Source organism: Tachypleus tridentatus, chromosome 11 (assembly GCF_004210375.1).
Source record: "Tachypleus tridentatus isolate NWPU-2018 chromosome 11, ASM421037v1, whole genome shotgun sequence".
Lineage (NCBI taxonomy): Eukaryota > Metazoa > Arthropoda > Merostomata > Xiphosura > Limulidae > Tachypleus > Tachypleus tridentatus.
The window spans coordinates 94,876,161-94,948,249 of NC_134835.1; the positions used below are offsets into that span (position 1 = coordinate 94,876,161).

General features: G+C 32.1%; 1 protein-coding gene across 5 annotated transcripts; it reads right to left on the reverse strand.

Moving 5' to 3' along the window:
* Nucleotides 1-1,250: 1,250 nt before the first annotated feature.
* P58IPK (dnaJ homolog subfamily C member P58IPK) lies at nucleotides 1,251-51,141 on the reverse strand. Of its 5 annotated transcripts, none has more exons than XM_076468728.1 (12): nucleotides 50,685-51,114; nucleotides 50,313-50,420; nucleotides 47,799-47,927; nucleotides 42,094-42,218; nucleotides 20,304-20,378; nucleotides 19,335-19,478; nucleotides 17,486-17,667; nucleotides 15,796-16,021; nucleotides 9,826-9,946; nucleotides 7,132-7,264; nucleotides 4,177-4,322; nucleotides 1,251-2,199 (listed from the first exon to the last, which is right to left on the reverse strand). In XM_076468728.1, exons 2-12 carry the CDS (start codon nucleotides 50,401-50,403, stop codon nucleotides 2,045-2,047), a joined length of 1,527 nt encoding a protein of 508 aa, XP_076324843.1. In that variant the 5' UTR covers nucleotides 50,404-50,420; nucleotides 50,685-51,114; the 3' UTR covers nucleotides 1,251-2,044. The 5 variants fall into 5 exon arrangements, with proteins under 5 accessions (XP_076324843.1, XP_076324845.1, XP_076324842.1 ...); XM_076468730.1 differs by having other exon boundaries at nucleotides 47,799-47,906; nucleotides 50,685-51,111; XM_076468727.1 differs by having other exon boundaries at nucleotides 50,313-51,141.
* Nucleotides 51,142-72,089: the final 20,948 nt, after the last annotated feature.

The window sequence follows — 72,089 nt, forward strand, 5'->3', positions numbered from 1 at the left end:
ATAATGCTTTATTGATCTTCTGTATGTATTTTATAATGTAGTAATATTTTATCCTAAACCAATTACTGGGTAAAGTAGGATCAGAACACTGTGTAAAACCATTAGAGCCTATTCTTTTATTACTTCTTACAAAGAATATAGTCTCTCCAATAAAACCTCCACATTTCCCATCCTTGCATAATGTCCAAGAGTTGTGTAATGTTTCAGTACTGTGGTTGTATAATTCACAAAAATAAATACATTAATAAAATACTATAATTATCAAACACAAAATTTAATTTGATGCAATTCTGTGTTATGTAAGTCACCATTTTACATTCTTCAATGCAACAAATGGAGTGAAACAAATAAATATCTATAAATTCAGTGGAGTTCAGTAAGCATGAGGTAATAGGAAGATGTAAAAAAGTAAAACAAAATATATAACAAAAGGTAAATTTTCATGAGGTAAGCTCCAGAGATACAGAAATAAATTGTTTTCCCAGCTAATGAAAAATGAAACAAATTATTTTTGTAAGAGCTTTAGCTACTCTTACTTTATTTTAGAATGAACAGTTTGGAAAGTAGTGAAAATAACAGCCTAGAAAGATAAATATTGTACAATTAAAGAACGCTGAGCAAAAACAACCCATTTGTTAAACAAACAATAAGATGGCAGCTATTTACAGCGAGTAATTTTTTAGTTTAGCATATAACGTTTTATGCATTTAATAAATTCAAGTTTATATAAATTCTGCAGCCAAAAAGCCTACTACAAAAGTAAGTGTGTAACAATTTTCCTGAGCTTTCAGAACTTATTTCTACCTTGTATTTTTCTACATGTTTTGCCAAGTGTATTCTTTACACCTGGAGAATACAGAATCAAAATGTTGCAGTAAATCACAACAAATGTTATTAGAAGTGTTTTATAAACTGTGAATTTAAAGTATTTTTATGGATTCAGTTATCAGGCTTAGAACATTGTGCAGTAAAAACATTTAATCTGATATTAGTATGGGGTTGGTAAAAAAACAACAACATCTATCTGCACCATACTGAATTTGTAAAAATACAAACAAGAACATTTGTATAATAAATAAAGAGATTACAGTCAACTGTGGGTTTTAAAATGTGTTGAAACTGCTGACATGTCTGAATCTGTTTAAATGAAAAATGAAGTATAGTTTTCAATGTCCTTTCGAGTTATATAAATTAAAACTGGCTGTGAACATGCTGAAGGATTCTTTATTTACATCACTTTTGATTGATAATTTTTCGTTTTCTTTATTTTCAAAGCAGTGTTCTTTATTGTTTGAACTTTCATGTAATACAGATAGATTTGGGAAATGATGATTTCCTGAAAAATCACATACAGACTTTCAATAAGGAGCTTTAGTTTTAAACAAAATTCTAATTTACAGTACTTGTAAAATACTGAAAAAGAACGTTATAATAAAAAAAACAAAACAAAATAAGATTCATGTTAGGTAGTAACCAAAGAATAATAAAGCAGGTGACTGTTAACTAAACTGTACTGAACAAAGATAAAAAAAACTTCTGTTTAAAAAAAAGTACTTTACTTGTATTAAAGCAGTTGTCTAAAATTTCAGGGGAAAAAACAGATTTAATGAGCTCCCACCAACTTTCTGTAGATGCAAAACCTTATGTAAGCAATTACACCAAATCCCACTCATGGTATGAACCAAAATGGCTTTGATATTTAAGATTAATTTTTCCTGTACAAAATTTACAATAAGGTGTCATTCTACAAATGTTCCAAGTTACAATGTTGTTTCAAAAATTACCATAGATTTACTTTTAAACCCACATACATACCAATAATGTTCATTTTAATCCATGATGACGAGAAAACCCACTTGTAGAGAAAAATATATGTAAAAACGGCTGGTATGGGTTTTCTCAACCCATACCAGCCGTTTTTACATGTATAATGTTCACTTTAAAATCTACAAATGATTTTAAGGGCTTGAGTCTGAATGCTCCACAGAACTTAAAATAATCAGACCAGAGAACTGAGGAAACTGAACTGTACATCAATAAGTCTTTAGTTGAAATGAAATTTGAAGGTAAATGGTCCACCTCCTTGATGAAATCCTCCTTGAAATGGATTGAAACCATGAGCAAATGGATTGAAACCTTGTCCTTGTTGAGAATCAGGGTCAAGAGGATCTTCTCCATTGTCAAACTTCTGTCTTTTTTCTGTATGTTATACAAAATAATTTACTTACGATGTACAACAACATTTTCATTAACAAACATTTACAAATTACATTAAACTTGCAAACAAGATCTTAGGGCAATTCCACATTGCTGGACATAAGGATAAAAATTCCAACTGTTTTCAGGAGTTATCTGAAAGTTAAATGAATATCAACATTTGAATACTAAATAGATGAAGAATGTTATGAAAAGGATAATTTTACTAGACTGAGCTATAAGTTATTTATTTCATTGGGAAAACAATATTAAAATAAGCCTCATCAACCCCATTACAGTTTGAAGGCTCAGAGTTAAAGGTAATTTACGTGTAATGTTATTATAAAATATTTTTAGAAACATCCCACATTATTTAATGAAATCTATTATATGAATCTTATGGTAAGAAGAATTTGCTTTTACAAATAAGTTAACACTTATGAAGAAATTACCTCAAAATCATATATAACCTTTTAATAAATTATATTTAACAGTATATAATAAAAAGGCAAGAAAAAACAAAATAAACAATTAAAAATATATATTAAACCTTTGCTTAATCATACTCTTAACTTTAAAAAAAAGAAAGACATTCAATTTTAGTGCAAAACTTCCACTATTCTGCAAATGAAAATAATATTACAATAGTTGTATGAAATATTCTTTTTAAGGAATATTTGACTGTTTATTGTGAATTTCATGCAAAGCCACATGAGAGCTATTTGTGCTAGTCGTTCCTAATTTAGTAGTGTAAGACTAGAGGGAAGGCAGTAAGTCATCATCACCCACTGCCAACTCTTGAGCTACTCTTACCAATGAATAGGAGGAATAACCTTCACATTATAATGCCCCCACAGCCGAAAGAGAGAGCATATTTGGGGTGATGGGGAATCAAATCCACAACCCTCAGATCACAAGTCAAGCACCCAAATAACCTAGCTATGACTGACCCTCTTGTGCTGAAATCATTCCTTTAACCAGCACTTTGATCTTTGATCTCAAGTTTCCTGAATTGTAGCTATATTATGTAACCACTTGTAAATTTTTACAACACAAAGAGTTATCTAAATATACCACAGTCGTTTTAACAATAAAGTATGAAAATTGTCAACCATCTTACAATACCATTGGAAAAATCATATTATAAAGAAATATGAAAACACTATATCAAACATACACCAAATAAGTGAGTATGGATGAAGTAAATGAAATGAAACAACAAAAGGAAAGTTCCCTAGATTTTGTGACTACAGAACAAATTTTTATAAACTGTGAACATAAAACTACAACTATGTTCACAGCAAGTACTCTGAGATAATGCTTAATGCAAACAGATTTAATTACAATTAATGAAAATCACCCTAAACATTACCATACCACTTCTATCAACTACAAACAGACTTAATAACAAGTAATGAAAGTCACCTTAAATGTTGTGTCATACTGCCTCTATCAACTACAAACAGACCTTATAACAAGTAATGAAAAAAGTCACCCTAAATGTTACCATACCACTTCTATCAGCTACAAGCAGACCTAATAACAAGTAATGAAAGTCACCCTAAATGTTGTCATACTACTATCAACTACAAACGGCTGATGACAAGCAATGAGTCACTCCAAATGTTGTCATACTCAACTACAAACAGACTTAATAACAAGTAATGAAAGTTGTCCTAAATGTTGTCACACTGCTACTACAAACATTTTTCTCTGAAATCTATTAAACAGTTTCTACAAAACTGCACATTCTGTGAAAATGATCCATGTTCAAAAGGTTAATGTTAATGCAGTACATATAAAATGTGTATTATTTTATTACAAAACCAGTTTTTACACTCATATTTTGTTACACTTAAAACTTTATTATTATTGTATACTCAAACCACAACCAAGTTTTGTAAATCCTGTTACTTCATAATTTCTTTATTTTTCAAATGTTATTTTTTTTGACAAACAATCTAAACATTTGGACTGTACCTGGGTCTGTTAAAACTTCTTTGGCTGCAGCAATATCAATGAATTTTTTCTCTGCAGTCTTTTTTTCATCTCCCTGAAAATTATCTGGATGCCATTTCATAGCTAGTTTCCTGTAAGCTTTCATAATTTCTCTCTTACCTGCTGTTCTGTATATTAGAAACAAAGATAAAGGAAACTTGAATACTGAAATAAGCTTGCAAATAAGTTAATCAAAATCCACAGACATGGATATTTTTGAGGAAAATTGTTTGTTGGTCACATGACAATACATATGAAGTTCTGTGGTATTGGTATAGCTATTCATAATTGTTGGTGTTCAAAACTGCATATATAAAATCTACAACTTTTTCTTCCTAAATCAATATACCAAATTTGACAAGGTTTGTGATGATGGTTAAAAGTTACAACTCACGTGTAAGAAAGGACTTCAATACATTGCCAGTAGTGGAGATCAATTTTTTCTGAATATTTGCATTTTACTCTTCTGAGTTTTGAGAAAAATAACTGAAATTTAAATATTTATTTGTAAATACCAATAATGTGTATGTGTGTACACGTCATGGTTGCATTTACTTCAATGTTATCCATTTGTATATCTATTAAAATAGCTATATGAAGTTGATTTGCTTTTACTATATTTTATGATAATATTAGAACAACTTAAACTTACTGTTTAGAAAAAAAAGTTATAGTAATTAAAACCTCTGAGAAACTACAGATGAGTAGAAGCTAGAAGTACAATTAAAAACAACATTATTATTTATATGTGCCAAATTTCACCTTCATAGGGGAATGGGGAAACCCAGTCTGGAATTTTATTCCCCAACAGATTACAACTGTTTTTGTTTTGTTTTTTAACAGGTAAAGCACTTTTAGTTTGATTAAAGTTGACATTAGTGTCTATGAATGTTTTAGACATAAGAAACAATCTAACCTATATTATAGCAATTGTGCATCAAGTCATACTTAATTTCTTGAAAAAAGTTAAAACAACCTCTTTAATCAACAGTGACTTTAAATTAAGTTTCAACAAATATTTTTCCAGTTTTGGTGTCTCTACATTTAATTTAATACTTTCAGTATATACAGTAACAAAATTATTAGGTTGTATTTCTCTTCCTAAACATGACAAAAAAGCCATTGTTGGGGTATAGTGCTACTAAAACATACTGGCTTTTTTTTTTAATTAAAAGTTATTACTCTGATTTTTCTAATAATTATTCTGTGAATACACAACCAATTCATTCCATGAATTATTTTTATTCTGGTTGGCTTAAAGAAATTTACCAACATTTGGCTGCATCGACTGTACTTTTCTGCCTCTTTGTTGGTCAAGTTTGATTTTGCAAAATATATTTATTTCAGTTAGCTGTAAAAGTTGAGGTTAGAGCATACTATGGGATCCTGGAGGAGGGAGGGCTTATCCCATCATTTCACATACTATGGGATCCTGGAGGAGGCAGTGCTTATCCCATCATTTCAAGTGATACACGAGTTAAATAAATCTCAGTAAAAATTATTTTGCACGTACTTAGTATATGACAAAAGAAGTAAATAAATAAAATAAAAATATATTTAGTCATTTTACTATGATTATTAAGTTTAATATTTACAACATTTTTTAAAATCAAAAATACTTTTAGACAGCTTACGACTACTGTAAAACCAAGTTTTATTTATATTCTAATTCATTTCAAAACAAAACTTTTACTTTATACAAATTAAGAAATGATCTATGAAAATCTACCTTGAAAATTCAAATTTGAAATTGTGGAATTATTAGGTTTTATGCTTTGTCTATAAATATCTAAATGGTTTCAAAACTCACCATCCTTTTTATAACTTTTTGTAACTGGACAGATTTTTGAAAAATCATCTTATTATCTTACATTTTATTTTCTCAAAACTAAATACAATCTCTAATGCTTCATTTGAAACACATTTACACCAATTTAATTGAACATTTTAAAGACAATGATAACCTAAAAACTGTTTGGAAAGTTGGTCTATTCTAGACGTATCATAAGACAGTTAACTTGTTTTTAATCTATTTTTTGTCATATCTGCCAACATAATAATGTCCATACGACACATTTTTATAAAATTGTGTGTTTATAGGAAGGTTTACAATAGGTATGCATTTTGAAATGAACATGGCTTTGTGAAATATTTGCATGAGTATTGCTTGGATCTTGCAATTTTATAAATAGTATTAGATAAGTATTACTTTATTACTTCCTACATGAAGATGAAATACTTTAGTAAATTATATCATTCACTGAAAGATCCAAATGCAATTTTGGAAACATAAGCCACTTTACTACTGAATTCCAAACTAAAGTACATAAGTAATCAGACCTGTCATTCTGAAGGGCATGAATCATTATTTTGAGTTTGAGTATGTGATTAATAAATAGTGCTCCTGAAAAAAAATGGATATACTAGTTGAAATTTATAAGATAACGGTGATTTTACATGTTCAAGTCATGATTATATCCCAATGTGACTAGTATATAAAGTGCCTGTATACCATTGCCAAATGAATATTTCAGCACCACTTCTTGAAGTCACATGCCACTTTGTATTAAAGCATTTCTTCAGGTGAGTTTGAAACAAGGTAGCAGCCATGAGCTTCTTGCTTCTTACACTGATCACACTATAATACAACTGTTCAGTTACCCAGATTCCTTGTCTGGCATCAAACTGATAGCCTGAATACCAATGAATGTAAATATTTTTTATATTTATACAACATACATAAAAGTATTATGTATCTTCTAGTGAGATAGTGAACATACAGACAAATTAACTGTCAAGAGATTCATTGTTCTCCTGTAATTTTCAAATCCAAAGCACTGAAGAAATGTCACACTAAGTTTTAATAAAAAATGTTCAACAGAATAGCATATATTGTAATATATGCATTTTTAATTAAAGTCCAATTAGAAAACCTACCTTCTGACTCCAAGTATTTTGTAATAATCTCTTTTCTTGGCTTGTTTGACTAGCTTCTGGGTTTTTTCTAAACCTTCTTTGGCTCTCTGTAAATGCTCATCAATATTTACTGCATGCTGAAAATCCTCCTTTGCTGTAAATAACAATCAGAAATAATAAGCATGAGCAATAAACTTCATGTTATGGAAATATGGCCAATGATTTGTTTCAACTTCAATACAATAACCAGAAACTTACACGAAATGTACATAAAATGATAATTCTTAAAAAACAAATAACAAATGATGAATAACTGCATATTTTATTAATATAAAAGATCATATTAATAACTAGTAATAGCAGTATGTAAGTTATAGCATTAAGTGGTCCATAGTTTATTTGAAACATTAGTGTTATACCTTATTTTCTCAAAATTAAATATTTTCCTTAATGCTTAATTTGAAACAGTTACACCTATTTTACTAAACACTCTTAAATAAATGTTCATGATCATTTTATTGATTGGCATGTTTTTCAGCACAAAGCAACTAGGATATCTCTCAAAAGGAGAACAGTAAAAATACCAGAAGTACAAGCATTTATGAAAACACTGTATAAGTAAATATGTTTGTGATTGTACTTTCCATGGTTTTAAAATTTTATTGGCAAATGTAGCAAAAATGTTACAGAAAAGCTACAGTTGTTTATAGCAACATAATGAAAACTTAAAAGCTGTTTCATTTTCTGTATTTCTGTGTATCTATTTAAGTAAACAAATATTTCATTGAACTGCTTTTCACCAAACAGTACAAAACAACACAAAGGAATAAAAAACTGCTCTTCTGCACAGATGTAAATATACAAGAAGATGAATGAATAAAAACTGTAGTTCATGAAGTAGGAATTATGTTAAGTGGGAGTACTATACATTAATTCAGGTTACTGATAACAATATACACCAAGATATGTTCATAATTTGTTTTAAAAAACAAAGTTGAAATGATTAATCTAAAATCTCTAGTAGACAAATATATCATTCACATAAAGTGTTATAAATATGAATTGGTATATACACACATGCAAACTGAAATAGCTCTGAGCTTTAAAGTGTAATTTGTATACTTATTATAGTCTTGATGTTTTAGGCAGCACTTTAGAAAACCCAATCCAGCAAAATAATGAAAACTGATGGAAGATTAGGTTCAAATCTAAGTTAGCTACAAAAAGCCAATTTCATGACTACAGAACTGATACATAAAAATACATGCTTTCTCACAGAATGAAATATCTTACTTATACAAAAACCAAATTTTCCTTATTTTAACCACCAACTGATATGATGGCCCAACAAATAAAGTTCTTACAGCTGAGAAACAACTTACATTATTAAGAATAAAAAAAATGCATTTACTTTTTAGTTATGAGCTTTTTTTTTTTTTTTTAATAAAGAGGTGTACACAAAGGTTAAGTAAATTGAAATAGTTGTGAACATCTCACTTGAACCCAGTATATTGTAATTTGCTTAACTTACGTTTCTACAGGTAGTAACTAATACATCAACAGTAAATGAATTTCCTATATAAATGTTCTAATGATCATTTAACACGACAAAAAATTAATATATTTGCAGAATGTTTTTAGTAACAACCAAGCTATGAGTTAAAGAAGTTTTACTAAATCAGTAATATAAGGCAGAACACCAGCTCAACTAACTGTCATTATTTTTTCAAAGACAGAAGATACTAATAAAAATAAGAGCATTTCAGAACTTGAACATATGTAAGAAGATTAAATTTCAGGTACAACAGGTGAAGGCTTTTTTCTGCTTTCTTATCTAACTTACAAGAGTTAAAATTATAATATATTAAACTGTAATAAAAAATGCATTATTAAGATACTCTCTAATGAAGTTTTTATATTTACTAGGTTCTCATCAATACACAGCTAACTTGAGTTATAACAGGCAACTGTGAAATAGTTTATGAAAGCAAAACGTGAAAGCATAGAAATTTTTCAAAATAATTTTGTTTCAGAAGTTCTACAAAAACTACTAAAAGGGTCATTTGAACACAGCCATTCATGATTTGAACTGATAAACTAAAGGGAAAACAACCATTACTAACCCTTATACAGCCAAATAGTAAGATCTGAACATCACTTTTATTGCATGCACAACTCTAAAGTACAGATTTCATTTTTGGACTACTTAAAAGATTCAAACTAACAGACCAAACCATTCTAACAACCAAGCTTTTAAAAGATAAAAATAAATAAACTGAAAGCACAGACAATACATGATTTTTGTTTCTAACAAAGTTATCAATCAAATTACTGTTGATTGTGTACTCTATCAATTTATTTTGCAATTTGTCTTCTTTTTAAGATTTTCTCAACTACATAAGAGCTTTGGTAATAAAACAAGGAAAAAAGGAACTGCGCTGTAAGTGAGAAATAATATAAATAGTATCATAGAAGGTTTATGTTCCTATACACTTTATTGTTTTAGTCTTTAAAGAATTGAAATTTGAAGGCACTTTCTCATGCTTTCATACTCACTTAACTCGCAAGTGGAAATATATCTTTAAAATATTTAATTATCTTATATTTAACCTACTTGCAAGTTAAAGATGTACTATCTAAACATCCAAACAATTTGAATCAAAGCATATATTCTTATAAGCTACATGCATTGCTGTGTGAAAAATAAACACCCACCTTTATCATAATCTTCATTTAATATGTAAGCATCTGCTCTATCACAAAGAGCATTTACATCTTCTGCATTTAGTTTTACAGCTTCTGAACAAACACTGATTGCCTCAGAAGGCTGTCCACCCTAAATGTTAAAATACATAATTTAGATTTGATTAAAACACTCTTCATACACAGCAAAACACACAAAAAGTTAGAGGTTTACAACTTCATTATCAACTGAAAATCCACTTTATCACAATTTATCTAAACATTTAACTTCCCTTAAGCTAATATAAGAGATGTAAAGTCTCGTTTTTATTCCGTTTTCATTAAATGAAAATGCCTAACAACAAGCTTAATTTATACATTAATCAGAGCAAAGGTGTATTTACACATGAATGCTGCAGTCTGGCAACATGAAATAGTAAATAAAATTAGGATACAATTTAATCTTTTTTATGAAAATTTTTACAAAATGAACAACACCTGACAAAATATAAAACATATTCATTTTAGGCCTATTAGTTTATTCTACAATATGTTAAAAATATTATATTAAAGAGAATTGAATACTCAAATTAACAAGTTATGTAACTACTATACATGATGTAAAGTTGTGTGCTATGAACTAGATCTGTATTTTAATATTGTGTGATGCAAAAACAAAACAAAAAAAGTGAAAAGCTTTGAATTAGTTGGTTGGTTGATATAGTGTTTTATGGCACAAAGCAGCTAGACTATCTGCAGCAAACATCTGGTAAAAAGTTAAAAGTAAATTTAGTAAAATTTATAAAAGGAAATTAAGGTAAAACAAAAGAAAGTTTAAAAACAAACACAAAAATAAATAGCATAAAACCTGTTTACATCTAGTCTACAACATTAAGAGAAAAACTACAGTAATTCAAGGTGTAAAGGACTTTCTGTAGCATAACTGTAATCATAACTCACCAGGAAGACTAAGAGGTAAGTATAAAAACCACCGTTAGTCACCTGAAGTTGGCTTTCCAGTCCTGGTTCCGAGTTACTTGACATTATGGCCATTTTCAAAAAGGAAAGTAATAAAAAGGTTTTAAAAGATGTGGAGAAAAATTATAATAACTCACCAGGATGACTAATGGATAGTTCAAACAGCAGCATTAGTCATCTGAAGTTGGCCTTTCAAGTCCTGGTTTCAAGTTATTTAATGTTATGGCCAGTTTCTAATTTCAAATTGAACTAGATGAACTGTGATTTTTAAAAGGGAGCAACATTAAAAAGGTGTAAAGTATAAATTAAAAAACGTAAATGGCATTAAAAAGATCAATGGCCTTAAAAAACTAAAACCATTACCTAGGTGGACAGTCTCACCATCACCAATAACACTGTCTAATGTTATGGACAAACCTTGGGACAGAACATGTTCAAAATGGTGTTGTCATAATGACGACAAGAAAGTAAAATGTGGCTTATTGCGATCTCAGCAAGACGGCTAAAGTCCAATACAGGGTTTTATTTGGAAAAGCACTTTTTTTGAACAAATAATTGTTTCGCATCTTGGTGTGGGAGAAGAAGATGTATCTGAGGAAATGCCTGTACCTGAAACCAAAGGATGTGGATCTTGAGGTTTGTTGGAATGTATGTAAGGGACAGAGATAGGTGTTGAAGTTGATTCATCAACTTTTTTAACCATGGAGAACAAAAGACTTTTCATTTCTTTGGAGAACAATTCTTTTGGAGGCACAGAGAGATCTGTCTGCATTCCCACTGTAGTTGTGGAAGGAAGTGCAGCAGCATACGTCCGAGATGAGGTGGTGGACAACAATTTTCGAGCCTCAGGATAAGTAATATTATGAAGCATTTTCAAATGCTGCACCTCTTTTTCTTCCAACCATTCAGGGAAAGAATGAAAGTAGGATGAGTGAGAGCCATTGCAATTGATGTAATGAGGGTCCATTTCACACTCATAGGAATTGTGGTCCTTGCTACCACAACAAGAACATGCTAAGGAACCACGACATGACGTCTTCTAGTGACCGAACCGCTGACACTGAAAACATCTGAGAGGGTTTGGAATGTATGGCCATACTCTGCAATTATGATAACCTGCTTTGATGGTAGCAGGCGGACGTGGTGACGTAAATGTAAGAATGAGGACATTGCTCAGCACCATAATTCCATCTTTGCGAGTGGATATACACCTCACTGCAGAAACTCCTTGGGTGGAGAAACCGCCGAGAATCTCTAACTCTGGGATGTTCTTCAAATCCCTCTCAACAAAAGCTCCTTGTGATGAATTCAAAATAGCATGAGGTGTAACCTCAATAGGTATCTCTCCAATTGCCTTTGAATGCAAGGGGAGTTCACTGTGTTGAGATGTGGATGTTTCCACCAATATGTATGTGGATGTTTCCACCAATATGTCACCAGATCGAAGTTTCTTTACTGACTTTGGAGAGCCAGCAAGTCCCTCTATTCCATTCTGAATGAAAAAGGGAAACATCTGCCCTAAAAATTTGCTGAAAGTGAATACAGTATAAGAAAATGAGGTACAACAGGTGTTACAGATGTTGAAGATTGCTGCTCAGAATCTTCAAGACATGGTCGTTTACCTATAGACTGTTCTTTCACTATTTTATTGAGATCTGTAATTGGAGTATCCATAATAAAGAAAGGGAAAATTCAATGCCCATTGACCCCACCCACCATGGAACCCTACGAGAGGATGCACTACAATGTCAAACAAGAACATTGCAGCAATGCCAGGGTTTTGTGAGCACTATACCCAAACTCCAGTATCAGATACAATGTCCATAACACTTGTTGAGAACATCCAACACTGGTACTTGGTTGACCCTAGCCTGAGTGGACCAGCCGACTGACCCAAAGGGGACCACTCCAAGGCTGCCTGTCTAAAGAAATTCAAGGCCAAAGTGGTGTGTTAGGGTTGGACTCCTCAACCATCAGGATCCTCTCCTTCCCTTCACGAGTTGCCACGCACGGCAAACATGTGGGTGGATGTTTAGATCCCAGAGGAGGTAAACTGAAAGAACAGAACCTTCTCCTTGTACCCATTCCTACAGTCATTTATTTTTACTACTACAAATATGAAATACATTCAACAGAATTGTTAATTAATCTTATCTATACAAATTTAACTTCTGCCACATTAGCCAGTCTGGCATTTTGGTGTGGACAGAAAAAAAACAAGTCTTTCCATAAAGGTTGCAATATTTTGACTAGACAAAAAGAAGATGTCTAGCATTACTTTAAGAGGTTTAGGTGGTTGAACTAGACATATGACCTGACCATAGGCCATGAGAGCTAACATGGAGATGTTAACTTGTAAATTTAGAGCAAAATAATGTAACATTGAAACATGCCAGAAATGTTGTAGATGTTGGGAAGGTGATGGTTTAAGTGTAGACATTAAGCTAAATCAAGGATCCAGGCCAGATGAGGGAAGAACTTGTTTAAAAATATCCCAATCAATTTTATATACCAACTGATTTGGACATTTCTCAATTGCTTAATGCATTGACAGTGAAACAAAAAAACAAAACAAAAAAAAAAACAGGTACAAGAGTATAGCTTTCTCCAAATGGGAATTAAAATCGTATATACAAAATCATTTATTTCAATATTTTATTAAACTACTGACACAGAAAAGCCCAAAGATCCAGAACTGAAGTTGAAGGAGATGCACAATGAAATTACAAGGTTCACAAATTAAAAATACTATTTCTGCAATGTAGAGTAAATATAATAAGGATGATATAGTGCCAAGTATAGTACCATCATAGTACAATGTATATTGATTTAATCATGTTACATTTTCATTAATATTTACTAGTTTATTATTTATTTTAGAGATTGTGCCAAACTATATCAAAATAACCATAAACTGTCTGTTTCTAGAATGATTATCTTGGGCTAAGTGCTAAAAGATGCTGGGTTGGCTTGTGTGGCAGGTGTTAAATAACAATAAATTTTAATTTTTAGATGATATGAGCATGTATGAAAGAAAAATTAGTTTATGCATTTCCTAATTTTTTTCTTCTTAGCATAAAATGGTACTAGTAGCTTCCTGGGAAAAAAATTCAAAATAGTTTGTAAACACCACCAGGTTGAGCCATACAACTTCAACAGAAGTGTAGTTTTTAAATGTTATCAAATCTTTGTTGTCATGTAAGGAAGTAACTACCTACCTACCTATTTCTCAGCTTTGAGAATCCATAAGCTACTGATCTAAACATGTTTAGAAAGGTTTTCTGTTCTTTTGAACTAGTAGTGGATTTACTAATATATATTTATTTTAATATCAATGTTTATTTTCATTAAATATAATTAGAAATACATATAACTTAGTGTTAAATAAGTGTCTTGTAATTACCACCTATTCTCTAAATTTGTAGAAGATTTTCAAGTGTAAAATCAACAATATATGTCTTATGTTATTGCCTACTAAACTTTAGAGAACTTTGCTTAAAGTTTATACATCAACATACCAAAAGACAGTTTTCAGAATATTACTGGTTTGCTACAGTTAGTGTACTATATATCTTGGAAGCTATAATTGCAATAAATGCTTATTAATCATAAAACTACAAATATCTGACCACGAATGTTTATAGATTTTGAATATTACAAATAGTTCAACTTAGAAAATTAACTCAAATGTTAGTATTTCTACAAGGAGATAAGATGTCTCTCAATGGAAAGCTAATTGCAAATTTATGAGGTCAGCCAAATATAGAGCTAGCTAGCTTCCCATCAAGTAAACTGTACCTATATATTGACACAGAATTAATTCTCTTACCATGAACCATCAATGAAATATTCAGTTCCAAACCAGATAGAAGAATCGATATAGTTTGTAAGTTTGTAAACCTTTTGTATATAAATTATTATTTGTAATAACTTATTATAAACTGCATTGTTGTTTGTATATTAAAATACAGTTGTGTTAAGAAAAAAAATTGTGTGTATCAAATTTGACAAGTATCAACATTCAGTTAACTTCTAAATTAAAATTTCAGGCTATCTGAAATTATATGTAACATAATAAATTGGACAAGTGTCAAGGACAAGTTATAATACATAACAAACTGTACAGGTCATTATAACTTACAGGTTAGTAAAAATCAGAAGCAAATGATAAAAGCTAAGCCTGGTGATATGATGCTACAAAAAATATGTTTGTGAACAATTGCTACAACTACAGTCCTGATTCTTAAAGCTTGAAAAAAAATGCATATTTTATCATTTTATACTTTATTGGAAACATGAACTTGTGGTACGATAAATAATGAAATGATTTTCATGGAAGATAATGATGCACACTTAAATCATCTCAAGTTTCATTTTGTCAATAAGGAAGCTGTTTGTTTGTTAGGTTGTGTTTAAATAAGGTCTTTTCAGCTTAAGGTACTGCTTAAATGAATGAAAAAAAGAGCAAAAAACACCACCACCAGAAACAAATGTAAAAAAAAAAAATTCTAAATGAATGCAAAATGTGTTTGGAAAATATTATATATATTAATTGAAATTATCTTATTAACAAAAAAAAAATTAGCAAGCAGGTATTTTGGCATAATAAAAAAAAAAACTTTTATTGTACTCCAGTGATCATAAACACAAATTATTTAGAGTATTCTTCTGAATCAAACTCAATATAATTTAATGGAAAGCTTTACAAAAATTTGGAAAGATAAAATCAGTAAGTAAAATTTACAAAAAATTACACATTTTTAATTGTTTTTTTTTTAAATATCACAATGGAAAATTTATTTTACAAACTGCTAATTCATTCAAGTGTGATATATGAAAAAATAGCTTAATTTTCACAAGCTACATGATCTCTAAAAAGTTCATCTCATATTTCATCCAATAGTTATCTTTAAACACAAGTCGCACAACTTGTGGCAGTTTGATGCATCCTAGGTTTTGAGAATAAGAGAGCAAATCCTTTACAATTTAGCATCTGTATTGTTTTTAAAAGAATACAAAACTCACCTTATTTAGGCAATGACACATTCGACCTTTAATATGTTGCACTATATGCAGCATTTCTGGCTCTGTTTTAAGAGCTGCATTAGCTTTTTCTACACAGCTTGTATAATCATTTTGGCTAATTGAGTCTTGCATGGTTCTTAACTGTGCTGCTAATTTTTTAACTTTTTTATAATGTATAAAGCACTGTTTATGGTCTGGATCTAATTTGAGGCACTCTCGTATCACCCTAAAAACAAAAACATGCACATAAATTTATCACAATCATAAGCTTTAAAAAAGCAGTTATCTAATTTTGTTTGAAACTACAGAAATAATAAATCTTAACATTATGAGTAATAGCATAACGAAAGTACCAAGTAGTGAATACAATATATATCTCAAATATGGAGTCATGATTATGTATATTTATTCATGGATCCAACCATGAATAAATATACATAATACTCAGATCAAATAATTCTTTCTTCAAAAACTTTACAACAAAGTTATCAACTTCTCTGAATTTTGAAAATTATACTTCCAAAAAATGTTTTAAACTTTACCAGAGACATGATGCCTACAAAATATATAAATGTTAAGGAATTATATCATGATTGATAAATGTCTTGTACATAGATACAATGAAATTGGTAGCTTGAATTTATATAGTACTAATTTAACGAGCATTGGTTAATATTAATTACTGTTACAATTCCTGCCACTGTGTTGGATGGCATTATTGCAAACCAGCATAACCATACAGACATGACATGTTAGACTTCTGGTTCAAAATACCAAAGCCATTTGGCAGTTTTTATATTGTCTCAGTATGTATATTGAAAGAAAAGTGTTCACCTTTCTGTGAAAAAAATCTTAAAAAACTAAACATTTGGTTCATACAATTGTGAATAACAAATTCTATTTGATCTGATGCCATTTTTCATTCTCCAAATACTTAAGTGATTATTACACATCTAATTACTAAACAAGCATGTTTATCACAGCTGGTCAGCAAAGTCAACTCATACATAAACGAGAATTATTTCTGAAGTGAAAACTGAAATTGGCTGGGCAATGTAAACAAGTGTCATCCTCATCTCAGTTTTCACTTCAATGGTTATTAGTGTTAAAACTCAGAAAACTCTTGAGCTAAGTCAGTCAGCTTAAAAAGTTTAAAATGTGTTTAGCAACATTTTATCTAAAAGTAAAATGCATATACTTAGTTATATTTTGCATTTTTCTACACTCTCATGATTTTTACTTCTAATAATTTAATGACCAAAAATGAAAGAAATGTGCTATAGTTCATGAACTATATTTAAATTATAGTAACAAGGTACCTGCTCGTCTTTCACTCATCAAGTAGATTTCAAAGTTTCAAGAAAAACATGCACTGTATTACTATAGTGTATTTTAAACCATTTTTTGCTTTCATTATCAGATGTAACAGATAGAAACTGCTTCACTAAACATTAACCTTCCTTGTACAAAATATTAATTGCATAAATAATAAAAAATCAGATAAATTTTCCTAGATTATATTCAAAATATATTTTAATTTTTGCAGAACTGTTATAAAATAATCAAAAACCACAATGAAAAATAACTATAGGATATTACTTCTACCAGGAAAATCTGGTAGTAATTTGAGGAGAGGTAGAGAAATAATATACATTATAATTATTTTGTACTTTTAAAAACAATTACTCACATTAATGATTCATCAACCTCGCCTAGTTTGTAATGAAGCTGACTAAGTTTCAAGTATCCCTCAGTGTTGTCAGAACGCATCTTAGTCGCTGACCTTAAATCTCCAATTGCATTCACAAGATCATTTAATGCTTCATAACACCCAGCTCTCATTTCCCTCAGCTTTCCATCCCAGGGGCATACCTGCATAATGTTTAACCACAAAATAATTCAAGCTCAAAAACAGAATCAAGTAAATGTGTGTTCCCTTGTGTGTGTGTGTGTGTGTAATTTTATGTGTAAATGTATCTAAACTCAAAATTATTTAATGCATGTTTACAATACACTTGTGTAAGTGCAATCATGTATTGCTCTTCAATTTTATATCAATATATCTTTTATCAAGGAAAATTTCATAATAACAGTGTCCTACCCTCTATGTACAATACTGTGGAAATGTTAAATAATTGTGGATAAACTAGTCTATCTAGGAGTTGCATATATCATATTGTACATAATTCTAAAAGCTAATTCTTTAGTTATGCTTCAGTTATATTGTTGTAAATCTAATTTATCAGAATACACTTCAAACAACTTAAAAGCTTATGGAATAACACATACAGAAACACTAAAAAACAAAACAAAAAACATTAATTCTCTAGTTCAGACATGTTGAGAAATAATCATAACAAAAAAATCATATAATCTGAAATTAAGTTTTATTATTAGACTTTGAATGTATCCCTAAAGATCAACTAAGTGATATCCTTTAGCAGAGGCTAGTGGAACTGACAGAAGCTACTACAACTTTTTTTATTGTTTTGTAATACAGGCCAATATATTTCATAATTCTAGAAGCTCTGTGTGAAATATAAAAATGTAAAGTAACAAGTCAACTACATTACATCTGCCATATTTACTACTGACAAGAAATTTTATTCAATACCAGGAATTATCTAGGGGGATGAGATACAACATACAGTGGTGACTGAGATGCTATTCATGTCATCAATTTAAAGAGCAATAACTGTTATGATGTGAACAAGCAAACTATAATTATGATACTGACTCAGGTAGTTAGTTCTTGCATATGTTTATGTTATTAAGATAGGTTATTGTATTTTAAAGTTACAATCATGAGTTAGTTTTTTTACTCTTATCCAATAATCAAAAACTAAAGTTCTCAAATGATTATCAGATGGGTTTGCTACTTTTTATTAATGAGTCACTTTCATATGAAATGTTTTAAAGTTTCTCACTTTTAGCTTGAATATAAAACTGATAAATAATTAAATGGATACAGGTTTACAATTCTGTGAATATTTTACATATTGTGTACATCTATTGCTTCTTACTTTGATGTTCATATGAAGTTTCATTATACATTGTATAAAATTTCACAAGTTCAAAACCATCTTATTGACTAAATGAGCATCAGATGAAAGCAGTATGATGTTAAATGACAAGAAGGATGAAGGAAAATGTAACATTGAACAGCTTATTCATAGTTATTTGAAATTTTTGACTAAATATTGTTAAAATTCCAACTGACAGCAGCATAATCAATTTTCATTTTATTCCAAAGCTATTTACACTTTTTAAAGGTTGCAGGATATGCAATTAGAATTTAATTTGTTAATTTAATACTAAAGAGTTCATAACATTTGAAAATAATTCAATATATTGAAATTTTAATAAATTAAGTTTATCATTCCAAATTTGAAATATTTTCAGTATTTGTAAAACAAGATAAGCATGCTAAAAATAAAAGGGAATACTAAAACTTCTAATATACCAAGTAGGGTAATATACTATGCTACTAAATTAGCACTTTAGAATTCTAGGTTCTAGTTTATATGCAGAAATCCAACCTGTAGAAGCCTTGTCAGGACATCAATGGCAGCTATGTAATCCCTATCTTCTATTAAAATGTAGGCTAATTCCAGATCATGTTTTACCGGCTCAAGATCCCTGTATGCTCTTTGTGCTTCTTCATTCAAAGGATCTAGCCTTAACTAAAAACAAATATCACTCTTAATGTAGATAGCTATCAAACCTCACTTATACCAAATATCACTAATTCACAACATTGTGACTACAAATATATTTGACATTCAGATAGTTGGAATAACTAAATAGTAATAACTAGAAGTGCTAATGAATTTAGCTCAACAAATATTAAAATCATTAATAATCAGAAACACCACTCTTAAAGAGTTAATTATTTTCCTGATATTGATTGATTTAATCCTATTCAATGAATCATCCAGTTCTACATCCTGACATGGTATTAAAAAACAGACATACTGCATATGTAAATCACAGACAACTTTTCATTTCTATTTAAAAACATACATCAAATGACCAGAACTTTCAAAAGTTAAAAATATCATTAATAACAATAAAACAAAACTGCCTACCATACGTTTTTTTAGGAATTTCATATGATGTTCATTGAAAACCCAATACTTCAAAACAAGATTTACAAACCAAATGTGTAGAGGTATGTTGAATCAAAATCTTAGTGTAAAACTTTAGACAAGTGGACTGTAGCTTAGATTGTCGTGTAGCTATTACATGCATTCTTTTAATATAATATTCTTCACTGTATCAGTATAATTATTTTTTATCTTTACCTTTACAATAAAGGAAATGCTTTCTTTTTCTTAAGTGTGATACAAGAAAACTGAATATTTCATTTGTCATTTTTATTGTTCAGATAATTCTCATCTTTATGCTTTTTTCACACAAACTCAATACACCGTGCAAAATAAATAAATATTAAAAATATGCAAATATGTTACTGAAATCCCAAATGATGCAATAAAGCTTCTACTTACCACCCATTCATAATCAATATGAGCTTCTTCTAGTCTTCCTTGCTTTAATAAAATATTCCCCCTTTGCAAACGAGCCTAAACCAAAGAAAAGAAAAAAAAATTAATTGTTAATAAAATTTATTTGACCTTGCATATACATATGTGGAAGTTATTTTCTCAAACATTAAAATTTTACTTAATATACATAATTTTTGTGTTAAAATGTGGGAAACTGGAACCCTGGATCCAAACTTAAATAACAGCATGAATCATTTTTTCCTCTGAAATTAAAGCTGTTTGATCATCTAATGTCTGTTGACTTATTTTTCAAAACAATTTTATATCAATACCTGACTAATTATAAAAACTCATTCAAAATCCAATAATTACAAAGCCTATTTGTAAATTATCCAATAGAAACGTGTTGAATAAATTAAATGCTTATTATCTGTCCCTACAACCTTCTACCATTTAAATCGTAATAATGATTAATTATGAAACAAAATATAAAACATTTCGAGTATCATATTATTGAACAATACAGTTCTTCAATTTGGCATACCCATCATTTAATGTAGAAGTGAAGAATGAACAACTTCATACAAGTGTTTATTATACATACATTTATGTATACAAGTTTGAATTCGGATACCTTGGAACAAAGCTTCTTGCTAGCCACAGATATCGACATTTAACTGTCAATTAGTTTAAAGGTAAAGATAAAAAATAATTATACTGATACAATGAAGAATATTATATTAAAAGAATACATGTAAAAGCTACATGACAATCTAAGCTACAGTCCATTTGTCTAAAGTATGTGGTTGCTCAAATTTTGTTTTTAAAAGCAAAGTGAAGAGGTAGTAATCATTGTTTCCAGTTTCACTATTTCAGATAGAAAACAAAACTGCTAGGATTAACAGCCCCTGATCACATGCATTCACAGAAGGGAGTACTTGATAACATCTCAGCTTGATGAAGGTACTGGCTAAGCACACTCTGGGAGGCAACATCTAGTGGGAGCAAAAAAACAGAATAAAGATGAGAAAGGAATAAGTAAATAAATATGCTCATCTACTGCAAGCACAGGGTCAAATGAAAAATAGCCATTAATAAAAGTCTTTATGCTACCGAAGACAAGATGGCTAGATGGTGGAGACAGTGAGAAAAAATGAGTATGTAGTAGTCCACATACCAGCCCGGAAAATCTTCTCAAATAGTTTACGGGAATATATCAGAAAACAAAGCAAGTGAGAGAAGACACAACTATCCACATCCAAGGAAGAATAAAAGATCCAGGTGAGTTGGAGGATCCATTTGGAAATTGAGGAAGGAAAAAGGACTAGGAGATGAGGGGTCCCAAGAAATGAAAATATAATATTAGGTAACCCTACAATAAGAAGTAAGGGAGAGATAAAAACAGTTCTGACTGGACACATGAATTTATCCAGAACAAAACCTCCATAAATAAGGGAAATAATAGAAGGTGAATAGGAGAGAATCTTCTTGAGAATCTAATGTCTGAAGAAAGAAAAAACGTTCATGGTAGAAAAGAATGTATGAGCAGTGGATATTGAACTGAATGAGTGAATACAGCAGAAGGCAAAACAATAATGAGCAGTTTTCAGAAGAAGAAAAGAAATTTAAAAGAATCACTGAAGTGAGAGCAGCAAGAGGTACAAAAATGGTCAATAATGAGAGCATGAAGAATATCATTCAATTCTCAATCAGGCAGTTAAGTAGGAATAAAGGACTTGTGCAGTAAGGAGGTGTGGCAAGAGTAGTTAGAGCAAGAGAGAGAGAAAGAAAACAATATATAAAAGAAAAAGATCGAAGGTAGTGGACAGAGCATCATGAGATCCCCATGACAGTAGAAACAATTCAGCCAAATAGCCAAATAAAGAAAAAGGTAAGATAATGGAAGTCGAGTCAGTCAGTGAGGGGCCCTGAAAAGATCATCATTTTTGGTTTATGTGTTTTTGAATTTCACACAAAGCTACTCGAGGGCTATCTGTACTAGCCGTCTCTAATTTAGCAGTGTAAGACCAGAGGGAAGGCAGCTAGTCATCACCACCCACCGCCAACTCTTGGGCTACTCCTTTACCAACAAATAGTGGGATTGACCGTCACATTATAACGCTCCCACGGCTGAAAGGGCGAGCATGTTTGGCACAACAGGGATGCAAACCCGCAACCCTCAAATTACAAGTTGTACGCCTTAACACACTAGGCCATGCTAAGCCATCATTTTGCGTAATACAATAGTATTCTGCACTATGTGTCCAAACGCAGAGCAAGAACACAAGTATGATGGCATTGATGATGACAGATGTAGAGAAGGAAATGAGGCCCATCTTGACTGAGGGTATAGAATCTAGAGTTGATGAATGAGGAACAACAAAACACAATGGAAACAGTTTGGAATAGAGTGATGAGGCAAATGCATCTAATAAAGGGATACAAAGTTAAAAATGAAGTTCTTGGAAACCTATGGGTTAAAGGTCTATTCCATGAGTGGGAAGCAGTCCATTGTGAGTGAGTCTGCAACAGTATGCAGAGCATTCAGGGCATGCAAGTCAATCAAGCTCACCAAATAGATTGGGCCCAAAAGAGATCTAACAACTGAAAACAACTGTTTCTGAAACAGGTGCTCTGTTGGAGGTTTATGAGAGACATTGCTATGGAACTGAGTGTTCCATAACCATAAGATCCATCATGAAGGGGAGTATGCCCATAAGACTGCAAGCATTACAAGGATACTGGTGTGGAAAGACTTCTTCAAAGGTCCAAGAACTGAAATTAGAGTTGTGCAGAGATTCTACCCACTTGGTGAAAGATGAGTGGAGTTCAAGCAGTTTAGATACTAAACAAGATCCTCTAAGAGACAGGTAGAATGGAGGGCAGTGGATCTCTGGGTGTGTTTTATTAGTCACATGGGCTCAATGGAAGTGATGCATACAAGTGTGGGCAATGGAATGAAAGGTTCCAGAGAATCTAACAAACAAATGGAGAAGGAAGGGAGTGGGACTTGTCACTACACCTCATAACAGGAGAGAGTTGAAAATATCTAATGGTTAATATGACACTGAATCAAGAAGGAGCTAGAAATGTGGATGAGCTAAATGAGTGGCTCCAGGAAGAATAAGTACAGTTTGATCCATGAATTCCGCTCAGGAAAGAGAGAGGAGAAGCCTGACAACTATGCAGAAGCTGAAAAAGATTTCTTGATGAGTATGGGAATAAAATCAAGGCAAGAAAGAAGGGGATAAAAAATAGGAAGATAGGGTACCCCTATCCAAGAGGTTCCAACAATATAGAACCAAGTGAGGAGTGAAGTTTCAAAGGAAGTTGAAAGTGTGATGGAGAAAGAAAGAAATGGAGTCTAGATGTAACCCAACAGTTCATTAGAGGAACATTGGAGTGCCCCATCAAGTGAAAGAGAGAGGGAAAGTAATAAAGGAGGGTAATAAGGAAAGTATAAAGTCCAGAGATCTACTTACAAGATAGTGATACAGCTGACAAAGAATGCATCCCCTAAATTACACATTTTAATCTATAGTCTGGATGTCCACAGAAGAGAAGGGAAAGAGATTTTAAGTAACTAACAGGAATATTTTAGGCATGGAGGACATGATATAATATTGTGAAAACAAATCTGTTTTAGAAAAGATGAAACATAAATGGAAATGTCAGGATAGGATAAAAAAAACAATCTAAAAATCACATGAAAGGGTTCTGTAAAAGAGAACAGGAAGCACTACAATGGTGTGAAGAAAATGGTACATACTCGAGTAAAAAGTTCTTATTAAACCTGAAGAGGATGAAATCCATTCTTTAGAGGTACCCTAGAAAAAGGAATGGAGATACTGTGAACAAGGCCAGGAAGTATAAAAAAAAGTTTCATTTCTTCCAAATCAACTTCAGATTCAAAATTATGTGAAGATAATAATGTGGCATAGATGGAAGAAGAGTCCTGATAGCAACATGTATCACACATTGGACAAAGGCTGTTAATTATATCAACAGGCAAAGAACTTCCTGAACTGTTGGTAACTGAGTGATAATCATATTCACTTTAGCAGTAAAACAAATGTTAAATTATAAATTCATACTGTAAGGCTGGAAATAAGGTGGTTGGTTGATTCAGTATTTTTTGGCACAAAGCAGCCAGGCTATCTACACCACACATCTAGTAAAAAGTTAAAAGTAAATTTAGTAAAATTCATAAAAGGAAATTAAGGTAAAACAAAAGAAAGTTTCAAAAAACACATAAATAGAATAAAACCAATGTTTGCATCTAGTCTGCAACATTAAGAGAAAATCTACAGTAATTCAAGGTGTAAACGACTTTCTGTAGCATAACTGTAATCATCATAACTCACCAGGAAGACTGAGAGGTACATATAAAAACCACCGTTAATCACCTGAAGTTGGTCTTTCCAGTCCTGGTTCTGAGTTACTTGACATTATGGCCATTTTCAAAAAGGAAAGTAATAAAAAGGTTTTAAAAGATGTGGAGAAAAATTATAATAATAACTCACCAGGAAGACTAATGGATAGTTCAAACAGCAGTATTAGTCATCTGAAGTTGGCCTTTCCAGTCCTGGTTTCAAGTTATTTAATGTTATGGCCAGTTTCTAATTTCAAATCGAATTAGATGAAGTGTGATTTTTAAAAGGGAGCAACATTAAAAAGGTGTAAAGTATAAATTAAAAAACTTAAATGGCATTAAAAAGATTAATGGCCTTAAAAAACTAAAACCATAACCCAGGTGGACAGTGTCACCATCACCAATAACACTATCTAATGTTATGTACAAACCCAAGAACACAACATGTTCTAGAAATGGTGCTGTCATTGAGAGTTGTAATAACGACAAGAAAGTAAAATGTGGCTTATTGTGATCTGAGTGTTATGCAAACTACACACTGGTGCAACAGTTCCAGATAAAAGAAAAGCATGACCAATGCATAGTCCAGATAGAACAACTTCCTCTTTCCATACCTCACGGAAGCAAGACGGCCAAAGTCCAATATATGGTTTTATTTGGAAAAGCATGTTTTTGCGTTGCTCACTCCAAGTCAACTGCCAGCTGGCATGGAGCCGAGCCTTGAATACAGGACCATAGTCCATGTACGGGACAGGCACAGTGGTGATAGTGCCAAAGCAGATAGACTTAGCTGCGGTATCGGCAAACTTGTTCCTGCAAATACCAACATGGCCTGGTATCTAGAAAAACTGGATAGAAGTAAATATTAAAGAGAAATGGACCAGAAATATCAGCAAGAACATGGTGTGAAGCAACTCCAGGGCCAGTAGAGAATTAAGCGAGTCAGTATAAATAGGGCCGTTTGAATACTGGTTAGCTTCTATGTGATCCAGGGCAAGAGAAATGGCATAAAGTTCTGCAGTGACCACAGAAGCTGTAGAGGGGATTCTGTGCACAACCACTGAATCACAACAAACCATAGCAGAGCCCACACAGTAACCTGATTTCAAACCATCTGCATAAATAGGAAGGGAAGGATAGTTTGTAAGATGTTCAGCAAATAGCAGACAGTATTTCCAATCAGGAGTGTTTATGTTTCTCAGATGATTTAAAGATAGATCACAAATGAAGACTGTGAGAAGCCATGGTGGAATTGGCTGACCAGTGGATACAGCAATGTTATCCAAGAACAGACCCAATTCATCCAACTGAGCCTGGATACGAAGGCCAAAAGGAGCAATGCAGACTGTCTGTTCTGAAAAAGTATGGCCCACCAAGGAATGAAAACACAACCCCAGATGGGATGCTTTGGTAAGGAATGAAGTTTCAAAGCATATAACAAAGACAGTTGCAAATGGCAGAGGTGCAAAGAAGGTTCATAAGACTATATATAAGCTCTGAACTGGGGAAGTATGGAAAGTCCCAGTGCAGAGCTGAACATCTTGATGATCAAAAGGGTCTAGCATCTTAAAGGCTGATGGTCTGGCAGAGCCATAGAGCAGTGATCCATAATCGAGTTTCGATCGAATAAGATCATGATATAATATTAGCATAGAACGTCGATCTGCTCCCCAAGTGGTGGAAGAGAGGACACAGAGGATGTTCAGTGCTCTTGTACATTTGACCCATAGCTGCTTGATGTGTGGTATAAAGGTCAGCTTATGGTCAAAGATAAGGCCCAAGAACTTTGTCTAAGAGACCACAGGCAGCACAACTTCAGCAATACAAAGTTCAGGATCAAGGTAAATACCCCGTTGGTGACAAAAGTGCATGTAAATGGTTTTAGAGAGAGAGAGAGAAGTTAAACCTGTTTGCTGTTGTCCACTTCAATAAACAATTGAGGGCAGTCTGTAGCTGCTGCTCAAAAAACCTCATGTTCAACAACTGACATGAGATGTGAAAGTCGTCCACATACACCCCGTTTGCAACAGTGAGGAGTTATTTAGTGATGACATTAATTTTTATACTGAAAAGTGTGACACTCAGAACACAGTCCCGAGGGACTCCAAGTTCCAGTAGAAAAGAACGAGAAAGTGTCGAACCCACAGAACTTGGAATCTCCTGTCCATTAAAAATTTAATAAAAATGGGCAAATGGCTACGTAACCCACATACCTGGAGGTCTCGCGAAATGCCACACCTTCCTGCTGTATCATAAGCCTTCTCAATGTCAAAGAATATTGATACAGGATGTTGTCATTTGAGAAAGGCTTCTCTGATTGACGTTTCAAATCGAATGATGTGGTCCATGGTGGAGCACTGTTGTCTGAACCCTCACTGGTTGAGCGAGAGGAGGTTGTTTGATTCAAGGAACCAAACAAAATGAGCATTAACCATCCTCTTTAAAGTCTAACAGAAACAGCTCGTCAAAGCAATTGGAAGGTAGTTTAAAGGAACCTTAGGATCCTTCCCAGGCTTAGAAAAAGGTGGGACAACAGGCATCAGGAAAAACGTTCTCCTGCCAGACCTGGTTAAAAACAATCAAAAAAATAGCAAGAGAAGCAGGAGATAGATGGCACAGCAAGTCATAGTGTATATCATCAGGTCCAACCGATATACTGCCAGACCAATGAAGGGCCAGTTTGAGTTCCACCAGTATAAATGAACAATTAAAGTCATACAAACAATCAGCTTCAAAGGAAAGAAGTAATTGCTCTACCCAAGTCTTGATGGCTAAGAAGTGGAGGAAGGAGCAGAAGTGCTAGATACCTGGCAAAGCTTTCACCTAGAATATCAATGATGCTAAAACACTGGCTAAAATTGGCTACCAAAAAAATTTATTGGCTAATAGCCTGGCTACAGAAAAATTTAGTCCAGGGTAAGCCCTGCTTCTATTTATGACCACATCTTTTTTCTTTACTGTCCTTATTCGAGGGAGATCTATCGACCTCCATGGATCCGGCCCTGGGTCGATTGGGCAGGTCTTGGCTGTGGGAAGTGGATTCCAGTGACTGAAGATGTGAACGAATGATTGTTTTGCATCTTGGGGTGGAAGAAAAAGATGTAGCCGAGGAAATGCTTGTACCTGGAACCAAAGGATGTGGATCTTGGGGTTTGTTGGAATGTATGTAAGGGACAGAGATAGGTGTTGAAGTTGATTCATCAACTTTTTTTAACCATGGAGAGCAAAAATCTTTTCATTTGTTTGGAGAATGATTCTTTTGGAAGCCCAGAGAGATCTGTCTGCACTCTCACTGTAGTTGTGGAAGGAAGTGCAGCAGCATACGTCCGAAATGAGGTGGTGGACAGCAAATTTCGAGCCTCAGGATAAGTAATGTTATGAATTGTTTTCAAATGCTGCACCTCTTGACCAAACCATTGACACTGGAAACACAAAGAGGGTTTGGAATGTATGGCCGTACTCTGCGATTACGATAACCTGCCTTGATGGTGGCAGGCGGATGTAGTGACGTAAATGTGAGAATGAGGACATTGGTCGGTACCATAATTCCGTGTTTGCGAGTAGATATACGCCTCACTGCAGAAACTCCTTGGGTGGAGAAACCACCTAGAATCTCTAACTCTGGGATGTTCTTAAAATCCCTCACTCCTCCTGATGAATTCAAAGTAGCATGAGGTGTAACCTCAATATGTATATCCCCAATTGCCTTTGAATGCCAGAGCAGTTTGCTGTGTTGTTTCCACCAATATGTCACCAGATCAAAGCTTCTTTACTGACTTTGGAGAGCCAGCAAGTCCCTCTAGTCCCTTCTGAATGAAAAAAGGGAGACATTTGCCCTAAAGGTTTGTCTGAAAGTAATGCAATATAAGAAAATGAGATACAACAGGTGGTACAGATGGTGAGGACTGCTGCTCAGAATCTTCAAGATGTGCTCGTTTACCTATAGTCTGTTTTATCACTATTTTATTAAGATTTTTAATTCAAGTATCCATAGTAAAGATAGAAAAATTTCAGTGCCCACTAACCCCACCCACCATGTAGCCCTATGAGGGGACGCACTACAATGTCAAACAAGGACACTGCAGCAATGTCAGGGTTTCGTGAGCACTATATCCAAACACCAGCATCAGATACAATGTCTATAACACATGTTGAGAATATCCAACACTGGTACTTGGTTGACACTAGCCTGAGTGGACCAGCCGATTGACCCAAGGTGGGCCACCCTGAGGCTCCCGTCTACACAAATTCAAGGCCAAAGTGGTGTGTTAGGGTTGGACCCCTCAACCACCCATTCACGGGTTGCTATACAGAGCAAACGTGGGTGGATGTTTAGATTCCAGAGGAGGTAAACTGAAAGAACAGAACCTTCCCCTGGGAGGTCCCCTCACCACGTACAGATATCCACACCGAGGGGGGCTGGAAACAAAGCTGCTGAAGTAAAATACTTCAATAAGTATCAGCAAAAACAAACATGCCTTTGCCACAGAAAAGACTGAAAATTTTGACAAGGAATTGTAGAGGGAACATTGATACAAGGAGGTGTGTCAAACTCCTATCGGTGGAAGGTTTTGATGTATGATACATCCATCATACAGTAGCAAAAATTCACATATTTCACGTGAAATTGAATTGGGTGTTTTCACAAGGCTGGTGATATGCAAATTTATCAGGCAGATTAGAAGCAATTTCCAGAGACAAATAGCTTTCTGAGTACAGAGGTGAATAACTGTACTGAAACTATTACTTTGCATATTTAGTTCATGTTTATTCAGTTAAGCAGTACTTTAAATATTATTTTTTGTAAATCAAATTTTTAACTAGTTTTTATTTTAGAAATGATAATGGAAATGCAGTAATTACTTATGTTTTTAATATTTATAAATAAGGTAATTAAAATTTTAAATTTCATACCTACAGTTTATTACTGTAACTTTTTAATGGACTAAATAAAAAAAAGGTTTAGACCTGTTGGAATTTTTTAAGGACTGGTTTATTTATATTTCTTAATCAGACCCAACAATAGTATCTAACAAAGTTGATGCTATAAAAAGAATCAACTGACTACGCTAACATGTCTCACTTGAAATTTTGTAAAGTGAATTGAACTATAAACAATCACAACTTACCATAACTTACTTCATCAATGTGTAAAATATGTATAATACAATGCAATGTAGTAGAAAAATATTTTGAATATGTAACTAATACAAGAAACCATCCAAGGATAAGTAACTTAGACAGTTTTAATTAATAGAAAGAATCAGACTTGAAAAAAAAATTAAGTTGACATAAAAAGAAATACTGATGATCTAAAGCTTGTCTTTACAGTAACATAAGAAATCAATGTATTGAAACTGAAAGTTATATTAAAATACATGTACATGTATTCATAATTAAAAAATTTAATCCTATTTACATTTAGACAAAACCACTACAATGATAAGCTAGTCAAAAGTATAAGTAAATACTTTTATAAGTATAAAATTCAAATTTCAGCTTATTCTGTGAAAAACAGCTGTTGTCTTTTGTTACCATAAATTACTCAACAAGCAGTTATCTAAGTTGTTCATAAATAATAAAGGATTAAAACAGCAAAAGCAAGGTTTAAAATTATCCCAAGAATCCTCAAATTGAAATTTATTGACTAAAATAGTTAATGTATTCTTCTAAAGTATATCAACAATGTAAGTACAACAGACTGTTATGTCATCAAGAATGAATCCTCTTGTACAGAGTAGAAATGCAGCAAAACGGAGTGAACATTAACAATAAACTTAGAAGCATTTTGAATGTTATTTACTCTGCTAAAGGAAGCAACCCATTTCCTGTCACAAGAAATTTTCCATGCCATTACATAATCTCTAGCAGCTGCCACTTGAACAATACAGGCAATATCAATGTAGAAGAGGATGTTTTCATGAATATGAAAATTCAAATCAAAAGTGATTTGTGAGGCAAGCAGAAGATTTTAGTTTATTCATATATAAGAATGCAAAAAAACAAGATTAACTTTGAAAAAAGTGCAATATGTGACAGATCAATTTATGAAGCTTATAAACAAGTGTTAGTACAAATAATACTTCATTTCCAACTGTGTATATGAACGTGAATTGCTGTAACCATTGTATCATGAAAAAAATCTGCTATAGTATTTAACACAAATGTTAAAGCTATCAGAAAACACAGGACTAACATGAAACATACCTTGACAACTGCAACATTAATTCTGATTTTTATTTGTTTATGCAAATTTTTTATATAAGGATATAGACTTAAAAAAACCAACTAAATATCACTAACATGATTAGAGGATTTCTTTAATCATCTAGAAAGTCATGTTACACTTGAGTTTGTCAGAAATATGTAAACTTGTATCAGCAATATGCAACTCCAAGTGTGACTTCAATTAACACTTGAATATTTTAACACAGACTCGCATCAAGCAGGAATGAGGTGATCTTATCTTACACGAGTGGCAGCTTTGTTTAGTTGACAACTACTTGCTTTAGTTTCTATAGTAAAAAAATGGTTCCAATGATGTTTAACAACATTGAGATGACAGGAGATGTTACTTTTTACACTTGTTTAAAAATGTTTATTAGGATGCAAGTAGGCTTTTGATAACTGTTTGGTTTAGCACAAGGATACACAAGTTTTATCAACAAAGATGAAGATAACTGACAAAACAAAATATTTTATTTGCATTGTTTGAACATCAAAATACACTTATTCAAACCTTTAAAAATCTAAAAAGTGTTACAAAGATATTTATTAACTAAAACTATTATTAATCACCTGTTAGCATAGTTATAAAGTAAAGTGGAAAATGGAAAGATAAAACAAAAGTTATAGATATCTTGCAAAACAGTTGAGTTTTAAGTATGTAAACTTGAATTACTTTAGACCTAAAGGGTTTGTAAACCAATAGGGATGTTTTTAGCTATAAGTAAAACTTTCTCTAATATAAAGTTCAAGGTCTAAAGATTCTGTAGTAATGACAAAGAAATCACTAGATGAAATAGTGTGACTTGTGTTTAAGCATGTGAATGAATGGGCAAAAGGCTGCATTTAAGTAGTGGTTGGTTGGTTCTGTTAGATACTCCTAAATTTTCAGACTATTTCTCAAGTAGTGTTGTGTTTTCCAATGTGTGTGTGTGATCTTACAAGTCACTACACAAAACTTTTACACAAACCATGAACATGAAAGTTTAAGTAGTTAATCTTTGTACTAAAATAATATTTTAATGCATAGGCTAGGTTTGTATAGTCTGAGCTGAATTTAAGGGTAGAAGTTATTTTACTAAAAAGAAGAGTTGTTAAATTTATAAGGACTAGAACCTATAAAATGAATGGAGATAAGGAGAAAGTATGCTCACTCAGTGGTGTTTGGAATTTGTCGTTTCAGAAGATCTACATAATCTTCATTAGAAAATCAATCTGAGCCATTATTTCAGTGCCTTCATCTTCATTATTAGACATTGTTTTCCCAATCATGAATCTATTGTACAAGTTCTACAAAAATGTGGATCCCGAACTGTAGTCATAGTGATATGTTCCGAGCTACTGGAATCATAAGGGGAAAGTAACAACAACTAGGTAGACAAACCTTTTCCTCCACCTGAAGAAGTTTAACTGTCCTTTCATATAACTTAGAAGTAAACCTTCATGTATGAACTACAAGATCCATGTATAAAGAAAGAAAATAAAACTAGAAATTTGATCCTAAACCTTTCTGCCATCAAGTGATGTGCAGGCTCAATAAATAACTGGAAAATCCAAAACATCACATCTTTGAAGAAACAAAAGAAAAATAAATTAAATGCAGCTTATCCCAATGTGGCTTCCTTTTCATTTTTCATAGGCCATTTAAAAACTGTGTTGACTACCATTGATTGAAACGGCATTTTGTGAGGTACAGTTCTTTTGTTACAGTGTAGCAACATTGGGCCAGCTGTTGCATCCACCCTAGGTAATTGAGTCCTGGACACCAAAAAGGAGTCCATAAACTTAACATTGTCCAACAGTGAGGTTAATATTCCAACAGACTAAAAGAAGGTACAGGGAAAAGTGAATCTAAAGTCTCCCCAAAATGTTAAGAATCTCCCTCAAATGCAGCATCAAAACCATCACAGACCCAAACATGTCTCCATGTCACTAAGAATAAGATCACTGACAGTCTCACTCAACTGTTATGTGATGCTAAACATTAGAGGCAGGAAAGGAAACAAATTTCCTCCAAGCCAGACATAACAATCTGGGAATTCATAGCATAAACTGTTTTGCCAATTGGAAAAAGTGTGTGTGTGTGTGTACATATTATAACCATAAATTTGCAAGCCAAAACAAAACATTAAAATTAAACAATATATGCTGCATTTCTTTTGAAAATAAAGATCCTAGGGCACAAGTTACAACACAGGATTATAAAATGTATCCTAGGTTTTGGAGGCAACTGAAGAAGTGGGACCCACACTGCAGTGGGGATACACCATCTATCAGTTTTAATTTTCAATTTGCTTGTCTCACATGAGAAGATTAAAAAATAGGAGACTGAGATGTTGGTACTTAAGCCTACAACATCCCACATCTATCACCCTTCACTACCTGCAGACAGTTATGGGAAGGTGATTGCTCTTCCATGTTAAAATAAGAATAAGATAAATATAAAAAGATGAAAAAAATAAAATAAAAAATAATAAGAAAAATAAGGTACTACCATTTGGGGGCAAGTAAGATGAAACTTACCTCTTGAAGTTAGCATTCTTGCACCCAGTATTGTATAGTCACTAATTTCCATGACACTGAAACATACAAGTATACTAAGTTTACTGTGACTGTCGTGCTTCTATATGCAGCTCAAGGTGTACATCTGCATAAAGTAATGCCAAGTTCTTAAATGACCATATTTATTTTTAGCTAAAAACCTAGAATACATTTTATAATCACACACAGTAGCTCGTACCCTAGGATCTTTTATTTAGAAAAGTACAGTGTATTTTGTTTTGGCTTAAAATTTATGGTTATAATATAATGAATAAGAGGTTGGGATTTGCTGTTTTTAATGCAGTCCTTCCTCATGATTTTATTTACTTACTTAATTTCTTTAAATTAATTATTTAATTTCACTTATATTATATATTCACTATTATTATTATTATTGTTTTTATGAAAATCAATCAGCTAATATGATACTGTTCAGAGTATCTTCAAATGATCATAACACTGGGAAACCCATTAGTGATGATTTGTTGGGAAAAGTGATGATGTTATTTGAATGAGCTACTTATATACAGTGCCAGGACAGACAGTGCATGGATGTAGGTGGAGGGCAATTCAGTAGGGTATTAAAGGCTGGAGCAAGTGAGAAGAAAAATCAGATCAATGGGCAAAAGATGAAATCCTGGTGGTTGAGTAAAAGCTATAAGCATCAGCAGAAACAAGTATGTTTTGGATTACATACATACATTAAGATGATAAATAAAAAACTTCAAGTCTGATAACTATACTTTGTCTTAGATTAATTATATGCATGCATTAATTCATTAAGACAATAAGAATATGAACTTTATTGATTTAGTTAAAAACACGTCATCTGTGAACTGAAAAGATTCATATTTTGCTTATTTTACCTCAAAACATAATCTCCATAAATATTTCAAAATTATCTACCTTTTTAAGGTAACCAAATCCAAAACGTACAAATATGAAAAGCTACAAAGCTATATGTTGTTCAGGCATGGACTTGATTTATAACTACAATTATGTTTTCCCATCTTCACTCAGTTGATTGAAAAAAAGAAAACAATACATGTGAGTGAGGAAATAAAGTCTGTACTTGCATAAATTTCTGAAACATTTTAACATATATGTATTGCTAAAAAAAACAAAGGAACAAGTATATATTTCAGTACATTTTTTGTTATAACTAAATTTATGTACCAGAAACATATCCATCCATCTACAAGTGCATTTTTTAAGCTTGCGAGTGAAGTTTGAAGCAACTCAAATGAAACTCACCTCACTCAAGGAGTATAGAACAAGAAACCCTATGTAAGGCCGTTATGTGAAACTATATATTCCTCATTAATTCTCAAAACAAACGCCAACATGGATCTTTTGCAGCTCATTTTGTCAGTGTGCACCTTCATCTTGTGTACCCAAGACGTCAGGTGCCATCTGACAGAGAACTAGGTGGCCAGGGCAGTCCAGATGCTGGAGGATGGCCAGACCCAAAGTAGGGTGGCATAGCATGTTCGTGTGTCACCAAGTGTCATCCATCGGCTTTGACAATGCTACCAGAGACGAACTCTTATGGCAGGAGACCTGGTCAAAACCATCATTGCTGCACAACAGCCAGAGAGGACCACTACATCATAGCTACTGTTCTGCAAGACAGGTTAGCTACTGCTTGGTCACTGCAAAATTACCTTCAACATTCCACTGGAACCTGTGTGTTGACCCAAACAGTTTGCAATCATCTGGACAAAGGATGCCTTAAGGCCAGATGACTTGCATTACACCATGCAACCAGGTTGAAGTTTGCTTGTCAGCACCTGGACTGGGAATTTTGTCAATGGGCCACCGTGCTGTGGACATATGAGAGCAGGTTCACTGTGTCTCATGATGATGGATGTGCAAGAGCGTTGACACGCCGAGAAGAGTGATTTTCTGCCTGTAACATTGTGCAAGTTGATGCTTATGGAGGAGGTTCTGTAATGGTATGGGAAGGAATATGCTTTGGTGGCTGCACAGACTTACTCATACTCAACAGGGGTGGTCTGAACACACAACAATATAGCAACAAAATTCTGGACCCTATTGTGAGGCCTTTTGCCAGTGCTGTCAGTGATGGGTTCATTCTCATGCAGGTTAATGTGTGAGCCAACGTCGGCAGACTGTGTACGGACTTCCTTGACGAGAAAGGAATAGAAACTTTTGAGTGGCCTACCAGATCTCCAGATTTAAATCCAATTAAACATGGTTGGGACATGTTGTTGAGGCATGTCAGTAAATGCCAGCACCCTCCTCAGAATGTACAGAAACTCCGACAAGACCTGGTACACGAGTGGGCTGCCATACCACAAGATAATATTGATAGACTGATTCGAAGTGTGCCAAATTGGTGTTGGGAGTGTGTCGCAGCCTGCAGAGGTCACACTAGATACTGAATATTTCAAACATTTCTTTAATAAATGCATGTAAACTGTTTAAAGTATTTTTCATATGGGATATCAGTTTTGGTGATATTGGTCATTTTTAAAAATTTTATTTCTTTTTGTTTTACCATTCATCATGCATTAAAAATGGATACAAATGGAACAGAAATGAGGCAAATTACTCAAGGAAATAAAAACATCACAGTTTTTGAGCAGTTTACCATCAAAATGGAATAATTACATGAATGATACTGTCCTGGTAAGATGGTAAGAATAAACTATAGTACACAAAGAAAATTGTAGCCACTATATAAAACAGATGCTTATATAGAAATTTTCAGTCAAAAATGCAGTATAAAGTTAACATCTAAGTTTACACAAAAGCCTGCAAAAGAAGTGTTTTGGTTTACATGATGTACTGAGTATAGTACATTATGTTAACCCATTTCTGTGTCCCATTTCCAGTCATACATTTCAAAAGTGGCTCAGAATCTTCTTTTCAAGAATACTATTAAACCTGTTAGTCACATTACTTTAGGATGTTATTCCCAGTTGTTCATCATCTTAAAGAAGACCAAAAAAATTTTTATACTGAAACATAGTAAGTTGAGTAATTAATATTCAGAAAGTTATAATCTATGTTTAATTATACTGGGTGATTCTAAAGTCCAATGACATGCAAATAATTAAGAAGCAGAGTTATAAAAAATAATTGTTAGTGGTAAGCAATAGTGTGTAGTGGGCCTACTCTGTAATAATGTTACTGAGGTCATTCATGGCCAACTTCAACTAGATTATCTTCCATACATTTACTAATGTACATCATGTCACATATAAAGGTGTAGAAAATAACAAACACACCAAATTATTCCATAAGTTTAGAAAAGTTACAAGAATAAACACAGATGAGGTAAACATCCAAACAGTATTACAAATAACTGTGTTCAGAGTGCTACCCAAATGTGACAATATAAAGGCTTCTCTTTCAATACTGGTTGCTGTCCTTGATCTGTCTGTATTGTGTCTGTTTTGAAATGAGCCAGTAGCATGCAGCAGCTGATAGATATATCCTATTACTTGATATAAAAGATGATCTTTTCAAATTTTTTTTTGCAGTAGGCTAGATATTCTGGTAACACATGCCATAGAGTAGAACCATGTGAAACTGTTCGTTAACACTGCTACTATCTGGATGATCAGGGAGTAGCTATAATGCAACACTTACATTACTTTATAGAGGGAGCTTTTATTTAAATACTTTTTAACTTTTTGAATCCCATCATAAGTGCAATGACCTGCTTACACAAAATTTTTAATTTTGCAATTAAAACCAAGGTTGGAGTTAATTGGATTTCAGTCTTTTCCACATGCATGAAAGGTGTGGATTTACACCTATAAAAGTTGTTAATGAAGAAAGATTTTAATCAGTGATGTCGAGAAAACCCACTTTTAGAAAAAAATATATATGTAAAAATGGCTCGTTTGGGTTGAGAAAATTTTTTTACATAGAGGAGCAAACAACGTTTCGACCTTCTTCGGTCCTGACGATGACCAAAGAAAGTCAAAACGTTGTTCACTTCTTTGTGTAAAAAATTTTCTCAACCCAGAAGAGATATTTTGATAATTTTTCCTTTCAAATGTTTTATTTTTATTATATATACAAATTTGCAATTGACATCTTAAGCATGATGCATACTGATCAAATTTCTCAAGGACATGGCTTTGAATAACTTAATGATATTATCACAAGGTAGGTTCTCAATACCATTTATTACTAACACATACATTTGTTTCCGAGTTACTTGCCTCAGTGGACTTTTAGTTACCTTGTACGACAAATTGTGTGACAACTACTATACTTTTGAGCTACCTACTATTATTATTTCCATCTTTCTAAGCAATCAAGAAAAGTTACCATACATCTAGATTACTTAATTCCTCCTTAGCAATAATACTTTTGAACTAGTATTGCATACTTTCAAAATAGATCACCTGCATGACCATTTCACACCTTTCATGTTATCTGTTCTTTCCTTATCTAAATACCTCTTATTCAGCAAAGCATTAAATTCTGGATCTTTATCTGTTGAAATACAAGGACCAATTAACATCACCCACAGGTTATTGCATAACAAACCAGGATGTTGTAATAAATCTTTATGGTAAGATAAAGTTTTGACAATTTCTCCATTTCTGAGGAAGAAAATCATCCATTATAACTTTACAGCTCCACCTCCATGTTTTGCTTGCATGCTCTCACTTAAATTTGTTTATCATAATCATCTTCACAAAAAATGTCTGGAGTTTCCAGAAAATTTTAATCTTTGTTTAAGGATGAGAACAAGCAAAAGAAGTCTGAATTATTGACTGCACAACATGCTAAAGGTGTGGGGCATGCTAACTTAAAGATTTTGAAAAATAAAATTTCTCTGGCATATTCCACTTTTGTTTTCATGTACATGCTTTTATCAGATATTAGGTCTGTGTTCAAAGATCCAAAGGTTTGTTTGTAAGTCAGGAACTTTAAGACAGTTCTAAACATTCTAAAGTTCATCATGTGGCATTCTGGCAGTGTCAGATTTTTATCTCTTACTAACAAACACTATTTAATAATATTTGAATAATAATCATAAATGCACACAAATGGAAAATTTGATATTTTGATTTGTATAATGCCAGTACTTAAAGTTGTATTAAGAAAAACACTCACATATACCACCAAAATATCACATACATAGCAGCTTCTTCCATGCATTAGAGAGTACACTCAACAGTTACATTTATTCATTGCAGTATAAGTGATTGCCTAGTATACAACAAGACAGTTCATACTGATTTTCTAAATGAAGTTTTATTGTTTATTTACAGCTATTTTTATTATTTACTCATTTGGCTAACACCTGTATCAAAAGCACATGTTTAATCAGTCAACAATGTTATTAAATGAATATTATAGTAACACTCTTTCTTTTAACTTTTCATCACAGTTGAAGTGCCATATTTGTATCATAACCAAACTGTTAATGTTACTCTAACCTGTTCTGCTGTTTATTTATTATCTTTACTAGACATGTTTGATTAAGCATCAATTTTGTCAACAATGTTATTAAATGAATATTATAGTAACACTCTTTCTTCTAACTTTTCATCACAGTTGAAGTGCCATATTTGTATCATAACCAAACTGTTAATGTTACTCTAACCTGTTCTGCTGTTTATTTATTATCTTTACTAGACATGTTTGATTAAGCATCAATTTTAAAAATGATTGTCAAACTACTTGAAACAGTGACTGTTTCATTAAGATTTTATGCTTGAGTCAGACAAAGTTCTTTTAATTGGTCACAATAGGGTGCTGTTGCAATGTAAGCTTACTACATATAGCATCAAATATGGATATATAAACTACACGTATTTTTTTTGAAATACAATAATTTAATTACTGTTCAAAAACATTTTTAAACCACATACAAATGTTTTATCTTTAAAATGAAAATGATTTCAACTAAATCAGTAAACTGAGCATTCTGAGTCTTCAAAAGGTCTAGATTATTCTTTATTACAGCCATATTTATGCCTAAATTTTACACTAAATTAGCCAATTTTCATAAATCAATGACACTTGTTTTGTAATAATTTTGTGTCAGACACGTAAAGCAATACTGTGACGTACATAAGTTTTTAGTTTTTATGTAATTAGATGCATATCATTTCTTTTTACAGTAACTTAAAGTGTTCAATAAAAAACAAAGCAAAGTTTCAAATAGATTAGATAACAAATTCTATCCAAATCTATAACATGCATTTGCATAGAATGCTTTTGACATAAGTAGCAAAGCTTATTGTTGAAAGAAAACTGCTAAGTAATAAAACAATAGGAAAAAATAAAATTAAAATTATAGTCACCACCCCTTGCTTCTATTCATGTGTGGTCATAACTGTTTGATGAGGAGAGCTATAAATTTTCTGTCAGTGCACTTGGTGAGGATCTGTATGGAGAATGGTGGTTACTTATCAGGTGTTACATGTCCATAATGAATTTAAATTAATTTGCAACTGTGCTTCTTTCATGTTGTTGCTATACAGAGCATCAAGTATGTTCTCATATTCTTATGTGTAGGGTTCTTTAAGTTTTCCCTATGTACGTATGATGGCAGATGTTGCATGTTAGTCAGTATACAACATTCAAGACAAGACACCCATCTTTAGATTGCAAACAAGATTTGTTAGACAGTTAACTTTATCACATTGTAGGGAAGTATACTGAGATTTTAAAAGTTGATTTTTGAAGATTGGACCTGGCTGTTCTATAGCTTTGATTGGTGGTCCATATTTCCTGATTATAGTTTTCATTTTCTTGGTGATAACTCTGTCAATTAGAGATGTCTTAATAACCTTTTTTGTGTTACCTTTGGAAAATTGTTTTTTCTTCTCTTTGTTTATTTGTTTTCTCATGTTTAAAGTGCAATGCTGCTTTCTGCATGTCATAGTCATTGAACGTTTGTTTGATGTGAAAAGATGGATATTCGTTACTCAAAAGGAGTGATTTTAGTTCAGAGTGTGTATTGTTTTTTCACTACAGTTGCAATTAATTTGTTTAATTTTACAATAATTGCACCTGTTTTGGAAGTTCTGAAATGGTTGGAGTAGAAGTAAGGGAAGAGAGGGTTTGTTATTAGTTTTTGAAACAAAATAGATTGTATATTATTGTCATTGTTAATCCTTAACATAATGCCAAAAAAAATCTATGTTCATTATGACATTGATGATTCGGGGTGAATTGAATGATTGGATCTATAGAAATCAAGAATACAGAAATTGGAGTAAAGAAGGAAGACCATGCTTCCATTATCCAAACATGTGATCAATGTACCTAAGCAAGAAATCAAGGGCAGTATTGGCATCTTGACACCACTTGTCAAGTGGCAATGTTTCAAAAAATTGTGTATAAATATTATGGCATAAATAACATTTACTCATTGAGACACTACTAAGTTAGAGATATAGTCTGTTGTCAAAACAAAATTATCCATTGTGAAAGATAAAATGTGAGATTGCTGTTATCAGTCTGTACATTTCCAAATTGTTTATGCAATTTAACATGAATTCACACATTGCACTGACACCATGCTCTGTTTGTATAGATAGGTACAGAGTTGTGACATCCAATATAACGAGAATTATTGTGTTGGTCAGTAAGTGAAATACATCCTTGATTTGCAATAGCAGATCTTATGTATTATTTAACTATCTTGACACACGCAGGATCAGTTAATATGACTAATGCCATGACTTCTTTGCACTCATTTAATGTCTCCATAGATTTAATACTTCTTTCAATTTGGTTTGTATATCTTCACACAATGAGTCTTTCAGTTAACATTATACATCTTTCACATACAAACAAAAATTTTTTTTAATGAAGTATTTCTATTAAACTAAAATAATTTCAATTTGGTTTGCATATCTTCACAAAATTTCAGTCTTTCAGTTAACATTATATGCCATTCACAAACAAACATTTTTTTTCAAATGAACTTTTTCTATTAAACTAAAATAATAATTTGGCCATGAAGATTCTGAGTATTTGTTTCAAATAGTCTGTGTGTAATTTTCATGCTAAGACTCAAATACTTTTCCTCATCTGAAAAATCTCAAATTTCCTTTGCTTATCCTTAAAACATCCTAAATACATTTTCAATGTTTTTCTTTTAGTAAAACTATATTTTATCTATTATTTTCTTTATCCTATATCAAAATAGGATTGGTCAGTGTGACTGATTTCACAATTACTGAAAAAATCAAACACAAAAAGTCTAAATTACTCTTTACTTTTCTTTCTAGAAAAACTTCATATTGTAACAAAAATAAATATCTTTGAGCTTGTAACAGTATAGATCTACTTACAAATAGATGTTATTACTTTGATTATATTTTAAACCATGTCTAACTACTATCTACACCATTATAAGCTATAAATCACTCAGGGTATGTGCAGCTAACATTACACTATTGAATTACATTGTGCACAAGCTACTACAAACTGTTCCTGTTCGTGCTTCATGAAACATTTTTATTATATTATTTTTACAATTTATTTTACCTAATCTAATCTTAACGAAGATAAAAAAATCCCTGTTTTACATGAAAGAGAATGTGACAGAAGGGGTCTTATTTTCTTATATTCTCTTAAATGTTTCCAAAATATTGAATGACATGTTTATTATGTACAGTTTCTAAGCACAACAATGTAAATACTTACTGCTAAGAAATCTGACTTAAGTTCTATAACTTTGTTGAGGTCCTCCAAAGCAGCCTTGGATTTTCCAAGTGCAAGGTAAACTGTTGCTCTCTTGAAATAGGTTAAATAATTTGATGGGTCTCCCTCTAAGTAACAAAAAAAATTTTAGCTGTATAACTGCCACAATTAGTTTAAAAGGAATTAAAGAATAAAAACTTAATTTTTTACAAATTACATAATTACTGTTGAAATAGATAACTTGTCTGGTTAATCATACAGCCTTGTGGCTCTTCTGTGTATAACTGCTGGTGTCATTGGTACATTTTCAAAACCAAGTTACATGTAGTGTAAAACAGTTGTAATGTTTGCAGACATTTTAATATTCAAGTCTGTTTTACAGCCACAATTTACTTCGAAAACCTCATGTTCAGGCTGAAGTAATGCATAAGCAACAGTATAAGAAATAATCATTTAAAACAATGTCTCAATACATAAACAGATAATACCTGTCTAATAAAAACCAATATATCAGTTACATTTGAACACACAGATGAAGGACACTGTACTACTGAAACTGTACTGTTTTTTACAAAACTGTAAAAAAAAAAAAAAAAAGAGTATCCCAGAAGACTAGAAAACCCATCTATACCAAGAGCAATAAATAGCATTTAGATAAAGAATTGAAAATCAAACTATAGCTACCACTGGTCACAAAAAAAGGAATTGAAGCAATAATACAAGTAACAGTTTCCATTAATGAGCTCCTCATCAACACTTGAAGCAGAATAACAACAGATTTAGAATATACACAAGTACATCAAAAGCTACGTAATCACTAATTCAATTGACAGATTGTCTATTTAAAATTTAAGCTATAATCTGTATTTGCTATCTTCCAAACAATTTATGCAACTATACTTTATTAATATTTCTACTCTATTACAAAACCTCAAACAGAATTTCATGCCTATGACTTACAAAATTCCATAACCATTTTAAATGGATTAACTGTATTTTCCAAATCTTCAACTTATGTCCTTTCATTCTATCTTCAGAACACAAAACAAAAGATTCAGAGGTCTTCATAAGATCCTCAATAGGTCATTACCTTTCTTAGATAAAAAGACCAAGCTATACAAGAAAAGCATAATTAGTGACTTGTAAAGAGACAAGTACCTCTTTAGAATTGCAATAAATATCTAAAAATACACACTAAAACTCTCTTAGCTTTGCCACTAGAAACATAGTATTGACTCAAGAGTTTGAGAGACTTAACCACCATTATACCAAGATTTTCATTCCGTTGGTTCCTATCTATAATAATATAATGTGTGATTCAAATAGTGATAAACAGAGCATATTACCTAGTACTCACCATAGTTAACAGTCATTTGTCAAATATTTATCTAATTTACCACTAAATACAAGTCATTAAGCAACTGCTTTATATTCTAAATTCAGAAATGCATACACAACTTTAATATCAGTAAACTTACCTAATTTACTAATTATGCCCTTATTAATATCATTAATGTAAATAAGAAAAATTAAAAGCCTCCATGTCTCTGATACACCCCACTAATGAAAATATACTTTGACTAGACTCTTAATAAAAGCCTTTTCACTTATCCCACATTCTACAATGCAATTAACTCGTTTTTATCCAACCCTGCCAAAGTGATTGTTTGAATTAAGCTTCTGTGTAGTACCCAATCAAAAATTATTTTTAATTATAATAAAATAAGTGTGGACTTGATGTACTTATCTAAATAACAAACACCCTCAAAAAAGTACAAAACTTCTCTTTTGTAAGATGATGACTACTTCTATTTAAAATATATCTGACAAAATGATTTTCATATGGAGGGCAGCACTAAATGAACATAGCTAATCTTCTGAGTGAAGTATCATTTTAGAAACTGCTCATGTCTTCTCTTCTAAAAACAGTTACAAAATAAGATATCAAAACTAAGCCATCTCATAGTCTTTAACAAAGACCTTGCCATAAGCATTCTGTATTGACCCCATGAATCTATAATAGCATTCCCACTGAGTGAAACATTAAATTAAAAAAACAACTCTAAAATCTCTCTCTCTGTCACTATTTGACTCCATATTCTCAATCAATGTATTAATTTATTCTCCATAATTATTGCATTTACACTTTTAATGTTAGCAACCTTGATCTTATGTAATTTCTCATTTATCTGTAGAATGACTATAAAAATTACCAATAAAAATTTCTATATTCAAAACATTATTTGGAACACATAGATTCAACATCTTGACTAAAATTTTTGTCTTCAGTCCTAACAAGTTGAAGTTTATTATTTATATACAGAGCTGATTTATTTCTCCCTTTTGAAAATAATAGCAATTTTCAATCAAAGCTATGTACATAATTTGAGCAATACAATTTTAAACTGGCCATCATTACAAGTAATTAACTACTCTTTTTAGATTCTTACCTGTAAAAAGTAAAATGCATTGCTTTATTAGTTGAATATTATCATTGTTAATATTTTCACTTGTAATCCTAATATCTCACACTGGTAGGTTTACAATTTATATTAAAATTAAAAACAAATTCTAAGCTAATAAAGAAAACAATCTTTATAATAAAGACTTAAAGGAAAACAATGAATAAAAATAAAAGATAAATCATTTATGATGTTTTTCAATACAATAAGCTTAAGATTCATCAATAAGGATACGAGTTCTCAAAAAAGTTTACTAACACCCACATTCACCAAACCTATCTAAAGTTTCTTAATGTTCTTTCATAGTAGAAAATTCCCATCACTTTCAAATAAATATTTAATATGAAAACATATTCACAAATAAAAAAAACGTAAAAAAATCAAATTCCCAAACCTATTTATTCCTATGTCTTTCAAAATTTCACATCAGATTCTATTCTTCACTTAGGGATTCAATCTAATCACTTTCCCATAAAACTATAAATTAATTTATGAACCACTTTATTCATTTTGCAGACATAAACAATTAATAATATGCACTCTCCAATGGTAATTAATCTTGGGCTCTAGCTGTTTTCAAAGCTGAGCTTCATTAGTAACATGCTACAAGATTGCAAAAAAAAATTGGAACTAAGAGTGTACCAAAACAAATGATGAAAGGAAAGCAAAATTGTGTTAAAAACAGAATATGGACCTATATTATCAAAAGGTGAGCATTTCTTAGCAAATACAAGCCTACGCATTGAGATGAGCAGATAATTTCTAAAAAAAATGTTTTGTATATAGTTGAAATTTTGTAAAGAAATGAAGGTTTAAAAATTAAATTTTCTTTGTGAATAACACTAATTAAATCTTTCTTTCAAAATTACAAAATCACTTTTGAGACTGTTCTGAGCTGTTTAAATAGAATTTTCATTTTCACTTAAATTTTGAAATTTGATATGCAGGTAGACACTTAACATGTGAAAGGTGTTTTGTGGCCCAGAAAGAGCTAAAGTATAAGCATATTATCTAACAAATATTTTCCCATATTTGAGAATTATAGGCATGATTGTGATTTCCAGAAAGCTCAGAAGTTACTTTAAGATTATAGAGGTAACTTTGGAAAGCACTGTACTCTTAGATGAGAAAATAGCAGGTAAGAACCAGAAGTTAAGAAATGTAAGATAGGAATTGAATAGTTAATGTAGAGGCTTCTTTGGAAAAGGATAAAAATGAAAGTGTAAGGTTTGTAAGAGTGCACAGTAGTAATGCCAAGACTATAGGAACAAACTCAGTTAATATTAACGTGCAAGTTTCTTATAAATTTGAACCTTTTGCTGTTTGCAATTTGGAATATAAGTTAGCATTTTCCTACTCTGAAAATGTATTTCCAATAGATACTTACTTCCTCTTACAAAATAGCTTTTCTTGTGTAGCAGTGCCCTTTATCAGCATAAATTTTCAACATATGCCACTAGCCTTCCACTTCCCACTTCTGTAAATCTAAGTGATAATGGTTTTGCAGTAGCTCTCCATCAACAGAAGGAAGATACTACTCCTATCATAACCAGTGTCTTCTTCATATATGCACTCATTAATCACTTAACTAAGACCTAGATCATCTATTATTTTAAGTGGGAAGACTGGGTGAGACATATGACAAAGTAAGAATCTATCAGAAATAGATTTTCAGTGTAGGTAAATACTAGCTTCCTATATGATATCTTAACTCATCTCACAAAATTATTAGAATCCCACAGTGAACTAGTAGAGGGCCAATACAAAAATGTGACACATGATCTCCCTTGAAAAAGCACCCAAAGAGAAACCAGGAGGAGCAGCATCAAAAGAGAAAACATAACACCTTAGCAAAAGACTGCATCCCATCAGATCCAGGTACACTCTTCACTCTTTTATGGCAATGTTGTGAATATAAAATGCAAAAACACGAAGGAATTCCAGAATATGACTGCTGAATGGGACTCCTGAGTGTTGAGTGGCTAGGATGTGAAATACCACAGTGGTAGTTTGACCACAACCAACACCAGGCAGTATATATAGACACATTTAGGACAAGCCTGAGTGCTTCATCCAAAACCTGGCAAAATCTAAAATTGATCATCAGTTCTACAATAGGAAGGGCATCACAGCACAGATAAAAATTTGGTCAGATGTACAGTGCAGATCAACAACCAAAACTAGGCAGCATTTTGGAATTCTATATAGGATCCATGATAGGAAGATATACAACATAACTGACAATTAGCAAAATAGACAGTGCAGATTTTCACTGCTTGCCACAGAGTGGGACCCATAGTACAAAAGAAAGGTTCCTGAAAGATGAGAAGAAATTGTAAAAAAAATATTTTTAATTTCCCTGACCTAATGCCTAGGCTATTGACATATCTGTCAATTTTAACAGTTTATATATCTTTCAGATAAATAGGATGTCAAGAAAATAAAGTATTAAAAGAAACATGGCTTTAACAAATTTTGGAAAGTTCATGATACAAAAATTGTCAAATTATTTGATACTTTTTACAGCTAAAACTATGCACTGTTTAGTTATTTTATTCCAAGTTTCATGCAATATGGTTAAGAACTTCTGTGAAAATAAAAGAAAAATCAGTAACACCCACCTGTTCCAGAAGATGTTAAATGAAGTAATTATGGAAATTTGTGATGATGAGAAACCAACTTGAAGTAAAAAATATACTTTCAAGATGGCTGGTGTGGGTATTAAAGCTTTAATTAGAATAAAGTACAGAACAATGTTTTGACCATTTTAGGTGATCTTTTGGAACCTGAAGATGATCCAAAAAAGTTAAAATGTTGTTTTGTACTTTATTTTAATTAAAGTTTTAACACCCATACCAGCTGTATTAAGAGTACAAATTATGGAAATGTTAATGATTTATGTAAAATATTCACACTATGTATTATCTAGGAAAACAAAACTAGAAATTTAAAATTTTAGACTTTTAGGTTTCAGTAATGAAGCTGTGTTTAACAACTCAAAAAAAAATCTAATAGATGATTTTCTAGACAGTCATCCAATGAAGTGATATGACAGTCTTATCCACAAATAATTAGAAACTGTACACTATGAACATTTATTGTATACATGTGTATATACTTTTTAATCTGAATGTTCATATTTTAAACATCTATGCATGTTAAACTATGTGGTTCTTCATCACTCTAATCTATAATTAAAGATCAACCTCACTTACACACACTCTACAATTACATCTTCTGACTTACCAACTGCAGCATGGTAGTGTGAAAGAGCATCACTGTATTGTCCTCTTGCTAGAAGCTGCATGCCAAGATGAAGATGATTTTCTACATATGCTGTATTACCATTGGCTCCTAAATGTGTAAAAAATTCAACTGCAGAAGTTTCGTTAAACCAAGCACAAAACATTGGATATACAACATGCACTTCAAAAACTGCAAAACTTAACAGTCATCAACATTTGTATGCATATTGTTAATTATACTCTGAATCTAAAGCAAAAGTACATCTCAGAATTATGAATTTCTCCAAACTAACTATATTAACAAGTTTCTTGAAGGTTCATGACTTTGTTAGTTAAATTATATACTTGTCACACACAAAAACAAAAATTACTCTTGCATTTATTCCACTAATCACTACTGTGATTTCCAAACTATTTAAAAACAAAAAAAAGAGTGATTTCCACCTACATTCTTGTTCAGTTTTTTGCAATAAGTGTTGTTACAGGAAAATAATATTACTCACTGTGATGCAACATATGTAGACCACACTCATATTTGACAGCATAACAATTCAGTAGTTTAAAGGTTAATAGCATTCAATTTCATTTATTGGAATACACATGGAAATACTAAAATTTATTATGGGAAGTACATTATTAATAAAAAAAACAATTTTTTAATATAATGGAGGATTCACAAGTTTATTAATATAAACAAAAAACTTCAGTTTAAGAAATATTTTCAAAGAAGAGTTCCCATTGCTGAAAATATTTCTTAAAAACATGAATCACATGTCAATACAATTTATCTAACATTGCAGTATTTTGTACACATAATTCATACTCCCAGAGGTGAGAGATTTTTCCTATTGTAATCATCAAGCTTATTCATTCTGTAACACTACTACACATAAAATAGCTTCATTACTATTTACAATATTAAATTTCATAGAACACTTATATTAAAATGATTCAATATTAGACAACACTTTAGTTAGTAAGAATTTAAAACTTAGCATTACCAGTAACCAATTGTACATCCTTGTTGCTAATTACTTATGATATCACATTATACAACCTTACTAGTTTAGTTCTGCTTAAGCATTTATGAATCAAAATACTGTGTATATTTTACATTTGGCTAATTCGTAAAATCAATCTATTTCTTACTTGTATCTGCCCACTTACTCTGATAATAGTGGTATATATGGGAGGTATAGATTTGATGTCTCATATGCCTTTTTCTGTACACATTACTCGTACAAAGTTTCTGCATTTTCTCTATTACACTACTCTGCATAATTTAATTATAGGATCTATTTCTCCATTTATTGAACTGGTTTCCCTTCATTCTTGCTCTCTCTCTAGTGTGCATGTATATATTATATGTATATACGTGTATGTGTTTTCCATGCCAACTCCCTTAATGCTTTCCAGTTCATATCGTAGATTTCCTTAAAAAATTCAAGCAAAAACTTCATTTTCATTTATTCAGCCAAGTAGTACAGCTTTAGGATTTTGCAAGGCTGAATAAATAGTTTTTGCTTGAATTATTTTTAAGAAAATCTATGGCATGAACTGGGTAAAGTTCTTTTTTCTGGGTGAGTTGATATGGAATGACCCATGTATATATGTGCGTATTTATACGCACTTGTTTATCTTTCAATTTTGCTCTGAACAAAAACAAGGTGTCATTTGGCCCATTTAGACTATCTTATTTCTTACTTTCTACTAAATGTACCATCCTATTCCAACTACAAATATAGAAACAATTTTTTTTCTGTATCACATCTTAAACTATTTCAGTGTTGCTTTCACCATTCCTGAATGAAGCCAGACTATTTCATGAACTTAGTTTTATTTGAAAAGTAATACTGTCTGAGCTGTAATCATGTCTGATTTGTAACCTCTCGCCTTAATGCCAACATCTGCCTTTATAGAATACAAATCTATAGCAAAATCCTCAATCATGTCCTTTCAAACACTTATTATTTTCAACAAAAACATATCAGGATATTTCAACCAATTTATTCCTAGAACAGTAACTCTTTCCAACAAGTCAACATTTTTTTTTTAAAAAGACAAACAGAATACAATATTGTAAATAAGGGTTAACCAACACCCTTTGGATTTAAAAAGAGTAAACTGGTTACTTTTAGTTTGTGATTGCTATTTCTGTGTGTATGATCTAAACTTCTGTTTCTTTTATTCTAGTGAATGTACTTTGTCTAAAAGTATTTAAAATTAAGGATTTCGTAACAGCCAAGTCCAGCTACCTCCCCTCCCCCAATCACCTTTATTTAGTATCTCCAACAAAGCTACAAATTATAAGAAAAACTAATATTATGATTACCAATATGCATAACCATACTTTAAGGTTAAAAATCACTCATCAGATGTCAACTTTTGTCTCTCTACCTCTCTCTGTATATATAACTTAAAAACACTTCACTTCAGTACAATTTGAAATACCCAGAAAAGCTGACATCCAGATTTAACATAAAATTAAAACCAAAATAAATAATAAAAATCTCACCTGTTAGATGGTTGTCAGCAGCATACACAAAGACCCAGAGTGATGAAAATATTCTGTAAATGTTTGGCGAGTAGTTTTTCCCCGAGCCCATGTCTTTAGACTGCAGTACTAAGCCGTGTAGTATTATATTGTTAATTGTAATATTGTTTACTAAGTACTATGCTTTAAAAGTTGCAGTCTGTATCTTATGATCAGTATCACTATCATGGAACACACTACAAAAGGAAAATATCCTATTTTTATAGGAGGTTTAAGAAGTTCTTAGTTATCTAATTCGATAATCACAGCTTATATACGTATATTACACTCACACTCTATATCGATAATTTACAGTTATGAATTTATAAACTTCAATTTTTAAGTATGCCTCACCACAATGTAAATCTAAAAATTATACGAAATACTGTCTCAGCTGCACGTTTTTCTTCCAAATTGAAAATACATGCGTAAAAGATTAACTTCGACAATGGTTATGGCTAAACAAAATTACTGTTATCACGGAATTTTTTTAAGCAATAAAACTTTAATTGCCACTTTTACTGAATTCACTTGAAGTTCAATCTTATAAAATACTCTCCTTCCGTCACTGAATACATAGAACGTGCCGTTCGCCTTCTCACCACTCATATTTCGGAATCATCAACTCGTAGAATTCGTGGTGAAAGCTGATTGGTAAAGTTGCCGAAACGTCACATCCACTTACATTTACTGTTAGAAAATAATATTATCGCGATTTATAAATGAAATTAAATAATAACTGGGAACACATTTTCCCCTCTACTAAGGCCCCCCTAGTACAACGGTAAGTCTACGGATTTACAACGCTAAAATAAGGGGGTTCGATTCCCCTTGCTGGGCTCAGCAGAAAGCCCGATGTACTTTCGCTGTAAGAAAAACACACACCAAATAACAACATTATTGTCATTATAAAGTTTTGTCAAAATCACATTATAAATTTGATTGTTCGACCTTAAACATATCTCAGCGTTTTAGATTTAACCCATCTTTAAATTAACACAATATATGGCTATATATTACCAGTCAGCACCATTAAACTATTGAATTAAGCAAATGATGATTAATTGTTTATAGTCCTTAATATTTGTCTTTTTTTGTTGTTGTTATTGTTAAGTACCCAAAGCTACACGAACGACTGCCTAAGCTCTGTCAACTACAGGTATTTCAATACAATATTAGCATCATAAGCACTCAGCCTAACCACTGAGAAAGCGGAGGTTGGCCTTTAAAAACATATATCTTGCTTCCAAAATTTTGTATAAAATTATCATTAAAAATATTGTAAACCAAGAGACTGCCTGGTGTTCCACAAAAAAATAAAAAAATAAAAATAAAAAAAATAAAAGTGACGTTGCCAATATATACGTAAATATTAAATTATAATAATGACACAAGTCGTACATACTCAAGTTCGAGCATTTTTATTACAGAACAATGCAATATGTTCTATAACTCTAAAAATATTTCAATAAGAACGTTGATAACCGCTGTACAAAACAATCTTTTGTTTGCGCTTTGTGATTGCTTTATTTATTATATTAATCATACCGCACATGCTGAATAATTTTCGTTCTTTTACTTTAGAAATTAATCCTAATCATAATGTCCAAAGCCGGTAAAAGAAAGTGCACATTCAACAGTGAATTGCAAAAAGAATATCCATTCTTGAAAAAAAAAATTGTGGCAAGGAGGACAGAGTCAAAAGTTTGCAGTGTTCATCCGAGTTCTTTGTTTTACATGGTGGCTGCTCAGACATAAAAGACCATTTAAAAAGTGCTAAACATGCAGCTAGTCTTTCAGTTCAAGTTCAGTCTCAAACTTCAAAAGACTGTTTTTCAAACAAACTGTACCTGAAGAAAGTGACTTGTTAATAGTTGCCAACAGTGCTATCCATAACAAACTTTAAAACAGCTGATTGCTCTTCCATACTGATAGTAAGGTTATTTGAACCAAAGTTCAGTTCTGTCAGAACGAAGAATGAAGTATTATTTTGAATGCAATTGTTCCTTTAGCACCAAAGTAATTGAATAGAGATTTAATGGAGGTCCATTTCGTTTCACTTACAGCAGATGCTTCAAATATCGCACCATGACAGGTATAATTTTGGTGCGATATTTTTTGCCAGAGGAAGGAGTGAAAGTAAAACTTATAGACTTTCAGTTAGTTCCTGGAGTGACATCAGAAATTTTAACGAATTGCTTGATGTCCACTTTAAAAGAACATAATTTATCAAAACAAATTGTTGCTTATTGTGGTGACAACTGCAATACAAATTTTGGAGGTGTAAATAGAAAGGGAAAAAGCAATGTATATAATCAATTGAAGAAGGAACTTGACAGAATTATTGTGGGTGTTAGTTTTGGTGCTCATATTGTACAAACTGCAGCTGATGTCCTTCCTATTAAAGTGGAAATTTTGGCGGTCAAAATTTACAAGTATTTCTATATTTACATTGTGCGTGTTACATACTTAAAAGAATTCTGTGAGTTTGTGGAAACTGTGTACAAGGAGGTTCTTCAATATAGAAATACATGATTTCTGTCTTTGTTACCAGCTGTTGAAAGAATTCTCCAGATTTATGAAGGACTGAAGTTATATTTTTGTTCAAAAGAACAGTGCCCATTGTTGATAAAAAGATTTTTTGAGAGTAAACGTGGAGAAATGTATCTATATTTTGTTCATGGAAAACTAAGCTTGTTCAACAAAGTGATTTGAGCCATGGAGAAAACAAAAGCAACTGCAAATGATATTGATGCAGAACTTAATAGGTTGAAAACCAATCTGAAAAAATGACGAGTTAATAACTTTATTCCGCTTGGTGCAAAAAAAAAAAGCTCAGGGTGCTAGAGGAAGAGGGAGGATGCCAAGTAGACTTGATTAGGAAGGAATTTACCAGTTTTTATGATTGCTGCCTGTCTTATATTGAGCTGTGGGAAAATACTTTTGGTGGTGAGGAATACTTTGTTTGGATAAAAAACAGTGTTTTCGTGTGATCTGATAGAGAAGCAACTGCTGAAAATATTAATGAAATGCTTGAAAATTCTGCAATCAATGTTGATGATCTGTTTGATGAAGTTATTCTTTCTGGTCATCAAAATGTGACGAGTGGAAAGCAAATGGAATAGGTTATGAAGTAAAATGGGTAGAACTTTTCAACCACTTCAAAGATGAAAGTATTTTTGTACCTAATCTGAGGCAAGTTATGGAGTACGTTTTTTGTTAACCAGGCACTTTTGCCCCTGTTGAAAGAGTATTTTCAGTGATGAATAGCATTTGGTCTCAAGAAAAAGGTCTGATGAATGTATCAACAGTGAAAGGACTATTGCATTGTAAATTCAATATTGACTGGAGTGTGTGCAGTGTGTTCTTTGAAAAAATAAAAACTAGTAAAGATTTTTTTGAAGAAAGTTCATTCAAGTGAAAAATATTAATGGTCACAAAAAAAGTGCTCGGTGAAAAATTAATGACATTTTGACGTTCTTTGCTTTGCTGAATTTAAATAAATATTAGACATATAAGCTACTAGTATTCCTTTTTTTTTTGTGTGTGGCAGCATTAAAGTTTATGGGGAGCTAGATTATGAAAGCACTTCTTTATTATACCAGTACCGATACCTATAATAAGAATTGAAAACTGTCCCAGTTTGAGGCTTGGAAATTATGGCAAGCCTAATCATGGCTATCAATGGTAAATGACTCATTCATATCGTGGTTTAAGAAATCAATAAAGCGATTACTTTTGTTTTCATGATGCATTTATATGTTTTTATAAAAACCTCAAATTTTCTCTTGTATATTTTATAATATTTTGAAGGGCAAACCTACATTTTACACTCAGTTTTGTGAAAAGTAGTTTGTTTGAATTTTGCGCAAAGCTACACGAGGGCTATCTGCGCTAGCCGTCCCTAATTTAACAGTATAAAACTCGAAGAAAAGCAGCTAGTCATTACCACTCACCGCTAACTCTTGGGCTACTCTTTTACCAACGAATAGAGGGATTGATCGTAAATTATAACGCCCCCACGCAGGGGCGTAGATCCTGGGGGGATGGGGTATACATCCCCCTTCATTTTAGGAGGGGGTATGGTGCATACAATCATCCCCCTACAGTTTGGTCTGTTTAATTGTTTTATTGCATCACAGGCCGACAAATTATGTGTTTGTTCTTGTGATTCTCGTGTTCTTACCAATCGAATTACATAATCAGGCTTATATGTAGGCTTTTTCAGTATCCGAAATGTACATCTTTAATATAGGCGTGCTTCTAAGCTTTTCGATCTAAGTTCGTAAGTATTAGTCAGTAGGCCTAAGTATACATGCAAGTATCGTGGCAACAAGATTACTCTGTGACTGCATGTTCACGTAATCATAGATTACCAATTTGCAAATTGAACAGTCTACATAAGTGGTTGCAAAAATCATCCTCCCCATCGAGTGTAAAAAAATCTACGCCCCTGCCCCCACGGCTGAAAGAATAAGCATGTTTAGTGTGATAGGGATTTGAATCCGCAACCCTCGTATTATGAGTCAAGTGCCTTAACCACTTGGCCATGTCTGGCGAATTCAGTTTATAACTTAGGTTCATTCTCATTCATTTGGTAATTTCCTAAATCTAAATCTGTTCGTGTATGGAAATATGGAAATAAATAATATACACTTTTAATAAATCTCATGAGTAACAAAAATTTATTTGTGAAATTCAATATAAATAATAATGGTGTTTCTTCACTCTTATCAAACGTTCGTCCATTAGATGGTTTAGTGCTGAAAACGTTTTATGGACATGTGAAAACAGTTCAACTTTTATCATATTTGCATGTATAATACAAATGAAGTGAAAAACGTTTATGTTTAATAAGTTATTGTCTGAAAGAAGAAATTTAGATAAACAATCGACTGTGCTTGTTGTTATCATTCAATAGTTATGGCATTTAGTATCGAATATATTATTGAGTACTAAATATTATTCTTTACTGCATATGAGCTTCAAACTTCTCACTATATTTTCTTATAATATCAAATATGCTAGGTAGTACCTAATTTAAAATTTCAATTACCATAATTCTGCTTTTCCCACAATAAGTTGATGATATTTGTTTAAGAATAAAAAAATTCTAGATATCGATACGAAATTGCTTGACTGATATTAATGTTTCAGAGATTCTGCAGGTAGATTGTTTAACCAATAATTACTCAGATATCCTTTATTTTTATATATATCTTACAAGATGATTTAACCAATATTAACACAGATATATAACATTATATGCAAATTATTATATGTTAGCAAATGATTTATCCAATACAATGCTGGCACAAATTTCATTTATATATTACAAGATTATTTAACCAATACTGACACAGATTACTGGAAATTAAGTTACTGCACATATTATAAATGTCAAATAACAATAACAATTTCAAAATAAACCTTATAGATCTCTAAATGACACTTTTGATTCAAATAAAATTGAAAGAGGAGTTTTGTTAAAATTGTGTTGAATTTCAAAAAGAATCAGGATGATTAACTAATAGATATATATTATTCATCTTTCACAGTTTCTTATGTAACGTATTATAATGTATCCTGGACGAGTCTCCAATTTAGTATGTTATGCATTACGGTTTTAAATAGCCGGAAGTTTTAATTTTAATTTAGAAATCAACTGAATATCGATATATCTTAAAGTGATGATATTTGCCAACAAGGTTGATACACGTAACTTTATTTCTTAACACAAATATATTTTAATATACAAACAACAATACAATTCATAATAACGGTTATTACAAATAATGATTTATATAAAAAAGTTTACCAGTGACACAACGATATGTTTGCGGAATTACGACACTATAAACTAGGTTTCAATATCTGTAGTGAGCAGAGCCAGTAGTTTTGTTTATTTCTCTCTCTTTTTTTTTGTTTTACCGAGTTATTTTGGGTTTTTTAGTACGGAATTACACGTTTTCTACTTTTTAAAAATCTTTCCTGTAGTTTTATTTGCTTGTTTTATTTGTGCTTAACTACAAACAAACAAAATAAACAAAAGTTTTACAAATTTACAAACAATATTAAGTCTTCTATCTGGTCTCGAATTGAATATTTTAGCGGCGGTTCATGATGAGTGAATGTTTTTCGAGTTAGTATCGGTGCAGTTCGCTTAATGGTTACCTAGCTAGCTCTCTATTCTTGGCTGGTCTTACGCAGTTTACAAGCTGATTTTTCTCCAACAAAGATATCTAATGTTATCGTAAAAATACTAACATCCGAAGTTAATTCACTGAAAGTAAATGGTCTGTAATGTTCAAAGTTTATAAACTTTAGTGGTCAAGTACTTTTACTTTCTCGATTAATAAGTGTTAATCACGATTATATATATACTTCCGAGGTTTATAGTTTACTAAATGTACAAACCAACAATATAAAAAATATCTCTTCTCGTTGTGTTGGTTACCTTTTATAAGCTTGAGAGGAGATTTTCTAGAAATTTCAGTTAAGGCAAGAACACTTGCATTACATATATATAGGCCCCCCAGTGGTACAGCGGTATGCCTGCCGACTTAAACCGCTAAAAACCGGGTTTCAATACCAGTGGTGGGCAGAGTACAGATAGCACATTGTGTAGCTTTATGTTTAATTCCAAACAACAACATACATATAGACATTATTCATTGTTACGCTCGAAAATCTAATACAAATTTAGGTAATAGGCGAGGATTTTGCAATATACATTTGATAGTATAAGTTTCATTCATTTTTAAATATATATTTCAATAAAAATATCGATATTACAATAATATATATCAGTAAATTCGTTACTCTTAGCATGGTAAAAACGTTTTTAATGTTTATTTCATTCTTCTGTTTAGCCAAATTTCTCATGTCAGCCATTTTGTCGATGTAGCTGCTTTGTACTTAAAGTATTCGTGTCATAAAACAAATATTTGTAATGTGTTGAACGAAAATAGCGAAAACAACGACAAAAACATAGGGTTCGTGGAAGTAATAAAGTTTCGTAGGCAGATCATATCTTGTAATTTGGCGGATGTGAATACTTGAGAAATATCTGTAGGTCGGGAAGGTAGAGAGAAGATCAAGCTCTGATGACGATATTGACGAAAAGAAGCAAGACAACAACATTCGACAAGCACATTATAACAAACGCTTCGAGAATGGAGTCACCTAGAGACTGGGATCTATAAATCCAATGCCAAAGCTGAGAATATTAAGTCAAAGTGCCGTATAATTTGTAGGGGGAAACGGGAGATCCTCGATAAAAGGACAGGCACAGTGTAATCCACCTGAAAAATCTGAACAACATGAATGAGTTAGGAAGCATTTTGTATATTATTTATGTTACTTTCAAAGTTAGGGATTTGTTGTAAGGAGACGTTGCTATGAGGCTTTTGTCATCGTGTGGATGACGGCAGTGAAGGGTTTCTTTCCTCTGTTTTCCTGTAGTAGTTGAATGTTAAGAATTATAATCTTTTGTATGTTTTATGCTCCATGTTTTGTATAAGTAAGTTGTGGGGATAAATTTAGGGAGTCTTAGGGATAATTTAAGATCTCGGTTATGTTGAAGTTGTAACTTGTTTTTAATTTTACTGGACATTCTGCAGGTGACTTTGCATTCATACTCTATTAGAAGTTATATACAGGCTGAATAAATTTTAATGATTGTTGATGATTTACAACTTTTGTTTTTGCCTGCAATTATTCTTAGATGTGTAATACATTTACTGAATTAGTGAACATATTCTGAAGCATAGCACTGCCACCTATAAGCCAATATTTGAACTTTCTTCGAGAGCGATTGTAAAGTATGTATATTTTACACATGTATCAAACACACTTGGTCCTGATGAAGTAAGTAAAAACATTTATACATGCAAAAACGGCTCGTTTGGGTTGAGAAAATATTTTACATAGAAGAGCGAACAACGTTTCGACCTTCTTCGGTTATCATCAAGTTCACAAAGAAAGAGGTAACTGACCAGAAGCTGACCAACATGTTTGGAAGGGGTTGTGTAACTGAGTGTCGGAATCTAGAGGGCGGTGTTAGATGTTTGAATATATATAATTCTACTTGTTTCTCCAATATAGAAGTCGTGGCAGTTATCACATTGTATTTTATAAATAATGTTGGTGTGGTGTTTGACAGTGTAGTTTTAACATAGTATAGACCACAGTTTTGTGCCTGGTTTTTGAAAAAATTTGGTAATAACTGGAATGTAATATTTTGTTACTAGTTTTTGCCAAATGTTGGTTATTTGTCTGCTGATGTCAGGAATATATGGTATGGTTTCGTGATTTTTTGATTCGTGAGATATATTTGCTTTTGTTGGTTGATTTTGCTTTCTGTCTAGGTGTGTGCGTATAATGTTTCCTACGGTACTTCATTGCAGCTTTGGTCTCTTCCGCCTCATACACATTTACAAGCTGTTGTTCCAGCCCTGTCAAGCTTCTGACAGATTTCTGTTTTGAATTTTGTGTCGGTTTTTGTAATTTTGAGCTTAACCTCAAATCCACCGAAAAATCACCCATACTGGACTATACATTCCTTGAGACTCAGCACATGAAACAAAACAAAAACTCAACATACTAAGAAACCAAATAAACACAGCCATAAAACTATGCTTACCAGATAAAATTAACGATGAATTATACAAAATAAAACAATACTTCATCAACATCAATAAGTTTTCTCCACAAACCGTAGAAAACATTATACGCACACACCTAGACAGAAAGCAAAATCAACCAACAAAAGTAAATATATCTCTCGAATAAAAAATTCACGAAACCATATACTGCTGTATACCATATATTCCTAACATCAGCAGACAAATAACCAACATTTGGCAAAAACTAGTAACAAAATATGACATTCCAGTTAATACCAAATTTATTCAAAAACCAGGCACAAAACTGAGGTCTATACTATGTAAAAACTACACTGGCAAACACCACACCAACATTATTTATAAAATACAATGTGATAACTGCCACGACTTCTATATTGGAGAAACAAGTAGAAAAATGGAAACCAGATTCAAAGAACATAAAATGTCACCTTCACACGTTTTCGAACTCTGCAAGTCAAATAAACACAACATAACCATAGAAAACACTCAAATACTAAATAAAGAAACAAAAATAAACAAACGCAAAATTAAAGAAGCCTTACTTATACAACAACTTAAACCCAAAATAAACCAATATAAAGGAACGCCTTTATACCTATATTAATATAATAAAATAAATAAAATTGGTCAGCTTCCGGTCAGTTACCTCTTTCTTTGTGAACCTGATGATGACCGAAGAAGGTCGAAACGTTGTTCGCTCTTCTATGTAAAATTATTTCTCAACCCAAACGAGCCGTTTTTGCATATATTTTTTTTCTACAAGTGGGTTTTCTCGACATCACTGATAAGTAAAAACATTGTTAACATCATGTATTTTTATACTTGTTTAAGTGAATTTTTAATTTGCATTTGTCGATGTAAAATACAATACAAGTGGGAAGAAGAGGTCTAAATTGCACCTGACCTCCTCAGGTTGCGGTTATGTATTTCTAGAATTTAGTGCTTTAAAAAATTACAAATTTTCACTTCTTTATTTCAGGCCCCTCCCAGCTATTCCAATCCCTCTTGAGGGCACTGCGCGTAAGTAAAGTTCTTTTGATTGCTGTCAAATCGTCTTAAACTTCCAAATAAACTCCAGTGCTTATAAAAACATAACACTTAGCTCCAAAGGAAACTGAAAAAAAAACAACGGTGAAATGAATTTCGAAAACGATATGATATGTCAGCATGTTACAGTGAATCAGTTTTCAAAGTGATCCAAAGCATGGCCATATGAACAAATGTCAATATTTTTCAAGATAAGCTTTATTATATACCTTACTCATTGTCATTAATTCTTCAGTATATCACATGAAGTAATGGTGTTTAAATTACTTTTGTGCCCTGTAATATTTATTGGATAAAGGAAATTATATCCATAACATTCAAATCAATAAGGCTAGTGACTCAAAGCTAGTATCATTTAACATCAAACTATAACCGCAACAACAACAACAAAACAATCCTCAAACGTTTTCCTGTCCTAAATTCTAAGTTTACTTGAGAGTTATAAAAGAAATTACAATAATATAGTCCAACCAAGTTTTTTATCTCTCATCTACAAAATTAAAGATATTATTCCTTCCTTAAAATATCCGATATATATTTACAATGAACCAAGCGTTTGCAAAATTAAATATCTATGAGATAAAATTTATATTGGATAAACAACACCTAACTTGACAATCTGTCTCAAATAATAGAAATACAGTAAATAACATGAAAATTACAACGGAATTAATTTTTAAATGATAAACGTTTCTAATAAGAAAAAAATAAAGGTGTTAGGAGTGAACGATAAAATCAGAAATTAAGTATGTGGAAGAGTAAATTAACGAGAACACATACCCAGAAAAAAAATCCTAGTTATTGCTAAAGGAATATGAAAATAAATTAAATTAAACATAATTACAACTATTGTTTAAAGAGTGGTGAGACTGACTTTATCAGAAATTTCAAATTTGTACAAACAGCAGTTTGAACCGTCAGGGCCTCTGATGAAACAACATGCTCATGTAGTTTGATTGTGTATCTCAGCAGCAGAGTTAATTTCTAAGACCTGGACAAATTTAATCATGTTGTTACTACAACCTTAGAACAGCTAATAACTGCTCGATATCGCTATAGAGTAAAGTGCACAAGGGACTGAATATAGGCATGGATGGGTTCACAATGCCACATATGGATTAGAGCTTCCTGCAGTTCTAAGGTGCTTCTCGGCTTATTCTCTTGCAGTTTGTTACCGAATACATTTAGTGGATTTTGATGGGGTTTGGATATGAAATGTTTCCTTGACAGCGTAGTGTCTTGATCCTCTCTCTTCGAAGATAGTTCTTCACCTGAAGCAATGAAATGTAACGTAAAAGTAGAGTAAAATTTCCTCTTTCTATTACATCTACTGTACAGAGTGCATGAATATTACCAATCTTCTTGCCGTGTAGCAGGGAACAGATTCATCCTGTAATGTGCACCAGTTAGCTCCTCCGAAATGATTCCGAATTGTTGACTTTAACCAGAACTCGAAAATCTCGATGTAATTGTCGGCATTGACAGTGCCTTTGGTAAAGTACAGTAGTCCCGCAACCTGGCCAGAGCTGTATTTTTTATTTCCTGACCCTGTGAATGCTTCACAGTTGCATAAAAAAACAGGCTGAATGAAACTCATCTCCGTATTAACGTCGAATAAAGGTCTTCCCGTCAGACCCTTTGCAGGTTGAGATTTAATTCGTTTGAGAAGAGGTCTTTGCTCCACATCGCTTCAATCTAATCAGCATGCTCTTTGGCTTAGTTCTGATCTCGTTGATGAAGAAGATCTCTCCCTTAGTTATCTTGCTAGTAAACCGTATTGCGAGCACGATAACAGTGACTTCTGGAGGAGTCTCAGAACATGATCGTTAGCTGCTTTCTTTCTACCTATTCTATTCTGTCGTTTCACACAGCCAGTCTCTCTATGTCGCTGCACCCAACAGCTCACAATAGTTTGGTTAATTAAATTGAATTATTCTGACATCCTGCGTTGTCAAAATTTCTTCTTTGCTCCAAGAAACAATGCCGTAGAAGTTTACCTTCTAAACTGACAATCAATAAGAATCTCTATTTCTAGCCAAAACACAGATGATGCAATACCCAGACAGCCTATGAAGGTGAATGATTAGACAATATTGCATCATTCATGAAATACATTTAAACCCTACATCCATTAGATCCTCAGAACAGATTATGATTCGGAAGAAAAGTGTAAAAAAAATGGATGATGTAATAAATGTTTCCACCAATGAAGATGCAATATATATGTTATTAATTTTGTAATTTAAGTGCATAAACTTACATTACAGTCATAATTCTGTTAGTTTATTTTTTTAACATGAATATTTATAGTTATACAGCCCTTCAAGGAAAAGTCGAAGCTCGAAGAAAAGGTGAAGTTATAATGTGTTAACCAATTTAGATTACATACTCTCAGTGTTTGATTTACTGAACACAGAACTATTCGACAGCATCGGACACTTGATAGTATAACATTCTTAAATTTTTTCAGGTAATCAAAGGTATATTATTTAAACTATGTTTGTGCAGAATTAAGGATTTGGCTTACAAAACAACTTTCTTACCTATTCTATAAATGCTAACATCAAATTAAATTGGCATGCATTTAAAGTATAATTTAAGTTTTTATTCAGCTATAAACTATTATTTTTGCATTTTTAGCCGCTGTATAGCGGCTGTAAGAATGCTTATGAATTTTGAGTATAAACATTTAGATCATAAACTCATCATCATTTGCCTGATTTAAGATCTAATTACAGTTTTGGTCTGTAACGTATCACACTTTATTTTAGTCTAGTCTCCGATTTATTATGTTACGTACACTATATATTACTATTTTAAATAATTGGAAATTTTAATTTAGTTAATTAAACGTTATATTTATTAAATTTATGTTATTTGCCAACAAGATTGATACACACAGTTTTCTTTTTTAACACAAATGTATTTTAATATACAAACATAAAAATAATACAACCTATAATAAAGGTTATTACTAACAGTTATTACAAATGATGGTTTATATACGAGAGTTTTTATAAACTTACAAACAATATTGATTTGTAAACATTCCTGGTCATTTTTTTAGTTTTTCGTTTAATAGACGTTAATCACAATTACAGCTTCAGAGTCCTATAGCACAGTGAGTGTAGCTGACGAATAATACTGCTCTCAAGAATATTCTACAAATTTCGAGAACAGTCAGAACTGGGCAATACACAGTCAAGAATATAAGTCGTATGCAAAATAAAAACTATACTGAAACAAGAGTAGATGTTAAAATAAACGTATAATGGTAAATCCGTGACATGGACTCAAGATGTCAAATCATTTCAATTGATGTATTTGACCACGCCCACGATATCATAGATTAATTCACTCTAATCCTGATGAGTAAAATTTGAATCTGATATACAAATGCCCTACGCTTTGTACTGATGATGCACAAAAATATAGTTAACAAAAAGGATAACCTGCTCAAAATAATTTCAAGTGCCGCAGCTGTTGAGGAATTCCTCTTTGTTAAAAGGTATTTTTTTGTTTGGTTTGGTTCGTTTTGAATTTCGCGCAAAGCTACACGAGGACTATCTGAGTGAGTCGTCCCTAATTTAGCAGTGTAAGACTAAAGGGAAGGCAGCTAATCATCACCATCGAATGCCAATTCTTGGACTACTCTTTTACCAACAAGAAGTGGGATTGACCGTCACAGTATAACGCCCCCACGGCTAGGAGGGCGAGCATGGTTATAGTTGTGTTTTGTTTTATCTGTACTTTTATGAATATGTTTGCCTTTGATCTGGGAAAGTGTCTCAAGTATGGAAGTTCCTAGAAGTTAGTTCATACTAATGGTGGTAATAAATTTCGTACGTCAGATGTACCAAGTTCTAATTTGTTTTCTGAGTTCTTTACACTGTCTTTAGGTTTGGAAATTGTACATACAAATACTACAATTTTACTATGTAAAAATCTTAAGAAAACAGAAGTAAAGTCGGTATTATGTATCCTCCGATGATTTTCACTTTCAGTTGGTTGTGGTCTCTCTAAATTATAAAAAAGATATAAACTACAGCCACTAAACACACGTTAATAAGAATTGCTAATTCTTTACCTGGCTAATAGTGTTAAATTACAACGTGCGATAACATCAAAATAAAAATGTTGCCGTTATTCTGTCCAAGCCATCACTGCTGTTAAAGTAATTCATAAACATATAAAAATGTATATATATTCCACGAAAATTAAATAAACAACGTACAACATAAAATAATTATAACCTGTATGGTTGAAAACGAGAGTTAGTGACCAGAAAAATATTTTAAAACACAAACATTTTAGTATACTCTAAAAATATATGTACATATTGTGCAGAAGAATGACGACTTTGGTTTTTTTCTAAAGTACATAATTCAATATAATTAGCAATAGAAAAATAATCATTAACTAAAGTAACTATGTAGTAGATTTTAGTTTAGTTAAACCAAAACCATGTAATTACTATGAGAATAATACTCACACACATCAGTATATACTTAAAACTAGTTAAGTCTTATCGTAACAAATCATAATGAAACATTATGAAACATTAATGAAACATTTATAATCATTGTAAAGAAGGGCACCTGTACTGAATCTGCCTTTATATTTCTATGTATTGAGATAATTTGGTAATATTTGTCTCTTTAAATAGGGCCTGGGGTGGCCAGGTGTTTAGAGTGCTCGACTCAAAATATGAGGGTTGCGGACTCGAATCCCCGCCACAACAAACATGCTTGCCCTTTCAACTGTTGGAACAGTTTAATGTGACCGTCAATCCCACTGTTCATTGGTAAAAGAGTAGCTCAAGAGTTGGCGGCGGGTGGTGATGACTATCTGCCTTCCCTCTCTTACACTGCTAAATTAGGAACGTCTCGCATGGATAACTCTCGTGTAGCCTTGCGTGAAATTAAAAATAAACAAACTATTTAAACAGACATCGATAAAAATGGATTGAAATTAAATGAAACATAATATTGGTCATTATAACATACAAATAATATTAGTGTAACGTTTTGAACGCAACTGCAGTGATATTACAGTGTTGTTAGGCATTTCCTACCCTGTTTAGGACCTCTTTTTGGTATGGTCTTAAACTTTTGAGCAGCTAGTATTTAGGTTAATTTCATAGTGTTCACATTTTCTCTAATAAATGCTAAAAAGCTTTTTATTTTTATTTTCCCTCTTCTTATTTTCATCTTTCGAAGCTCTACTCTAATAAGTGGCTGAGTCTAACAACGCAAAATTCATAGTTTTTTTTTTATGTTCATTGTCTTTAAGATTTTGGCCAGCAGTGTATTTCAGGCTGTAGTTTTGTATTTTGTCAATTTTGTAAAGACGAAAAGTTGTGTTTTTGCTGTTTTTATTTATTTTCTATTTTTACAGCATTCGCTTATTCTGTTTAGTTGCGGCTGTATGTTTGTGGCTGCTATTGTTGGTGTTGTGGCACTTTTCCAGACTGCCACATCATCAGTGAACTGTGGAGAGTATCCATGATTAGGATCCTTCAATGGCATATTGTTTACATACATGATGAAGAGCATAGGGCTCACCACCCCTCCTTCAGGACACCAGCTTCTGGAGTAAAGTACTCAGAAAAGGTACCCTCCACATTTACTCTACATTTTCTATTTTCCAAAAAGTTAGATAACAAGTGAATAATTCCACGCAATAGTCCCATTTCATTCATACGGAACTATAGACCATTGTGCCATACAGTGTCAAATGCTTTCTCAACGTTAAGAAAACAGGCGACAGTGCATTGTTTTTTTATTAAAGCTACCTGTTATTTCTTCAGTTGGTCTAAGTGGTCAGTTGTTTGTCTAAATTTCCTAAATTCATTTTGTTCTTCTGGTAATTTTGATGCTACCTCCAAGAATGTGGAGAGTCTATTACTGATTATTCTCTCAAGAATTTTGCCTACACATCTGATCAGGCTGATTGGTCGGTAGCTATTAGGTTTATTTGCTGGTTTTCCTTCCTTATGGATCATTAATATATCAGCAAGCTTCCATTAAACTGGTATATATCCTGAGGATAGAGATAAGTTAAAAAGTGCTTTTAGGTGGTCAAACAATTTCGGAGAGCCCTTTTTTAGAAGGATGGCTTGTATCTTATCTTCACCTGGAGATTTGTTTTTTGTGTTTTATATTGCTTTAAGAAGTTCATGTACAGATATTTCTTTCGTTCGGATCGTTTCTTCGTAGTTTGTGATGTATCTTGTATTTGTCTCAGATATACTTGTTGAGAAAATTGGTTCAAATTGTTCTTTATTGTTTAGTATATAGTTTGTGACTTTGTTGTAGAAATAACTATTCATATCTGAATCAGTATGTGTTTTAAATGTATTCTGTAGTTGGGCTTTGAAAGCTTCGGCTTTTTCTTTATTTGTGTGTGCTATTGTATTATTGTGTTCAAGTGCAGGATATTTCTTTGCGGCTGAACTGTCATTGGTGATTCGTTTTATTGTTTAGGCTTGAGCAGAAATCATCCCATTTATCTGTTTTTGTAGTTTTATTTGTGTTCTGATGTAATTTCTTATATTGTTTATATGCGTTTTGGTTTCTCTGTCTCTTGTTATCATGAATTGTCTTCTTAATTGTCTTCGTTTTTGATTAGGGTAATTATTTGGTATATTTGGAATCGTTCCAATGGTATTTGGGTATTTTGCCCTGGAGGGTCAGGTTCACTTTGACCTCTTCCTCCTTCCTGAACTTATTTTCCCTAACTGTTTGTGTTAGGTCCTTTTCAGGGCAATGTCCATTTATAGTCTTTTTTTTTTTTTATACAGTAGTCAAGGTAACTGGTGGCTTTTTTTTTTTATATCTGATTATTATTTTAAAATACATAAATATGTAAACTATAAATATTATATTTAAAGTTTATATACATACATACTTTACTTTACTTTTCTTTATGTATAAAATATATGTTAATTGGGGAGAGATATTTAGGATTTTCTTCATCATGTATGAGGTACCTCTCTAGTTCGCATAATAAATCATTTTTCATCCAATTTTTGTTAAAATATCTAATTGTTATATTTAGGAGTCTATCTGATATGGTTGGTATGTTCGAGTAATTGTGAATGAATTTAGATGATGTTGATCTCGGTACTCTGTATGCTGTTGTGAGAAGTGTATTTTGTATTGTTTGTAGTTTAGTTTTGATTGTTTTATTACTTACAGTTACCCATGCTGGAGCTGCATATTCTATTACTGGTCTTATATATGTTTTGTATATTTTCAAAATGTTATCTGTAGATGCTCCACTGTGTTTACCAGTTAGACTCCTAACATAGTTGGTTCTTCGCCAAATTTTATTTTTAATTTCGTTGACATGATTGATCCAAGTTAATTTTGAATCATAAGTCAGACCTAAAAATTTTGCTGATTGGGCAACCTGGAGTAGAGTGCCATTCATATATATTTCTAGCTGTTGTTTTCTGTGTTTTGTCGATTTCGTAAAAAGTACCAGCTGAGTTTTTGCTGTGTTTATTTTTGGAAAAAATATTCGTTTTCATATTTAAATTTAGCGCGTTGTATTGCCGAAGATGTCATGAAAATCACCTGTAGCGCCACCTATTGTTATTCGTCAAATTAAATAATTAAAAGATCTTAGTTATTAAGAAACGTATCGACACACACACACACATATATATATAAAGATATTGGGTGATGTCTTGCTAAGTGTCTTGACTGTCAAAACAAGTGTTGGAAAAATACACTTTAATAGGAAGCTTTTAAACATAACGGTTTGAAACAAAATAATGTTTTAAGTAATATGGTGACGAAATGTATGAACTTTAAATAAAAACTATGAATAAACATTTGTACCATACTTCGAAACCTACAATTTCTCTAATTTTTACCCACAATGTTTATAATTAGAAACTCCATATATCTATAAACACGCACACACACATAAACATACAGACATATACATATATATATATATTGTCAGTTCGAAGAAATGTGTTGATTACTGAACTGTTAAGATTCAACACAGTAACAGTCCTAGGTGGTACATTTTTCAAATAGCTTAGGTACTGGAACAACTATTTTATAAAAGTATCTTATGTCATATATTTAATTTCAAGTTTTCACTAAGTTCTCTGTTGTGTTTAAAGTCTAGAAGTTTAAAATTTTACTTAAAACGTTTCCTCATCTAAATTTTTGCTTCATTATTAGTATGTATATATATATATAACGTAGCTTATACAGATTAGCAAATAAGTAATTTAACGTCTGACATGTTGTTAGTACGTAACTTTACTAACTTGTTTATCTTTAATTTATCAACTACCAAGGAATATTATGTGTCCTAATACCACATGTCTTGTCGTGATTAGAAACACTCAACACGTCACATTTTCCCCTAATGAGTTTCACTTTTCAACACTATGTTAAAGTCTTTTTATAAGCAATATTTTAACAAATATTGGTGAAGCCTTATAACAATCAGTGGACGCGTAAATCAGTTTACAGCAATATATTCACATTGTTTTATCTCCTTTTCTAATCAGGACTAATACCACTATAGAGGATTTGGACGCTCATAGAAGTGCTTTATATTACGTCTGTCAACTATTGGATTTACAGTTTTTTTATTTCTACTTTTATCTGTGAGTAGTTGATTTGGACGCTCAAAGAAGTGCTTTGTATTACGTCTGTCAAATATTGGACTTATAGTTTTTTTTTTATTTCTACTTTTATCTGTGAGTGGTTGTAACTATATTAATATTGTTTGTATTTGTGAAACATCTTTGACTTTGTTGGTCATAAACGATTCAAAACGTTTCCATTAAAATATTTGTTGTATTGCATTTTATGCAACACATAGAAACTATCTATTATACCATAATGTGTACATCTATAATTAGAATGTATATTTGAAGTTTATAAAAATCATTCATTGATGATCATCCATTTTTTCAAGGTCAACTACAAATATGAGTAAATAAATAAATAAAATGTTATTTTTGCTGATTATATATGCATTTCCAGGCAGCAATTCCTTTAATATATCTTGAAGATTAAAAAAATTAATATTACATTTTTGTCCCCTTTTTAAAATTGAAAACTTCGATAAACATGTTGTATTGCAGTGAGTTTATTTAGAACAAAATCTATAGAGAGTAAGGATGATGTGGCATTGTCTCTTCAGCAATATATGAGATCAGGAAGTCAACTTTTGTAAGTCCAAGACTGCGTTTTCTGACTGATCCAGTACTACATTTTTCTCGTCTGAAAATGAATGGGGACAGAAATCTTTGATGAGATGTCAAAATAATAGTTTCCTGTTGAATGTTTGATGTTAGAGATAAATGATAGGTTGGTATCAAAGCTTCTGTCACATTTATAGAATTAGTTTGCACTATAGTATTATAGTTACTTGGTCTGTCGGAGTTACATATTAAGTTTGTATGAGAGATCTTTGAAAACCCTGTGTATGGAGTAGAAAAAACAACAACAACAGTGTTTTGAAGTTAAAGTCGTAATGAGATGTTCTAAATCCCTAGTTATCAACAACTCTGTTGTTAAGAGGAGGTGTTGCTTTTTGGTATGTTATTCCCAAAGTTCTGGTGGAACCTATTGAAGCTAGCGAAATAAGATAATATGTAAAATAAACCTTCATTTCAGTGTGTCCTTTATTATGTATTATACTAACTTTCAGCTTGCTACAGTAAACAACAAAAAGTTCTAAAGTTAATATATTTGGTTTTAAAGAACTTATTTGTTTACGAGAGGTCATATACTTTCATTTTACTTATCTTGCTTTTTTGCTACGAATTTCAACTGTGATAAGAAGACTGAATTTACTTAAACTTGAAGCTGACATTCTCCTACCAAATACAGATACTTATTATGTTCCGCAAATCTTATAACAGAAATCAGCTCCTTATACAATTAACACATCTATAGTTTATCTTACACCAATATGTTTTTGTTTACATTGTTAAATTTCTAAATGATTGTTATTTCTTCTTCTGAAATATTGTTTATATTATACTTGAAATTTTCCACTAAAGATGACAGTAATAACACGAAAATTGATAAATTTATATTATTTAATAGAAACCCATTTCTTATAGAACATGGGTTAAGTGTTGAATGTTGAATTTAATCTCAGGTTACATGACAGTAAATTTATACTAAATGACGAACATTGAATCGTTTGGATATCAAACTACAGTATTTCTTTTGGTTTTTGATTTCCTTACCAATTTGTAAATAGTTTGGTCTGCCATTTAGCTCGTGTGTTCTGAAACCAAACCCACGAAAAACTTCGTAATTAAAACATTTACAAGAATTTTTAAATATATGAGTTGCTCTTGAACTTTAATAAAAACAATCGTTTGTATATAGCTATTGTAACGGATTTACATTTATTTTAATATGTACGTTTGTTTTAGTTTAATACATCTACTAGGATATTAGATGCTATCGTCGGTTAAAAACTCTTGTGTGAAGAATAGAGCTAGCTAGCATTCCCTTCAAGTGAAGTGTATTTGTATATTAACATAAAAATCATTATTTGTAACAAACATTTACAATAACCATTATTATAAAGTGTATTTTTTATTTTGTTTTTTGTATATTAAAATATATTTGTGTTAAGAAATAAAATTATGTGTCAATCTTGTTGGCAAATTTCGTAAATTTGATACATCTTGACATTCAAGAAACTTCTAAATTAATATTTCTAGCTATTCGAAATCATTAGACGTAACGTACGTAACATAATAAATTGGAGTTTGTAAATGGGACATGTGAACTCCTCTTGGTTTATGTTTTCTTATTTTTGAAACGTTTGGTATCAAAGAATACTTGTAGAACATGAAATTTAGAGGTTGGCTTTACCTATCTACTTGAAGTTGTTAACCTATTATAAACAAGTAGCAGAATATAGAAGGTCGAAACGTTGTTCGCTCTTCTATGTAAAATATTTTCTCAACCCAAACGAGCCGTTTTTGCATATAAAAGAATATAGATTGACTCATAGTTACTTTTTTACATCTTTTTCACTACAGAGCCGAATGTTCTCACCGAAGAACACCACCACGACAACCGAATAATTTTTTCCAAGCATGTTACCCTACGTATTTTTAACCCTACAACCCCTTCATCGTTCAACTACCAATACTGCTTCAATATTTACCTCGAAGCTGAAAGACAACTGTACCCAGACTTCCGTCGACATTATTATTCAGTCCAATCAACTCTGAAGAAATGCAACAAATTCAGCCAGATTCTAACTATTCCCAAACGAATTACAAACACAAGCCAGTCCCAAACCACAATAATCTCAACTACCCATTTGTCAGCCTCCACGGACAGCCAATCCATAACCTGCCAGCAGACACAAAGCCGAGTTTCAAGAAAAGACAAAAACTCCAAACTGAAGGAGGACAAGATGATGATCACTACCGATTTCTACGATTGCCACTCATCCCCCTCTTTATCCTCTCTCCAGTTACAACCCTATTAGGTGATTCAACGCAAGTTTTCACTAGCCAGACTCCGACATAGAGACGATCATAACACCCACTTCTTTATCGACTAATTCACCCGTATCAATTTTAGCGCTAACCTTTGATGCTACTCACTCGACTAGCCTTTTATTCTGGGATATCCTGTACGTTATCTATAATCCCTATTATGTTTTATTAACCTTGCTTTCCCTTTCAGCTACTTTCGGGCACGGTCAGGGTATTTTATTCAACATCCTGTCCTTAAAAGTGGGTTTTCTCGGGGTTCTTTCGTTTTCCCCAAAGCCAAATTATTTTTCTGTGTCGTTAGATTCTATGATCTCTACCCTAAAAGGGTTCCTTCACTTGTAAGATTAAGTCACTCGAACTCTATATCTGTAGTGAAAATCTGTCATTCACAGTTTAAATTAATTATTAAATTACTGTTAAGCCACAACCTTTTCCTCCAGTCTGCCATTTATTGTGTCCATTTTGTCAATCCAGGAACTCGTTACTTCATCGCAGCTTTAGTCTCTTCCGTCTCATACGCATTTACAAGCTGTTGTTCCAGCCCTGTCAAGC

Bases quoted from the DNA above. Each gene is read 5' to 3' on its own strand.
- P58IPK (XM_076468727.1), bottom strand. From the start codon at position 50,403: ATGGGCTCGGGGAAAAACTACTCGCCAAACATTTACAGAATATTTTCA. The intron at 9,947-15,795 runs GTGAGTTTTGTA...TTTAACATTTAG, and splicing joins TGTGTCATTGCCTAAATAAG to GGTGGACAGCCTTCTGAGGC. The intron at 2,200-4,176 runs GTACAGTCCAAA...TATAACATACAG, and splicing joins AGAAGTTTTAACAGACCCAG to AAAAAAGACAGAAGTTTGAC.